The 70,655-nt window shown below is 52.0% G+C and overlaps 2 protein-coding genes across 7 annotated transcripts in view; one reads left to right on the top strand and one right to left on the bottom strand.

Moving 5' to 3' along the window:
* SLA (Src like adaptor) overlaps window positions 1-267 on the bottom strand; it is a 37,040-nt gene extending 36,773 nt beyond the window's left edge. For 3 of the 6 annotated variants that reach the window (XM_049632881.1, XM_049632882.1, XM_049632879.1), the window contains exon 1: window positions 1-266. This exon is cut by the window's left edge and continues 162 nt beyond it. The gene's annotated coding sequence lies outside the window, so the exon portion shown is untranslated. The other 3 variants (XM_049632877.1, XM_049632884.1, XM_049632883.1) reach the window with 2 other exon arrangements.
* A 21,862-nt stretch (window positions 268-22,129) lies between these two features.
* On the top strand, window positions 22,130-60,428 carry LOC125924384 (thyroglobulin-like). The gene is made up of 7 exons (XM_049632885.1): window positions 22,130-22,495; window positions 23,527-23,694; window positions 38,656-38,837; window positions 40,267-40,374; window positions 57,433-57,567; window positions 59,010-59,200; window positions 60,107-60,428. The coding sequence occupies exons 1-7, from the start codon at window positions 22,439-22,441 to the stop codon at window positions 60,190-60,192; spliced, it is 927 nt and encodes a 308-aa protein (XP_049488842.1). The 5' UTR covers window positions 22,130-22,438; the 3' UTR covers window positions 60,193-60,428.
* Window positions 60,429-70,655: the final 10,227 nt, after the last annotated feature.

Below are 70,655 nucleotides of genomic sequence, written 5' to 3'. Positions count from 1 at the left end.
GAGACAGAGCCAGCCCGGGGCAAGGCCGGCCGTGAGCGGCACGAGGAGCCACTGGCTTGGACAGACTCCGGAGGGTTCGGGGAAGCTCCAAGCCTGATGGCAGAGGCAGGCGACAGACAGACAGCGGACCACAGAGGGGTCTCCATGAAAGCACACAGACCATGGACGGGAGGAGCCCCTGCAGGAGGAGAGGCTCAGAATTTGGAGCCCCTGGGTTGTGGCCAGGGTCACAGTATCGGCTCTGCCTGTTCCCAGTGGGTAACTGGGTGACAGGGGCAGGGAGGGTGTGCCCCTCACTTCCCCCAGCTTTGGTGGTTTGTTATCTCCCTTTCCCTCCTGCGGTAACTGCCAGGAAACAAAGGCGGTTTGAGAACATGTCCCTAAAACTGCCACTGTGCTGCATGGAAGCCGAACTGTGGCTCACGCAGCAGGTGTGGAGGAGGGAGAGCCCGGGGCTGGCGTCAGCGAGAGCAGGGGTGAAACCAGGGCAGCCGTGCACCCATGTGTGATCTGGGCTAGCGACCCCGACTTGAGGCTCCTGTTTCCACCTTCCCAGAGGGTTCTCCGTCTCGGCACTACGGACGTTCCGGCCGGACCTGTTCTTTGCCGGGTGTGTTAGCAGAGGGCAGGGGGCTTCCCTGGGTACTGTAGGATGTCGAGCATCATCCTGGCCTCCACTTACCTGATGCTGGCAGCACTGACCCTGCCAAAACATGCCAGGCATTGTCAGGCGGTGCCCTAGGGAACAGACACCACCGGATCACAGCTATCCCACGGAGGTACTGGGAGCGTTCAGGAAGTCAACCTGCGTGCCGTCCTCTCATGGATCACAAGCGCTGCCCAGCGGTCAGCGGTCGGTTCACATGGACCCAGTCCCGCGGCCGGCCACCCACGATCCCTGCCGCGCGTGGTGGAACGGTGGAATGCCACAGGACCCCCTGTGGGGTGGCTTCTACCTGCCCTCCTTCTCCGCCATAATACAGGTGACCTGAGAGGCAGAGCAGGCGTGTGTCCCGGTCCGGGGTCCCCGGAGGCGCCCCGCAGAGGTGCGCGATGCGTGGGCCGCATCCGTACAGAGGGGCTGGTTTGGTAGAGGGAGCAGGCAGGGCGGGGGGTTACAAGACAGGCACCAATGTCGTGTGGCAGGTTCGGCAAGGCTGTCCCTTCAGGGAGCTCACCGCCAACACCCTCATCCCCGTTTCTCCCGGCCCAGCACCACACAGGGTGCGTACCGGATACTTGGGGAATTGCCGAGTTCAGGCAACTTCTTGCGTTGCAAGGTCCTTATGCGTAAAACCCGCAGTGGGACCACAGACAGGGAGGGGAGCCTCGGGCGCAGCGTGAGTGAGGCTCCACCCCTCCCTGCACTCAAGGAATTCAGGAGCCTGCCGACAGGGAGGGAGCCAGGAGAGGCCTGGACTCCTGGTTCCATGAGGGAACCTGGCAGCCAGGCGTGGCAGGACCAGATGGGATTCTACCCCAGCAGCCTGGTTTGGTGTTCAAGGTCACTGATGTTCCGAGTCAGCACAAGAAGCAGACATAAAAACACTGGGCAGGAGATGCCTCCACCCAGGACCTCAAGTATAAGTATAGGGTCAGCCCCAGCCAAGTGACAGTATGACAGGAGGCCACACGTTAGGGCTCAGAGAGACACTCAGGTCCATCTGTGTAGAAAGCACCTGACTCCTGGAGGGGTTTGCCAGTTAATTAGCTATTAGGCCGCAGGCCAATGGCCCCAGGAAGATTAGCAAGATGTCCTCATGGGTTGAGGATTGCTCAGTGAAGTGTGGGGCTGCAGTCACCGCCTCACTGAAATGCAACGTTCCACATGTTAACAACTAGCTTTACCCTCTTAACATTGTCCAGAGCCAGGTGTTAACGTTCCCCACTTGGGGAGGGCTGGCAGGCCCTTCAGATTGCAGAGGGCCTCTAGGTTCTAGAAAGTTAAGCCGGCTGAGCAACGCGTGGCCGTGGCCAGAGCGCGATGGGAAAGCCCCACGGTTGACAGCTTCGTCCAGCATGATCAGTTTCCTGGTTCTACTCAAAACTGTGTTCCCTTCTTTCCCCATTAGTGTTGGAAAGGCTAGAAGATGAGAAAGGAGACCTTAGGAACTCATAAGCTCCCTCTCAGTGGAGACGGTCAAGTGTAGGCTGGCCCACTTCGTAGGGAAGTTACACGAGCATATTCCCAATGGAAGGCGTTGTGCTGGACGCCATGAAACCGTAGAAGGGATTCTCGTATTTAAAAGGGTGAAACCAGATGAACTTCAAGATCCCATGCAAACTAGAAGTTCTCTGAGAACCAAGTTTATGCCCCTTCTGTAGCTGGATAAGCAACTCAGTCAGTCAGTCAGTCATTCAGCAAATATTTGTCGAGCACCTTCTGTGTGTTAGGCACTGCTCTAGGAGCTGAGTTAGAGATGTGAACAGTTGATGGCATAGAAATCACCCAAGGGAAAGGGGACAGTAAGGGGAACTCGCACCTTGGAAGAGAACTTTGAAACGAGCCCAGAATGACAGCAACATGAAGATCAGGAGGAAGGACAGTTGGGGGAAGCACCGGGCAGAGAGTGTGTGCGACGTTCAAGGAGCAGGAAGAAGAGAAAGGGAATTAACATGGGGGGGTTGGTGGGAAAGAGACTCGGATCTTGTTTATGGCCCTTGTTTATTCTTCCTGAGTGGTCTGTATGTCCAGACTTTGCCGGAAGAGACCAAGGTTCCTAGGGTTTAACTTACTTGCCCTACAGCCCCCAGCTGATGAGGGACACCACCCAGGTCCAGCTCGACAGGCTATGGAGGTGAGCTCACTGTCACTATTTTGTTGGCCTTGCAGAGGGGCTTCCCGCCCCCCTCCCCCGGCCCCCGGCTTCCCTCACACTGTTCCAGCCCCGTGTCCTCCTCAAGCACCTGCTGAAGATTCCTGCTTCCCACAGGACCAACTTCATCCCTTTTCCTGGCACTCAGTGCTCCTCGCCGTTTGTTCTCTACCCTCCCTCCCACGGCAGCATCACCATTCAAGGCCTCCACGCCCCCTCCACTGTAAGAACCTGACGTTTCCCTCTACGCTTCAGACAGGCCTCCCGCCTCTTCACCATGTACTTCGCCACTGCCCTTCCCCAACCTGTGTGAGACGCCCCCCCCCCCCCCCCCCCCCGCCAAGCCCCCCCCCGGGGCCCCCCTTTTCCAAACTTTTTCCCCCCCCCCCCCCCCGCCCCCAACCAAAGGTAATTGCTCCCTCCTCAGAACACCCCTTGGAGTTGTACCTGTTCATGGGAATAGGGACATGTGAATATGGGAGTCACGAGCAAGAGAAGGGGGTTCAAGATATTTAAGAGCCGTGTGCCCACGCACAGGTATTACTAATCCCACTGCCTTTCTAGGTCTCAGGGTCCGCAGGAAAATGTGTACAGACTACCTAGCACAGCACGAGGCACACATACGAGTGTCTCCCTTTCCCTTAAAGTGGAGCCTATGCTTGGGAAGGCAGGTGCATGTGTAACACGTGACCTTGGCCCGCCCCCAAAGCGATGACCCGTAATTACCTCTCATTAAATGAATAAATAAGGCTATGCACCTGCCTTCTGAACAAAAGCACCTAATTGTGAATATTGAGTCTTCACCTCCGGGGAAGACGGTAAGCCAACCATGGACATCATCTGGGAGAGATCAGACCCTATTGTTTCTCCAGAGATGGCAGTTGCTTTTATTTCTGGAACCATCTCCAAAGCTGGAGAAGTGGTCCATCTCGATGGGCTGAATTCTACAGATGGAGTGAGGCCTGTGTGGCCTCGGAGTCTGTGTGTTTCCCAGAGAGGCCTCTTGACTTGACAGCCTTCTTAGGAAAGAGAAAAGTGAAAGCTTTGTTCTCACCGTGCTTCTCTGCTGGGACGAGTTGCACAAACGTGTTGATTCACTAAAGTTGTTCTCTTTGGTCATTGCTCAACCTAGCCCTCCAGTCCCGCCTCGGGGGAGACGGCACCACTTCCCAGCTCTGTGGAGGGTTGATAAAGAGGCCAACGCATTGCTCAGAGCTCAGGAAGTTCAGTCCTTGCAGCTTGGCCTTCTTTACAAAGTTCCTCTAGGTGCACCGATGTGCAAACCCTTTTATTTCCTAGATCTAACTCGGTCACTCGCTTATTTAGATGAGTAGTATATTAAATGAATGTTAACCTCGGGTCAGCCATGAGGCTAAGCTCTAGGGGGACAAGGGTGACAGTGACATATGCCCTGCCATCTAGTAGCTCAGCGTGAGTCAAATAGGAGCTGGGAATAAACCACGATGCCAGGGCAGCGTGATGGCGATAACAGAGATGAGGGAACCCAGCGGGAATGGCTGGGGTTTGCTGGCAAGCCAAAGGCTGGACAGAGGGGTGACTTTCAGCTAAACCTTGAACATGAGAGTTGTCCATCAAAACTAGACATTTGGTGGTAAGCCGGGATGTTCATTTTGTGCCTTCTCTCTCTCTCTCTCTCTTTTTTTTCACTATGAGATGACTTCAGTCACATCTTTTTTGGAGTTGGAAGCGACTTCCGTATCTTTCGCTCATCTGTCATACTGCCTCCTGTGACCTCCTTGCAGCTGGGACAGGCTGACAAATGGCTTCTCCTCAGATCAGCTCGGTCTCAGTCCTGTTTTGCCCCAGCCTTCCATAGCCCCCCCCCCCCCACATCATCCTTAAGGAGCATTGTGTGGACTCCTCATCTGGTCCTGCCCCAACTTGCCTTCCCAGCTACCTGCCTCTTTCTCTAGTCGCCTGGACAGGCTCTGCCGGGTTTTGCCTCTGAATTTACTCCTGTTGTTCCACTGACCTAGAATGGCTTTCCCCTCACTTTAGGATCTGCCAGAATCAGGGATGAGTCTCCTGTTGGGGCCCCAGCCAACGCTTTGATCCTTTTATCTTACTGAGTCAGAGGCTGGTCAAAGGGCCTGTGTTCCCTTCACTCCCTGCAAAAGGTGGGGCCAGGCCACGTCTCCCCTGCTCTTGTCCTCTGCTCAGAAGTGGGATTCTTTGATTATACAAATGGTCGGGGCCCCAGACTGACTCATGCCATTCGGCATTGGTGGGGAAGAGGGATGACAACATCTTTGGTACTGTTTGCCTGTAGCTGAGCCTCGACCGGTAGCTATCCCAGAGGCAAGAAGTTTGCCGATCGTTATTGTTCCTAGGAGCAGAGCAGACACTGTGGGTCTATGGTGACGTCCCAGCTGGACTCGCTTGTCCTCAGCCCACTTAGAAAAGGGCCTCTTCCCGTTTTCTAGTATGATCATCTCCAAACTTTCGGTCGTGCACCCAGACAGTAAGAGTTTTGAGTAAGCACCCCCATATATGCCCATTTAGTCATGAATTATATATGCAGATGACGCTGCTAATATACACGTTATAAACAGAAAAATATGTGCGAAGTGTAAGACTAGTTAAATAATATTTTCTGGAATTTTCTTTTGGTGCCCCAGCGGACTGGCTTGTGCACTTCCTTCGGGAGACCAGGACTCTAACAGAAACATAAAGGAGACAGGCATCGTTTCTGAGCAAAGAGAGATCTTAACAAGGAATTTTGAAAGGCCACATGTTATCTTTGCCAGTGCAAATATACAGTCCGGCTTCTGGGAGGGGCACCGAGGTCCTTGTGAGCTCTGCTCAAGAACAAAGGCCCGTGGGAGTCTTCCCATGAGAGGGAAGAGTCGGTCGTGCTGCTGCTGGGTGGAGTCAGGCCCCAGGAAGGGAAGTTTTTCAAGGGTCTCTCCTAGAACACCCTCATTTTCCCATCTCCATGCTGGTCTGACTTTCAAACACTATAGGTTCCATGAAGGCAGGGAGCCACCTGTCTTGTCAGTGATCAGCGCCTGGTACTAGCATCTTCCATAGCCAGAGCAACCTTTACCTATTACTAGAAGGAAGTAAGGGGAGAGGGGAGGGAAAACCGGAGGGAAGGACAGAGGGAGCAGGTGTAACATAAAAAATAATTTAAAAAAACCCCTCCCCTCCCTTACAACTTCCTTAAGGCCTTAATCACTCTGATTCCCGGCAGCATCTGCCGTCCAAAGGGGGCCAGGCGTGGAATTATCCTGATAATAGACTCACAGCATCCGAGCCGTCTGCGTCCCCGGGGAACAGCCAAAATAGCTGGCCGGACATTCAGTGATAAGGCCTCTGCGATCAGCCTCCCCTCGAGAACCGAGTGAGGCCCCTTCACTGCCCTGCCCCGGCAGTTTCATCTCCTCAAACATAACAGTGACGAAACTGGCCCAGCCGCCTCTGAATGTGCCTTACTAGCCCCCCGGTGAGGTTAAGATCCGTGACAGAATGATGATGGCTTCCCCTAGCGTCCCCTCCAACGCTCTCATCCTGTGACGCCTTAACGCCTCTGTGCGATGTGCTTTTGTACTCACGACAAGATCCTGCTGCCGTCCTCTAAAGCTGAGCAAGCTCGGAGCCGGCAGAGATGTAATTTACGGCGGTGTCATCCATTCATCGGCGCCTGGACGCGTGTGAAATTGTTAGCCGGCATCTACTTCATTGTCCGCTGAGCCACGACTAATTACATGCAGCGGCGTGCGTTGGATGAGGAGGACAGGGAAGGACAGGCGAGCTCGGTGGCTTAAAATATCCTTGGCCGAAGCGAAATTCAACCCCGGAAGGCTTCTTTCGACTGGAGAATATTTCCCTAGTTTTCACTTTAGTTTGAGTAGCAATACCATTATAAATAACAACTACACTCTGGATAGTGCTTTAGCTCACTTCATTTTTGGAAGAACTCTTTTGAAATGTCAATTATGAGCTTAATGATTCTTTTTTTTTTTTAAGTTTATGTATTTTGAGAGAGAGCGAGTGGGGGAGGGGAAGAGACAGAGGGGGAGAGAGAGAATCCCAAGCAGGCTCCGCGCGGCCAGCACAGAGCCTGATGCGGGGCTCGAACCCACAAAACCACGACAGCATGACCCGAGCCGAAACCAAGAGTCGGTCACTGAACCAACTGAGCCACCCGGGAGCCCCAGTGATTGCTTCTACTTATAAGAAACCTAACGTATATAACACTTCACATGTTGTCTCATGAATTCACCCCAACAAACGAATGAGGCGAATCCTCTCCTTGCCCTCATTTTGCATGAAGGAAACTGAGGCCCAGGGAACTTAAATCACTCTTCTAAAGACACACCGCGGTGAGTAAGAAGGATTGCTGAACTTGAGCTTGGACTCGCGGACCCCATGGCCCATGCTCTGGATGCTATACCTTGAGACCCAATATGCCCATTTTACAGATGGGGAAACCAAGACCCAGAGAGTAAGGCCACTTGCCAAGTTGTCAGTGCAAGATTCGATACGATTTCTCCAATCCCAATGCCCACGTTCTGTGCAGTTTTCCTATAGCTCTAGTAATTTCTATCTGTTTCCACCTGACACATCAGAAGGGGATGATGTTGGAAATAATGTGAAATGGACTCCAGGAGCTCAGCAGGAGCAGGAACTCAGAGGCTTTGCCTATTCAGCTCATAGAGGTGCATCAACACCTTAGCCAGAGTCCCCTGGGAGTGCCTGCCTGGGAAGGTTTGGGGAGTGGGTCTCCTTGAATTGAGGGCCCAGGGGCTGTCAGGGCCACCCTGTGTTCAGGGTGGGGGCTGGGCTCACACCTCACACCCTGCTGGGGCTAATACAAGGCAAAGAAATAGCCACCACAGTGGAAAAGGCTGAGCCCATCCAAACGCAGGAGGCCTCACGGGGCAGGGTTGGCGTGTGAGGCTCAGGCCTGAAGATACAGACACCAGGAAAGGCCAGGACCGAGGGTCTCAGTCCAGCTGGTCAAGCAGACACAGTTTCCCCTCAGGAACCCCAAAGAGCGTGTCCACTGTGACCTCTCCGGTGTGGATGTTGGGTGGGAGCCCGCTTAACCTGCAGCCCATTCCTCCCACCGCTGTGGCCGGCTCAAGGATTCCAACCTGGAACCCGGTTCCAGCACCCTCTAGCTGAATCCCCGGGGACTCCCTGACTCCTCCCTTTGCACATGGCACACGGGAAGGCCTTTCTAGGCCGGTGCCTGGCCTCCTGGTCTTGCTTTTTGTCCAGGTGCCCCTTCTGACAAACACCCCTCCGGGGAGGGGCGAGTACCAGGCCTGTCTCCTTTCTGCTCTTCTCCCACTCTCTGCTTCAATCACCACTGATGCCATCCAGACAGCCTAGGTCACGCCCTTTGTGTGCTGTCCTCTGAGGGGCCGCCCTGACCCCCTCGGGTCCAGGAGTCAACCACTTCCTCTCCTGTACTCTCAAGGCCACGGGTGTTCACCAGAACCTCAGACCACACACACAGTGCACGTCTCTAGGGCAGGTGTCCTGAGCCCTTTGTCCTGGTCGGGAGCCGGCCAGTGGCATTTGCTGAAGGAAGGGAAGGGAGAAGAAAGTAAAGGAAGGGCGAAATGGAGAGAGGGAGGCAGTCCGGAGGGGACTGGGAGGAAAAGAGTCACTGGACGTGACTTTCTCACTTCCAGAAGTCTTTGCTAGGTTGCACAATCTTCCGGACCCTCCTGTTTCTTGGGGCGGAATTCACACATCATGGCTGGCTGCAGGAGTCAAACCCAGCAGGGAAAACAAGTGACTCAGGAAAATTGAGGAGGCCAGGCTTCCATTCTGGGCCAGCTTTCTCCCAACACAGGCACCTGCGGGGTCACCTCCCTCAACCTCTGTCCTTCCACCTTGACCTCAGGTACAAGGATACAGTGCTGGGCAAGGAGCTGCCCTTGGTGCCATGCGCGTGTCAACCCCACCAGCCCGCACGACAAACCTAAGAGGTGTGGACAAAATCCCACCTTTGCGAAACGAATTCGGTGAGGTGAATCGATTTGCCCGGAATGACAAAGCCACCACGTGGCAGAGCGGGGATTCGAACGCAAGTCTTTCTGGTTTCTAAATCCATGTCCTTGCCCGCTTTTCTACACTGGGAGTTGTTTCCAAGGTTTCAGGGTAGTGAGAGGTGGTCCTGGGCAATGAAGGGCGGGTGTGCAGGTGTCGTGCTGGTCGTATCCACAGAACTAACATTGGTAGAAGCAGAGGAAGCTGGGCAGAGCTGCTCACACAGTGCCTTTCTTGCACCCCTCGCCACAGGTCTGTGAGGCAGGTGCTCTGTAGCTCTGGGACTGAGGTGTAGAGATGTAATTTGTTCAAAGCCAAAGAATAAGAAGGTGGTAAAGTCACAGTTCAACTCCAAGCTGTGAGGCTCCCTGCCTCAGCGCCGCTCTCTCCCCGTCATCCTGCTCAGCCTGCCAGCCGACCATCCGGTCATTCATTCCAGTCCCATCCTGCTGGATCCATGTCTAGGGGAGGCCTCCAGTGCACACGCTCCGTGTTAGACTCCGGGGGCGAAGGACTAGCCATCCCAACCTCTGCCGTCAGGAGTGCGTCTTCGGGAGGCTCCGGTGCCCAGTAGTTTACTGAGAGCCTGCGGAGTGCTGTGCACCGTTTTCGGCACCAAGGCTGCAAAGACAAATGATTCGGTGGCATTCCTAAAAGGCTCTCTGCAACCCCCTGGGCAAGAGCCTTTCCTGACTCTCCATCGCTGTCCTATAAGCTATGGTTGACCACCCTCTGAAATTCGTCTCTTGCTTGGGCTGGATTCCTCTCAAATTTACTCCTCATAACGCCTCGATGCAAATGCCCCTTTTCACTCAGGAGAAAAAATAGGCCCATCCATCTGTCCGTCTGTCCACCTGTCCATCCATCCATCCATCCACCCATCCCTTTACCCATCCACCCATCCATCCTTCTGTCCATCTGTCCATCTGTCCATCTGTCCACCCGTCCGTCCATCCATCCATATATCCATCTGTCCATCTGTCCATCCATCTGTCCATCCATCCATCCGTCTATCCCCTCACTCATAGTCACTGGCTCACTAACTCAAAACCTACTTATCTGGGTCCCAGACCCTGTTCTGGGGGTGCCGGGATACTTGGGACCCATTTCCTTTCTTCTTTAGCTCATGTGGTTAATCAGTCCCCTGAACCCATCTGCCATCTGACCCCCCTCCCCTAGAGTGGCTATTTCAAGAAAGTCTGGCGTGTATGTGTGTGTGGTTGTATGTCTGTGTATACCCAAGTGTGTGTCTGTGTGTATATGTGCGTTTCTGCGACCGTGCGTGTTCCCGAGTGTATGCGTGTCTGGTGTGACAGAATGCGTGAATGTGTCTTTGTGTGTGTGTCTCTGAGTGTGTGTAATCTTCCAGGGCCCACGCTTTCCCTGTCTTCTACCCCGTGCGCTGGCCCAGCTGGTCCCCAAAACAAAGCTACAGGAAGACATAGAAAGAAACATCCAGGCACTTTTGCAAGCTCTAATTACGAAATTATTTTTAAAAAGCCACCTATACCCAACGCGGGTGGATGAATTGCTGATTGAGGACGGACGGAGAGCGTCCCTGCATTCTAAATGCCGTGGAAATAAGGGGCCTGTCATTGCCTCAGCTATCACACAGAGTGTCCCTTTTAAAGGGTGATAGCTTTGCCTGGGAAACCGGTACTTTTCAGTGGCAAGCATTTAAATGGTTTCTGACAGCCAGAAGGTGACTGAGGCAATTAGGTGTAATGTTTGTGACAGACAGAAAAAGGCATTTTGGCAAGGCTGCAGGAACCTGGAGGAAAAAACACGACAGGAGAGCAAGCTCCGATCTGAAGGGCAGAGCCACGGCCCGGCTCCTCCCCCTTCCCAAGCTGAAGAAGTGTCTGCGAGGTGTCCCCTCGGAGGGCTCTCCCGACAAATGCCCAGGCGAGGCCTCCACAGGTAAAAGGGACAGGTGTATGGCCGAGCCACATTGGAGGCCAGTGTTTGCCACGGAGGCTGGAGAAGGGAGGAAGAGTCCAGAAATCCGCCTTCATCCCCGTTCCCTCTGGCAGATGGATGCTGGCGGAGCGGTGGCTGTGGAGACAAACAGCCCGGATCCAGCTCCCGACAGTGTGGACACAGTCAGTGGGGAATCGAAGTTTGCAAATAAAATACGCCAAGGTACAGCCTCCCTGCAGGGCAGTTTGGCAGCTCATCGTGAAAAACCAAAAGTGTTTCAAAACTATTTCTATACAGAATGCAGAGTGGGGCCCCTGGGCCTTGAGTTAAGTGGTGGTTTCTTAGCTATGACGCCGAAGGTACCAGCGGCAAAGAAAAAGAGCTAACGCTGCGCTTCATCAATGTTAAAAATTCTGAGCTACAAAAGCTACCATTAAGAAACTGGAAAAGACTGGGGCCCCTGGGTGGCTCAGTCGGTGAAGCGTCCGACTCTTGGTTTCAGTTCAAGGTCACGATCTTGCCATCATGAGATTAAGCCCCGTGTCAGGCGCTGTGCTGACAGCTCAGAGCCTGGAACCTGCTTCGGGTTCTGTGTCTCCCCCTCTCTCTGCCCCTCCCCTGCTTACGCCCTCTCTCTCTCTCTGTCTGTCTGTCTCTCTCTCAAAAATAAAATAAACATGAAAAAGTTTAAAAAATAAAAAAAAAAAAGAAAGTGGAAAAGACAGACTGGGAGAAGACATTTGCAAATCATCTATTCGACAAGGGACCTGTATCTGGGATTTACGCAGAACACTTCTAACTGAATAAGAGAAAGACAAATAAACCCATTTAAAAATGGGCCACGGGGCTAAATAGATATGTCTCCAAAGATGTCCAAGTGGCCCATAAGCACATGGAAAGATACTCAACGTCATCAGACACTAGGGAAGTGAAAATCAAAACCACAACGAAATACCACTTTATACCCGCTAGGACTGCTGGACTACGAATAACGTTTTGAGATGATAAGAACTGGCGAGGATGTGGGGAAGTAGGAGCATTCACACACTGCTTGTGGGGGTACAAAATGGTGCAACTGCTTTAGGAAACATTTCGGCAGCTTCTCAGGAGGTCGAAATAGGGGAAGCACGTAACCCTGCAATTCTACCCCTAGGTACACAACTGAGAGAACTGAAAACACACACACACACACACACACACACACACACACACACACACACCCCTGAACATGCGTATTCATAGCAGCATTATTTAGAATCGCCAAAAAGTGTAAACAACCCAGATGTCCACCGGCGGATGCAAAGATAAGCTAAATAGGGTAGACGTCTACCATAGAATATGATTCGGCAATAAAACGGAACAAAGTGGTGCTACGTGGATGAAGTGGAAGGATCCAGACACAAAAGGCCACATGTTGCGCGATTCCATTTTTATGAAATGTTCAGAACAGGCAAATCTGCCGAGACAGAAAGTGGATTAGTGGTTGCCTGGGGCTGGGTGTGAGGGTGGCACTGGGGAATGACAGCTAATGGGTTCATGGTTTCTTTGTGGGACAATGAACAGATTCTAAAATTAGATCCTGGTGATGCTTGCATGACTCTGTGAATATAGCTAGAAACCGCTGAACCGTTTGCTTTGAGTGAGCGAACTGTACGATACGTAAGTTACATCTCAATAAAACCACTTTCTCAAGACAGCTGTAGATGCCGAGACACAAAGCTTTAAAACCTATATAAATGTTCATCACATATGTATGATACATCGTGCACAAATATTTGCCTTTAATATTTTCACACAGTGTCTCTTTAGTGAGAAACCATTAAATGTCGGGTGGGCGAGCAGCTCGTGCAACACGTTTTTTTAATGATCTGTCAGAAGAAAAGCGTCCTTTCTGACCTCCTAATGCCTTTGTATGAGGAAATCATCCAGGATATGTGAATAGATTTAGCTGTAACGGTGTATGTCCATTGCAGCTTTGTCCAGAAGGTCGCAAAACTGGAAACAATCATTGCTATCGTTTATTGAATACACAGAGCTGGTAGCATACTCCACCATTACAATGCAAAGCATCTTTTGTCTTCCACAACAATCCTGCGGGGAAGCCATCAGTATCATTATAGTCCTTCCGATAGCTGAGGATAGAGTCTCCACTCAAACGTCTACGAAGCAGAGCTGGGATTTTCATCCAATTCTGTCAGATTCCACAGCCTTCCGTTGTTCCTGCCCTCCCTATGACTCTCCCTAGCAAAGTACCTGATTGCACAATGGCTTGAGAAATAGTCTCGTAACTGAATAGGCAACAGGACAGAATGATATTCACGGTTGACTCGTAGGTGAAAAATACGGGTTCAGCACCGGTGTGAGCTCACTTATTTCCTACATATACATATATAGACAGAAGTATTCATGCATGCATATATATACACACACACACGCACTGACAGTATTTAACAGTGGTGTTCCTTTAGTGGGAGGATTACGTGTAACTTTCTTTGTGTTGCTCACCTATATTTCCCATTGTGGATTTTTTGTGCTGCTATTTTTACTCTAAAACTTCCAAAAGTTCTTGGGGTGCCTGGGTGGCTCAGTCGGTTGAGCATCCGACTTCAGCTCAGGTCATGATCTCGCGGTGTGTGAGTTAGAGCCCCGCGTCGGGCTCTGTGCTGACAGCTCGGAGCCTGGAGGCTGCTTCTGATCCTGTGTCTCCCTCTCTCTGCCCCTCCCCCGCTCCGTCTCTGTCTCTGTCTCTCTCTCTCTGTCAAAAATAAACATTAAAAAAAATTCCAAAAGTGTGTTTAAATAAACTAAGGTAACACCAGTGGATACAGGACCATGCACGCCAGGCTTTTTCTTTCTTTCTTTTTTTTTTTTTTTTTGTACTTTAGGATATTTTTTTCTTTTTCTTTTTCAATATATGAAATTTATTATCAAATTGGTTTCCATACAACACCCAGTGCTCATCCCAAAAGGTTTTTTCTAGGGCACAAAGAGACTTGGCATTTTGGCAAGGCTTTGATGACAGTGAGGCTGGTTTTGGGGACCACCCTTCTTAGTCAGGCCTGCCTCCCTTCTCCCTCAGGGATCCTCCTTCTGTTCCACCCTCAGTGCCCCTGCAAAGTGTTCTTAGGTGGCCTTGGCCATGCCGCTTGCCCACTGATCGGCTTATGCAGTTAAGCGATAATGAGTGCCTTCTTCTTGACGCGAGTCCGTTATATTTTAGTATAGAATTAATATTTTCAATGTAATTTAATTTTTTTCTAATTACAGATACCACATAAGTTCATTGGAAACAAACATAGAATATTCTGAAAGGTACAAAAAGCCAATAAAACTCATCCGCCACTCCCTCGCCTTGAATTAATAGGGGATTCTGGGAATTGATACAGCTGGGCTATATCAAGACCCTAGTGGGGGCAGTAGGCAATGGGTGAGAGGGCAAAGGATGCCCATGAATTCCTCATGATCTCTGCCATCAATGGAGGCAGCATGGCATCATGGGAAAGCCACAGCATCTTGGGATTAAAAAAAAACCAAACAACTGACTTCTTACCCCTTTCCCCTGGTATTTGCAGGTTACTAAACTTCTTTGACACTGTCTCTTGAGTGGACCCCCAATTCTTTTTGAATAAGTGGGGAATGGACAAGAGAATGATTACATAAGTAGCGTAGTTTCCTTTTAAGTGATATCGGTTCTTTCTGCCTCATACGGTGGTTGTGGGTATTTAAGACAATGTAAGCGAGAGCTCTATATAACACAGAATGTGGTACAGTTGTCAATGCGTGTCAAAGCAACTCAAAGTGGTGTCTCTTGTGTCTGACTCCTTCCATGGGAGAAGCAGACCTTCCCAGCTTTCACCGTCCTGAACACCCCTGCAAAGACCTTGTTTCTGAGTCACCAGTCACCAGCCACACATGAGTGGCATGGAAAATAAGGGTCTGTGCTGTATTTAGTTAGCGTTGTTTTTAGTGGTAGATGGTGCAGTGGAGGGCGAAACAGCAAGCCTCGTAATCTCTGGCTCTGCTACTTTCATGCCAAGACCTTGAACAAATTACCTACCCACTCTGAGCCTCAGTCTCTCCATCTATAAAGTGGGGATGGTAATACTTACAAGGTTATCGTGGGGATCACGTGAGAAAATGCGCAGGAATGACCTGGCTTTTAAAAGGTGCTCTGTAAAGGTTCAATTCTCCTCCCCCTCCCTTGGAAAGTCTGTATAATTTATCTTATTTTTTTAACGTTTATTTATTTTTGAGAGAGAGACAGAGACAGAGACAGGGTGCGAGCAGGGGAGGGGCAGAGAGAGAGGGAGACACAGAATCCGAGGCAGGCTCCCGGCTCCGAGCCGTCAGCACAGAGCCCGACGCGGGGCTCGGACCCACGAACCGTGAGATCGTGACCTGAGCTGAACTTGGACGCTTAGCCGACTGAGCCACTCAGGTGCCCCAAAAAGTTTATATAATTTAAAGATAGAAAAGATGGAGGCAGGGGGAGGCTGAGAGGCCCAGCAGGGCTCGGCAGATACCCCACGACAGGGAGGACGCATCCGGACAGGAAGACTTGCCTCCTGCTCAGTTCCCTGAACCACAGAGAAATCAGGCCACTTTTTGACTTTTGCGATGAGCCGTGATTTCTGAAGGACTACGCCACTTTCGTACACTGAAAGTTGTTTTCAAAGGTTTAAAAAGAGTGGCAGCGTCGGGGCTCCTGGGTGGCCAAATCGGTTAAGCGTCTGACTTCAGCTCTCTGCTGTCAGCACGGAACCTGCTTCCGATCCTCTCTGTCCCCGCCCCTCTCTCTGCCCCTCTCCCCCACTTATTCTCTCTCTTCCTCGAAATAAATAATCAGACTTTAAAAAATAAAAAGAAGAGTGGCAATTAGAATTAAGCAATGCAGTGTGGACGTGTGGTTGTCCCCTGATCGCGCTAATTGAGCTTAAGGGCAGTAGAGGTAACAGGAGCCGGTAGGGCATTTTTCTCCGCACCAGTTCGGTACCCAGCGCATTTCACGAACCCCTTGCGGCAAGTGTGTGAGGCGGGTGCTTTACAGCCGAGGGGCTGAGGCTTAAACAGGTGCAGTGTTTTCTGCACACCCACACTTCTTCACCAGAGAAGAAGGACCCCCACTGAGCCTCCGTTCACACGCCCTCCTAGGCTGGGATTTGTACCAGGATCTAGTGTTAAGATCCTTCAAGAGAACAGCAACACTGGAGCTGATGATTTTCGAAGGACGTGAGCAAGGCCAAAGATACACCCTTGTTTTTTTCCCTCGTTCAAATTCTCTGGGGTTCCTTCCACCAGCTAAAACCAAGACCTGCTGATTCCTGAGGACAAAGAGGAGGGAGAGATGTGCTCTTATGCCCTAAGACTAGGATGTCAGTGTGGAAGTTGTGTTCATTATAATCCCTTTGAAGTTTTGCCCAAACTCAAGTCCTACAAATTAGAGTAAAACTTGTGCTTTTGGGGGATTAAGAAGGTGATTTCAGTGTAGAAAACATTAGGGAGGCTACTAGCACCGATGTGCGTGTATGGAGGCTTTAAGCAAAGTCCGTCTCTGCCTTCGCTTCCAGAATGCTCTTGGAGCTGCCTGGGCAGCTCAGTAATGTCCCCCAGTTCATCTGTCTGCACCATTCTGGTGGCTTCTGTGTCGAGCCCCTTCCCAGGAGGGGAGCTGGTGCCAAGCAGTTGAAGTGACACCTGGCTCATGCCTCCTGCTATCTCTTCACACCCTGTGACCCTGGTGGGCTCCCCGCCTCAGCGCCGCTCTCTCCCCGTCATCCCGCTCAGCCTGCCAGCCGACCATCCGGCCATTCATTCCAGTCCCATCCTGCTGGATCCATGTCTAGGGGAGGCCTCCAGTGCACACGCTCCGTGTTAGACTCCGGGGGCGAAGGACTAGCCATCCCAACCTCTGCCGTCAGAAGTGCGTCTTCGGGAGGCTCCGGTGCCCAGTAGTTTACTGAGAGCCTGCGGAGTGCTGTGCACCGTTTTCGGCACCAAGGCTGCAAAGACAAATGATTCGGTGGCATTCCTAAAAGGCTCTCTGCAACCCCCTGGGCAAGAGCCTTTCCTGACTCTCCATCGCTGTCCTATAAGCTATGGTTGACCACCCTCTGAAATTCGTCTCTTGCTTGGGCTGGATTCCTCTCAAATTTACTCCTCATAACGCCTCGATGCAAATGCTCCTTTTCACTCAGGAGAAAAAATAGGCCCATCCATCTGTCCGTCTGTCCACCTGTCCATCCATCCATCCATCCACCCATCCATTTACCCATCCATCCATCCATCCATCCATCCATCCATCCATCTGCCCATTTGTCCATCCGTCCATCCGTCTATCCATCCATCCATCCATCCGTCCATCCGTCTATCCATCCATCCATCCATCCGTCTATCCATCCATCCATCCGTCTGTCCATCCATCCATCCACCCATCCATTTATCCATCCATCCATCCATCCATCCATCCATCCATCCATCCGCCCATTTGTCCATCCATCCATCCATCTGTCCATCCATCCATCTATCTGTCCCTGCATCCATGCATCCATGCATCCACCCATCCATCCATCCATCCATCCCCTCACTCATAGTCACTGGCTCACTAACTCAAAACCTACTTATCTGGGTCCCAGACCCTGTTCTGGGGGTGCCGGGATACTTGGGACCCATTTCCTTTCTTCTCTAGCTCATGTGGTTAATCAGTCCCCTGAACCCATCTGCCATCTGACCCCCCTCCCCTAGAGTGGCTGTCTATTTCAAGAAAGTCTGGCGTGTATGTGTGTGTGGTTGTATGTCTGTGTATACCCAAGTGTGTGTGTGTATATGTGCGTTTCTGTCCGCGACCGTGCGTGTTCCCGAGTGTGTGTGTGTCTGGTGTGACAGAATGCGTGAATGTGTCTTTGTGTGTGTGTGTCTGTGTGTGACTATACTGTGAATGTATCTTTCTGTCTGTGACTGTGTGTTTCCATCTGTGTGCTTGGACAGGAGCAGGTCCTGCGTCTGAGATGACTGTAATGGCTGACGGAGGTCAAGGTCCCTTATGATGTTCAGAGGCTTCAGGGAGAAAAAGCAGTGGTCAGCGATCGTGGTTTTGCTCTGCACTATTTTAAAGGTTAAAACACATGCACACACACACACACACACACACACACCCCAAACAGAAACTCGTTGCCCTTTAATAGCTAGGTCAGACTTACATAAGCGTAGGCCCGGGGCCCAGAGGCCAAAGACTTTGCTGCCTCCAAACCCTACAAGGGCTCCTCCAGCCCTCACGGTGCTAACTGCACCATTCACCACGCGGAGGTCACCCACCATCTTCAGCATGTCCTTAGTGACCCTTAGAGTGTGGCTTGTCATTCCCATTCAGATGAGGAAATCAAGGCCCCCAGATGCCAGTCATTTGCCCTGAGCCACTTCATCAGCAGTTACCAGGGCCGACGTGTGAACCTGATTTCTTCTGCCAGGTTCAGGCGGGACTGACGGCCTGGTCTGCAGACTCTAGACAGGCCCGGGCGGTGTCCCTGGCTCTGTCCCCAAAGCCCTTGTTCTTCGTGCAGCTCTGCACGCCATGCCCTGCTCCAACCGGATGCTTTAAAGCAAGGGCTGAGCCGGCCGTTGACTTGCTTAACCAGTGATTTTCCATGAAGAAAGACATCTCCTTCAGCAAGATCAATGAGGCCGACACACTCGAGGGAGAGGAAAGTTCTCTAAGCCATCACGCAGCATTGCTGTAACCCACGCCTCTAACCACTTCCTGACAGTATCGGGGGCCCTGGCTTTTTATAGTTGCACACGGTGCTGAAAACATTCGAGGCCCCCACCCTGAGTTCTGTGTCCTCACGGCCTACCTGCAGGTGAAGCTGGGCTCAGCGGCCCCACCTCAGCAGCCAGCAGATTACCAGCTCAATGTGCAACTTAGAACACGGGACTGTGGGGCTCCTGGGTGGCTCAGTCAGTTGGGCACCTGATTTCGGCTCAGGTCACGATCCCACGGTTTGTGGGTTCAAGCCCCGCGTCGGGCTCTGTGCCGGGAGCTTGAAGCCTGCAGCCTGCTTTGGATTCTGTGTCGCCCCCTCTCTCTCTGCCCCGCCCCCACTCACACTCTGTCTCTCTCTCTGAAAGACAAATGAACATTAAAAAAAAAAAAAAGAACATGGGTCTTTGACCTTTTATACCTCGAGCATGTGTGTGTGTGTTCTCTTAAGACAAATCAGATCCGGTGTGTGTGTGTGTGTGTGTGTGTGTTCTCTTAAGACAAATCAGATCCGGTGGCTCTCCGAAAAGCTGGACCCCTCGTCGTTGAAGAGATAAACCCGTGGGCTAAGTCACCTGGACCCTTATGTATTATCACCGTGGTTGAGTTCTGGCTCTGGGCTGCCCGGTTGTTTGACTTTCATGGCTACTTATTCTCACCACGAGCTCAGGCGTTCAGACTCTGTGTGTCACCGATGCTGAAACTCAGAGCAAGCTGCTGGCTGGAGATTAGTGGTGCAGGAAGCTTGCTTTGTGTGTTTCGTAGCAAACCCCACTGATGACAAGAGCCTCTGAGCTTCCCTAAATGGGTTGAAGACAGAAAACCAATGCAGAGGACCCCTCCCTATCTTGAGTGCGGGGACCAAGCAGCCAGCCCCATTCTGAGCGACCTGGAGCTGTCCGAAAAGGCTCCCAGGGACCAGGGTACGTTGCTGCCGACAGGATCCACACCCTACAGGCTCCTGTCTGTCTGGGCTGGGGTTGAAATTGGCCTCACCCCTGACTCTGGCCACAAGGTTCCTCCTTGGTCTGGACAACTAAGTAGAGTAGTAATGTCTCCACCTTTCATCAAGAAGCTGCCAGGTGTATGTGAAAGGCTGACCGGGTGGCTGAAGGCTTGGCCACGGAGCCTGACTGCCTGCATTTAGATTCCACATCTGTCTCCACCCAGTCCTGTGACCCTGACCAAGTCGTTTGCCTCTCTGCGTCCCGCGCCCCTCATCCATAAAAGGAGACGATAATATCATCCGCCTCATGCGATGGTGGTGAGGCACCAACTAATATGCGTAAAATGCTGAGGACACGCGAGGAACATTCCATCGCGCACGGGCACACACTCCACCAGGGTTCGCCCTTCTGATTCTTAGACATCTCACCCTCGGGGGGCGCACGTGGTGCCGATACCACCGCGGCCAAGGTACTCGGGAGGGAGAGGTGCTGGGTGACTTGTGAAGTCACCATGTGGAGTCGGCAGCAGGCTGGGGACTGTGTTCAGCTACGTCAGACCACATTTGGCTTCTGAGACGCGGAGCCTCAACCCTCCTGGCGGCCAGAACCAGTCCCGGCCCCCGGCCCTCTCCCCGCCCTCTGGGTGTCTGCCCCACCCAGTGCTGCCCTCAGCTGCCAGCCCTACCCGAGGGATGGCCTGGCCTCATTGCCATGCCCATGCTCTGCCCATGACCTTCAGTCCTGACTGTGAGACATAGAGACCCCTGGGACATCCTGGGGGCGGTTCTGGAACACGCTCTGTTATTTCAGGTACTGTGTCCAGCAGGGATCTCCGGAGGATGGGTCTCCTCCCCTCTGGGCATCTATCTATTGTCTGTTTTACACAAGGGCGAACAGCACCAATGACTCAGGTGCACACGGGCACCTTGCTGTCCAGCTTCCAGAAGGCCTTCCTCTGCACTACTTTATTCATCCTCTCAGAGACCCAGTGACAGCGGCGGCCTCGGTATACCCATTTCTGCATTTCTGCTGATTTTTGTTTCTGACGTTTTAGCCCAGGGTAGGGTCTAGAATGGAAACGTATTCTGTGGAGTCAGCCAGATCAGTGTTGTCTTTACGTTGGAGTGAGAGGGTACGTATGGTTCGACTCAAGAACACAGCATCTTGTTCTGGATATAAAAACACGTGCGGCCTAATGTGGGGGGTGGGGGTTAGAGCATGGCCAAGGCAGACTGCTTGGACTGGGGTCTTAGCTCTGCTGGTCACCAGCTGCGTGATGTTGGGCAAGATCCTGAGCCTTTCTGTCCCTGGATTTCCCCCTCTCTGAGACAGAGGGGTAAATAACCTTTACCTCTGGGGGTTGTGGAGAGGATTTAATCAGTTAATATGTATGAAGTGCTCACAACTCTACCCGAAATTCAGCAAATACTTAGTAAATGTTAGCTATCTTATTAGTTTTCGTTGCCAAGCTTCCGGTTCCTGGTACATATTAGGTGCTCAGTGAATGAGAATTTCCCTTTCCTCTTGGAGCCTCAGTTTGCTAACCTGCAAAATGTGACTGCCAGTCGTACCTACCTCGTATTAGTGTTGCAGAGGTTGTGTGAGACGGGCACACAGAGTTCCCAGGAGGGTTGGTACCTGGCAGGCGGCTGGAGGCAGCCAGTACGTGGTACCGTCCGGCCCAGGCCCCTCAGTACAGAGCTGGGTCAGGGAACTGGAAACTCTCTGCCTGGGGTCCCGGAGCCTAACAAACTCTGGAGCCCAGCTGCCTGGATCCACGGGCTGGCTCGGCCCCTGACAGCATTTGTGGCTTTAGGCAAGTTCCTGAATTTCCCTGTTTCTCTGTTTTCATATCTGTGACAAGGGGGACAATAACAGCAGCTAACTTACTAGCTCTTGTGAGGATTCACGAGATAAAGCGGGGGAAGCTCTTAAGAATCAGAGTGCTCCTGGGGCGCCTGGGTGGCGCAGTCGGTTAAGCGTCCGACTTCAGCCAGGTCACGATCTCGCGGTCCGTGAGTTCGAGCCCCGCGTCAGGCTCTGGGCTGATGGCTCAGAGCCTGGAGCCTGTTTCCGATTCTGTGTCTCCCTCTCTCTCTGACCCTCCCCCGTTCATGCTCTGTCTCTCTCTGTCCCAAAAATAAAAAAAAAAAAAAAAAAAAAAAAAAGAATCAGAGTGCTCGACCGCAGACGAAGGGCCCTGGGGCTGCACCCCAGTCGAGGCACTCAGCCCACCTCTTCCGCCCTGGGCGGATGACCGGTCCCACCAACAGTCCAGGCAGGGCGGATGGACCTCCTGCCATTGCCACCAGCCGTGTTCCTAGAAGGGAAATGTTCCCAGCAAGCCGGCATCTGACAGATTTGCACAAACTCTGCAGGCACGATTCACTTGTACAGTGACTGCGTTTCCATCACCTTCTAGGTGGGCATCTATTTCAAAGTCTAATTCTATCTTCACTGAGCCAGGAAACATGCTATTTAAGGAGACCTGGGAGGTGGGGCAGGGCGTGGCCCCACAGTTCTCTTCGCACAGGACAGTTCTGGTCCTTGTCCTTGTTCAACGACCATTGGCCCTCGGCCTTAATATACAAATTTACTCAGTGGATCACTCTGTCCAGCGCCCGCACTTCACAGGTGAGGAAACTGAGGCCCGGAGAGACATTCATTCGTGATCACACAGCATGTTGATACGATATTGATCCGTCCTGACCTCCCAAATGCCTGTGGACATCCATGGGAAGGGTCCTGGGACTTCCAAGTGTGGATGAAAGATACAGAGCCCTGATGTGGCCCTGAGGTCTCGGGCCGAGCTGGGGTGGGAAGGAGAACATCTAGACTACGTGTCCTGAGTCTGCCTTCTCTTCCAGGGTGGCTCCGTGTTCTCCCCAGCTGCTGTCATCAGCCAGGAGAGGGCTCGGCAGCAGGCAGCTGCTTTGGCAGAGGAGGTCGGCTGCCCCACCTCGTCCATCCAAGACATGGTGTCCTGCCTCCGCCAGAAGCCTGCTAGTGTCCTTAATGACGCCCAGACCAAGGTGGGCACCTGCATGCACATTGGGGAGGGACACTCTCTAATCTTTTACAAGTGGAAAACCAGGCCTAGAAGGGACACCTGACCCACCCAAGGCCACGCAGTAGGTTGATGACCAGCCGGAACTGGAATGCACATTCCTGACCCCAGCACCGTGCCCGGGCCCAGTATGTGATGGACCAAACATGGGCACGGAAGGTGGACAGAACTGGCTGCACATTGGATTTAATCTGTAAGATATAAATACAAAATACAATAGGGGCCTTATACACTGGGAAGATAAAATGAAGTGACACGTGCGAAGGGCCTCACCTGTGCCGGGACCGTGGTGGCACGGTGTCAGGTGACAGCCACACGGATTAAGCATTGTGGTCACAGCTGCAGTGGATCGGGGCCAGCCCATCCTCTTAGATAGGACAGCTGTGCGCTCCCCTTTCCAGACTCCGAAGACCCTGCTTCCAGCCCACAGTCTCGGGCTGTCCCTGACATTGATGAAGGGGACAGTAGCAGGAAGCTCTGTTGTCATCTCAGCCAAGGGCTTGATTCCTTCAGCTTTGGGCCCGGACCCACCGACCCGGAGCAAGTCTGACCCCCAGCTCCCCCAGGCGTGGGCTAGTGAGACAGTGGCTAGAACTGATGAATTTCCCTTTTGGGTCCTGTCTCTGGCCACCGCCCGTCCCTCAGTCGGTGTCCTGCCTCCCTCACACACACCTACGGGCTCAGGCTTGCCCATTCCTCCCTATGGATCCGTCCTCACCGCGGAACGGAAACCCTGGACAGCTCCCTGCGGACCACCCATCGCTCAGAGCGATACTTGCCTTCCTGTTGGCTGTGGCCCAGTGTCCTTCCTACCTGTTGTTCTTGTCATTTTCCTCCAATTTCCCCACAAGGCCCCGGACGGATAGCCAGCGTCAGCATCCATTATGCTTAAAACCCGACCAAGTGAAGCAATGCAACTGATTCTTCTGGAACCATTTTTTTTAAAGAAAGGATAAAATCCATACACATAATGGCCTCCCTTTGCACCCAATGTAGCTCCTGGCCGTGAGTGGCCCTTTCCACTACTGGGGTCCTGTGGTTGACGGCCAGTACCTCCGCGAGGCTCCAGCCAGGGCACTGCAGAGGTCTCCGCGGACGAAGGTCGATCTGCTAATTGGGAGTTCTCAAGATGACGGGCTCATCAACAGAGCGAAAGCCGTGAAGGTAGGCGGGGCAGAGCCTCAGAGGTCCCCTGAAGACTGTGCCCCAGTGACTCTGGTCCTTAAAGCCTGACCGGGGGCCCAGAGTCATGGACTTACTTGCTCATTTACAAACCAATCCCTAAAAAACTGCTGTGGGCACAGGCTGCATAAGGACCGTGGGACATGGTAATGGGTGGAGTCGTTTTGGACCTAAGACACTTGCAAGGTTGTGAGCAACACAGACGTCTTCGCCTCCACATCCAAAACCCCATCTGTGAGCAAATCGCCCCGGGAAGCAGCGAGCAGAGGCTGACCGAGGAGCTTGTGAGCTTCGGGCTTCCAGGCTGTGGGTGCCCCTGCTCCATGAGGGATGCTTGTCCCTCTGAGGGCTGGAGAAGGACAAAAGGGTGCCCTCTGCTATCCTGGCAAGGCAGCCCAAACACCATATGGGTTTTCTTACCTGGGGAAGCTGGGCGGGGTCATACCCTGCACCTGGCAAAGGCCGCTTCGTATGGCTGCTTGGAGACACAGCAAAGTGAGAGACAGTTGTGAGGTCTTCTGTCCCTTTTTTTTTTTTTAAGTTTATTTATTTATTTTGTGAGACAGAGAGAGAGAGTGTGAGCAGGGGAGGGGCAGAGAGAAAGGGAGAGAGAGAGAATCCCAAGTAAGCCCTGCACTGTCATCACAGAGCCCGATGCGGGGCTCGAACTCACAAACCATGAGATCATGACCTGAGCCGAAACCAGGAGTCAGGCGCTTAACCCATTGAGCCACCCAGGCGCCCCAGTCTTCTGTCTCTTTGAACACTCACTTCCTGCTCTGACCAGGTGCCCTCCCCATGAAGTGGCCGGCCCTGAAAGAGGCCAGGTAGGCTCTCCTCTGGCTGGCCTCGTCAAGCCACTCTTGACGCACCCTTTAGGCTGCCAAGCCCGGGATGGTGACTGCCGAGTGCAAAAGAAACACAGTGAGAAGAGGCACTCAACACGGGGCACTGTCTGGCTCCATTGAATATGAGGCGGCGTAACTGGAATTTAAAAAAAAAAAATCATTCATGCAGCCTAATGGTGTCCTGCATTGCCTCGGATTATTCTGTTCCCTCCGGTAATATGTCTCACTGAGGGGAATCTGTCTCACAGCAGTAAAAACACCACTCTGACCTGATATATACATACAAGAGTATTTATCAGGACGTTAATTATTGTGGCGAAACGTTGGAATCAACCCAAATGTGCATTAACGGAGCAATGGTGGCCTGAGTTGAGCTGCACACAAACTGTAAACTATGACGCGGGAGGTGGGAGGGACGGACCGGATACATCTCTCCTGACTTGAGGGAGACGTGTGATGGGCTACGTGTGATGTGCCGTTAAGTGGAAAACAAAACGTATTGGGGAGCAACGTGAAATTAAGGTAGCGTCCGTATTTTTTTAAAACAGCCAGCATGTACGCATCTGTAAATATGTAAATGCGCGTAATTTTATGTTTCTTCCTGAAAGGATTATAGGGTGGAAAGTTCTACCTACAGCAAGCACGAACATTGGCTATCTCAGAAGAGATGGCAGTGTGAACAAGAATATTATGAATTTAATATTACTTGGGGCCCCTGGGGGACTCAGTCGGTTCAGCGTCCGAGATTTCAGCTCAGGTCATGAGTTTGTCTCGTGGTTCGTGAGTTCAAGCCCACTTCGGGCTCTGCGCTGGCAGTGTGGAGCCTGCTTGGAATTCTCCTCTGCCTCTCTCTCTGCCCCTCCCCTGCTCTCTCTCTCTCTCTCTCTCTCTCTCTCTCTGTCTCAAAAGATATAAACATTAAAAAAATTTTAAATAATACTAATATTACTACACACATATGCATATATTATATGTATATATGTATATATGCTACATATAATGTGAATAATATGTGTATATAGAGGTATGTGTGTAGATGGAGAGAGTACTGTGTGTGTGTGTGTGTGTGTGTGTGTGTGTGTAGCACTTAGTCACTGTTAGCTTCTGTCCAGTTGAGAAAGAACTTTTACATTTCTGATCCATTTCTGCGTCCATTTCTATATCTTTCTGCCGAGCACCCACGTATAACACGGCCCTTATTTCAAGGGGCTGCAACTTAATTATTGAACCAGACTAACACTCAGGAAGCCCTGACAAGGTGCCCCTTCTCCACCACTGGCCCCAGCCTTTCTTCTCTCAAGTCGCGGGTCTTTGGATGACTTCTGATCTAGCCCCTCGTTAGTTCAAAAGTAGTAAGTGGAATCATTTTAGTAGAAATTATGCACAGGCGTGCTCCTGTACTAATATGCGGCATTGCTGCAAAAGATTCGTGGAAACGTAACAAATTTAAAGCATGGGAAAGAAATGAGTGTTTTTAGATTCGTGCTGCGCCACCGGGGTGCACCGCGCTGGAGACGATGCCCTGTGGCATGGGCACAGTGGACAGAAATGGCCACTGGCCTGGCCCCTTTTCCATGCAACCCCTCATTTTATGTTGCCCTGCGGGGATGTGGGAATCTTTGTGCCGGAGAGACAATATGCACACAGCTCTGATTCTTTGGACTGCGTGCTGACAATTTATGCCAGCCATCTCTGACTTTAGAGAGAGGAAGGGCTACTTTTACACTCCCAGGAGCCTGGGGATCACCCTAGATAGGGGGGTGCAGGTCCTGGGACCCCTCCACCCGGAGTGGAAAAGCCTCCACGACCTGGGGGCTGCGGGCTCTTACGAATTTGGGGCTGTGGTGGCCCAGAGGGCAGCCCTGATCTGTATTATCTGATTATGCCAGCCCATTGTAAGAGGGTTATGTGGCCACGTGGCCACCTTGGTCTTCCCTGGTCCTCTCTTGTAGCATGTCAGAGAGTTTCCCGGCTCTTTCCTGAAAATCTGAGCCCCCCACCCACCCAGCCGGGAGCCTGGATCCAGAGGGCTGGGGTCCCTCCTCAACAATGCGTTTTCCATCCTCTCATTGACTTTCCCTCTGAGGCTTTCAAGAAGATGTTTCCTGGGCGCACACCCAAAGAAAGGTTGTGTCTGCTGACGGGAGCTCACGGCCCAGACCAGGACGTGGCTGGGAAAGTGTGCCCTTGAGCCTGGGCACCAGAATAGGGAAGGCACTCCGAGGGCATGGCGGAGCAGCGGCCGGCCCTGTTCCACGGCTGTTACCCAAACCCCCATCCTGGGCCAGTGCCGCCCTGGGCACATTTACTCCTGGTTAGAGCCTCCCTCTCTTACTTCCCTTCTCCGATCATTCTCCTCTGAACATGTGCTAGCGCAGCCCCTGATCTTGTGATCTTGTGAGCCTGGTCCTGCCGGGAACCCATCCGGGTGCTGATGCGGGGAACCGAGAGGGAGCAGGACATAGTGACGGTCGGAGTTGAAGCTAGCGTCTCTCTTCCGATGCCATTACGTGCTGCTGTCTCCTGAACGTGTGCCTCCAGCCCTGCCTTACACCCCCAGCCTGGGCTTCTCCCTGGGGCCCTAGACTGGTTTGGCTCACAGTCTATTTGCCATCGTCACTTACACGTCTTACAAGTCCCAGCTCCTAACACACCCAGAAGGAGCTGCCGACTCCCCTGCGTCCCACCCCAACGTGCATGTTCTCCTGCTGAATTCGTCTCACTGAACAGCGATCCTGCTTCTGTGTGCCGGGCTGCAGGCTAAAGGTCGCCTTCACTCGGCTCTCCTCCACCCTGCCGGCATTCTGTCCGCAAATCTGGTTGGCTCTATCTTCCAAGTGCGTCCAGGATCCAGCCACCTCTCACTGTCTCTTCTGCCACCACCCTGAGCCATGCCACCATCCTTCTCCAGGACTTTCGTAACAGCCCCCCAACCGGCTCCCTGCACCCCCTGCGGTCTATGAGGACCACAGTGGCCAGAGCTATCCCTTCACACTAGGTCCGATCCTGTCACCCCCACCTCCTACTCAAAGCGCTCCGGTGGCCTCAGCTCCTGCAGAGGAAGTCATAGTCCTTGAAAGACCACCACCCGATGCAGACCCCTATTCACTCTGTGACCCCACCTCCTGCTACCCGCCTTGCTCTCTCCGCTTAATCCCAACTGACGGCTTTGGTGTTCCCCAGCTATGCCAAGCATGCTCCCATCTTAGTGTTTTGACACTGGCTGTTCCCTCTTCCAGAAGGTTCTCCAGATAACTCATCGCCTCACCTCCTTCAGGGTCTGCTTCTTCACAGAACTTGCTTGACCCCTCAGGTGGAAAGGGCAGCCGTATCCCGAACGTTCTCTCTCTCTTCCTTATCCTGCCCCCCGCCCCATCTTCCGCATTCACACCCCTTGACGTGTTAAATATTCGTTTATCTACTGTATTTCTTCCTCAACTAGACTGCCAGGCCCACGAGCACTGAGACTTTATCTGTTTTGCTTTCTGCTTTATCTCCAGTGCCTAGGAAAGTGGTCCACAGTAAGGGCTCAACGACTCTTGATTAGATCGAAAGGACACCAGTGGGGAGACCCCACTGTGTGCCAGAATCTAACCTAGGAGCCTTCAAGGAAATAGTTCATCCTCAAACAACCCTATGAAGCAGGGATCATCATCCATTATCTATTATTTATTCAGACAAGAACGCGGCTCAGAGAGAGCAGAACGCAAATCCAGATCTAACTCCAGAGTCGTCCTCTTCCTGTTCCGGCCGGGAAAAGCCGGGTCTTCCCTCCAAGGGCTTCTCACCGGCCGAGGGTGGTGGGTACTCGTGTGCACACAAACACGGCTGGCACCAGGGCTGTGAGGTGCAGACGGCTTTGCACTTTCACCTGCATTCTTGCAGTAGCCCAGCCATGACCTTGGGAGGTAGATGTCCACGAACTGGTATTTAACACCATTTCGTCAAGGAAGTGGCTTCCAGAGATCATCACATGAGTCATGGGCAAAGCCGGGTCTCCACTGCAGATCCTTTGGCTCCCAATGGGGTACTTTGCTCACCACCCCACGTGCGCTAAACCCAGGGACGGCGAGTGCATCGGCACCCCCTGTATACCCTCCCAGACACCGTCGGAGCCCCGAGGAGTCCTCGGAAGCCTGGCCAACACAGGACGGCGACACTAGTGCGGACACACGAGTGGGAACCTGGCCACCAGCTGCCCTTTCTACACAGTATTGAAAACACCCTGCCCGTGAGCGCCCCTGTGTTGCCTTCCCTCGTGACCCTCATTCAGATTGGGTTTGTAGGTTTCTCCATTCCCCGCCCCCGCCAGAAGGTTCCATAGTACCTGGGACCAGCTATCCCAGGATGGCACATTCCAGAGGGCCTCAATCTCAGCGATTCCTTCTCCTGAATCCTTCCGAGTCAGCCCCGCTTCTCCCGCCCATCTGTGCTGAGAAGCAGAACGCTGCAGAAAACCACCACAGCCTAGAGCAGGTGTCCAGCGCATTTCCCCAACACAGAGATCCGTTTGTTTCTGTCGTGCGACACTCAGAGAGGTCACCTACTATGTGCCAGATGCTGTGCTGGGTATTTGGAGCATAAACACGCATTAAATCCCTGCCCTCAAGGAGCTTGCAGTCAGGTAAGGAGACAGAAAATGAGCAAAAGTGAATGATTAAAATACAGTTTGATACACACTCTATGGAGAGGGGACGAGGGGGTTGCTGGACCCACAGTGGCATCTCCAGCAGGAGGATCACAATGACGAAGGAGCTGACCAGGACCCCATCCCCCAGACCAGCTGTCAGCGGGCAGGGGGAGCATCCTGGATGTCCACAGAATATAAGCAGGAGCATTTGGGTCCCCCAGAACCTGAGCTGCGGGTTCCCCATCTGTAAAATTGGGAGATTATTACTCAAGACCCTCATTAAGTTGTTGAATGAAACCATATACGCAGCCGTGTCTGGCAAATAGTATGTGCTCAATAAACATTAGTTTTGCCCTGAATTCTTCAACTGTATTACCGTGATTAGTGCCCAAGCTATTGTCCCCGATGCAGAGAATTATCCAGGGAAAGCAAGGATACAAAGGACATACAGCCGCTGAATCACCTCGCCTGACCCAAGCCGGTTTTCCAAATCATGGCAGATGCACACACGCGCTTTTTCCTTATGCCAGCCCTGCATTCATACCATCCAGAGCCCAACCCACAAACACACACCGTCCGGCTTCCCCGGGGAAGTCACAGGAGTGGTAGGCGTCCCTCCCGCCCCAAATGAGCCCCTGGACCCACCCATCACTTCAGCAGAGACCCACCAAATCCCGCAGACCAAGGAGGGTGGGTGGGCAGGGCTTCCAGCAAGTCTGTGTGAGAATCCTCACCCACCTACCACCCCAGGCCAGCTACGGTCCACACAGCGTCCCGGTGACACCAGCAAAGTTAACAACGTACCCGTGGAGCATCACGGCTGCCTGAGATGCCTGGAAAGGCTCCGCTCTCCGAGAATGATCTTATTTTCTGAAGTCGCAGCTTTCTGTTGAAATTCATCAGCCGCTATGGTAGGGATTTTTCCCTTCTTTTCTCTCTCTTTCTCTCTCTGTGTCTCTCTCTAACTGGTGAAATTGACAGTCTGCCTACATTAACCGGGCATTAATTTGCATGATCAAAAGCAGATTTGTTCCAAGATGCACTGTTCTGCCTTCCCCTCCAAGCACAAGCATCTCCAAGGAAGGCGAGAAAAATCCTGAAACAGCGCCGCCACCGTGCCCCGAGCTTGGGCAGGAGCTGGCCCCGTCCAGGAGCAGGTGGAGTGGGGGCCCTTCGGGGAGTGGGGAGGGGAAGGCAGCCCGTCTGAGAGTTGGAAGCAGCACCTGGCAGCCCGAGGCGCTGGCACCAGCCCCAGCACAGGAAAATCAAGCCTTTGGTGACAGATTATAGCAGGGGGAGCATTCAAGAGTCCCAACGAGTGCACACCATTTCCAGTAAGAGGCCCTCGGGCAGGTGGGTGTTAGGGTCTGGACTCGGGCATGGCGGGGGCCCCGTGGAGAGCCCATGACCTGGAATCAGAAAAATGGGTCTCAATTCTTGGTTTCGGTCACGCAATTCAGGCAAGTTGCTTAGCCAGCCTGAGCTGCTCTGTCTTTACCCTTCAGTGGGAGCAGTGAGAGCAGCCCTGCCTGCCTCCTGCAGTGCGATCAGGGGGGGCTTCTAGGCAGAGGAGACAGCTCCCAACACCAGGGAGCCCTGTTCGGGTCCTGGGCTCCGGACCGCCCTGCAGCACCGTAAGCCCTCCGCTGCGGTGCCGCAGCCCCCAGGCTCACACAGGGCGCCTTGTCTGAGTGTTCTGAAACCCTGCCAGGTGGGATTACCAGGCTCGGTTCAGAGAAAGCTGGAGATCGGCGGGGTTGGCTTGTCCCCCATGAAAGAGTAAAAATACTTTATGATCGCATTAGTGAAGATGAATGTGAGCCATGCTGGATTCATTATTACAAATTCATTATTATTACATTTCTTTCTTTCTTCTGGTCTTAAACTGAAAGGAACATTTTTTTTTTCCATAGGCCCCTAAAGTTATGGTGGGTGGGCCCTGGGCACTAGGCCTGCTCTGCCTGATGGAGAAGTTGGCTCCTTGTCCCTTAACATCCACAGCACGTGGAAGAGGCAGGAACACCCCTGCATGAATTCATGCACACGTCCAATGTATGCTCATTAAGGGGCTCTCTTCTAGGCCCTGGGGGAAAGGCGTCACCCCAACAGATAAAGCTCCCAGCTTGTAGGGTTCACATTCCGGGCAGAGGACACAGACAATGATGGCTGAGCAAATACATTAAGAATTTCAGATCTTGAGGCGCCTAGGGTGGTTCAGTCGGTTGAGTGTCTGACTCTTGATTTCAACTCAGGTCATGATCCCGGGGTCGTGGGATTGAGCCCCACCTCAGGCTCCATGCTGAGTTGGAGCCTACTTAAGGTTCTTTCTCTGTCTCCCTCTGCCCCTTTCCCCCACTCATGCTCTCTCTCTCTCTCTTTCTAAAATAAAAAAATATATGTATTTAAAAGAATTTCAGATCTTGAAAAGTGCTGAAGAGAATAGAAACATGAATCCAAGGTTCCTTGGCAGGGAGGACTGAGACCTGAATGATGAGACGGGGCCAGTTCTGGGGAGAGCTGGGTGAAGAGTTAGTGCAAAGGCCCTGTGGCAGAGATCTGGAGGACATAGAAGGCTGGAGGGCTAGGATCTCCCTCTGTGGATCACAGAGGGAGGGGCAGCAACAGAAGTTGGATATGTTGGAGGTGACCCATTAGATGAGATCTTGTAGGCATCAGGAGAGTGATTCTGTCCTACTTTCAGTAGGCAGTCACTGGAAGGTGTTTTTTTTTTTTTTTAATTTTTATTTATCTTAAGGGGGGGGGGGGAAGGGCAGAGAGAGAGAGGGAGACACAGAATCCGAAGCAGGCTGACAGCTCAGAGACAAATGTGGGGCTCAGACTTACGGACCACGAGATCATGACCTGAGCCAAAGTCGGACGCTCAACCCACTGAGCCACCCAGGCACCCCTGGAACGTTTTAAGCTAGGGAGTGGTTATATTGATTTATTTTCTTTTAAAAGAACATTCTGGCAACTCTAATGAAAACGGACTATGGAGAGGTAACAAAGTAGAGACCAGATCAGCCTGGGTTAGGAAGCCCAGGAAGCAAGCTAATAAGTCAAATGAGAATGATAGGCATGGCAATGATGAGAAATAACCAGGTTTGGGATAAACCTTGGATGGGCAGTTGGGTATACACGGTGGGAGTTCAGGCGAGAGGTCATTGCTGTAGACACAGGTTTGGAAGGAAACCAGGAAAATTTGATGTCACAAAAGCCAAGAAAAGCGTGTTTCTGAAAGGAAGGTCAAGGGTCGGATGTCATTGAGCGGAGGTCAGAGGTCGGGCTGCTGGACGGGACAGGACTTGGGTCCCCAGGGACATGGATGGGGGCCATCCCAGGGGGTGAGGGGAAGGGATTGCTGACCGGATCTGGGAGCGTGGCGGGTGAGGACGTGACCACGGTGCCTCCCACGCCTTCTGCACCAGGATGCAAACCCTTTACCAGTTTTCATGGGGTGGTTTGCTCACCGATGAGTTGCCTCCTCAGCTTTACCAGCTCTGTTCCGTGGCGAGAACCGTGCCGTGTTCGTTTGGATCCTCCGCTGCTGGCCCAGGAGGCCTTGAATTTATATCCATTAAATGAGCAAAGGAATATCTGTCTCCGTCTACCTCTGAGCTCTAGAGAATTCTGGGGGGGGGGGGCATCCATTAATTCATGCCTCTATCCCTGCAGACTTGCAAGAATCAGGTGACCTCTGACAGACTGCCTATTTTTCCTTTGGAAATTCTATTCTGGGTCTCTTCTTCTCAAACCTATGATGCCATAACCATGCTGCATGACTCCAAGAGTAACCAGTGTACCAAAATTAATTAAGGACCTTCTGTGTACCCTTCTCCCCGAATCCCCACCTGCCACAGATAGTGTTGGTGTTTCTGCTCCAGGATGGGGTAGAAGCTGATGAGGGAATGAGCAAAGATAGGGCAGGAGGAGTGGACAGGACAGTGGTTAAGACGTACTAGGATTGGGGTGCAGTAGCATGTTGGGGGAGGGGAGAGTAAGGGGGGGGTCAGCTAGCGTGTCTCTTTTCAGCTGTTGGTCTTGGTGATTGAGGACAGAAAAAGCACAGGGAAAGGGTCTGGAGGTAAGGAAGAACATGTGTAGACAATGGAGTTAAACTGTGCTCACGCAGAGTTCCAGGGACCCGAGAGATTCCCAGGAGGTGGGAGATACTTGGATATGCGGGGCTGAAGTGCAGGCTGGAGAGAGAGTTAGGAACCATTAACCTACCGGTCATTATCAAAGCAAAGGGAAGAACCAGTGCTGCCTCTCAGCCTGCCTGGACGGAAGGGGAAGGGAAGAGGGCAGGGATGGCAGCTGGGGGACCTCAGCAAGTGGAAGTGAGCAGGACAGCAGAAGTGTTCCAGAAAGGAGCCTGGAGCAGAGCGGTTTCTGGAAACGGAGACGGGAGGATCCCTGAGTGGAGGAGGGAAGAGAACCAGGACGGCAATGGTGAATGAGGGCAGCGTTGGCCCGGGTGGGTCGAGGGGCACCATCAGTGGCCCTGGAGACGGTGGCCCGGTGGGGACAGGGCAGGAGCCAGATGGCTGTGGGGTAAGGACTAAAAGGACTCTCCTGCTGAGTGTGCGCCCCGGGGGCAGGGCATACAGACAGAGACCATCCTTGGCAGGGACGTCCCTCGGCATTTAGCCCTCGGTGGGGGTGGAGTCGTGGAGAGCTACACCTTGAAGGTCCTACGAGAGGGGATTTGCCCAGTGACGCCACCAAAGAAGTGGAGGAGGGCATCCCGGGGGCCCTGGGCACCGAGGCCCCAGCCCCAGAGGAAGGAGGTGTTGCCTGGTCCAAGAAGAGGGGCGGGATTCAGGGAGGGCTCCAGAGGGCCATCTCTCTCCGCATCAGAGCCCTGGGGGTGTGGGGAGATCTCTGAAGATCACCTTGGGTTTTGCAGCCGCATCAAGGGATTGGCGTGGCAGGAGAAGGGGCCAGTAGGAAGCAGTGGCTAGTGAGCTCCTTACTGGCCCAGAGAACAGGGGGCTCCGACTCAAAGGCCCCTGGCAGCTGGCTGTTCTGCCTCTCCCGGACACGGACCCCCATCCCTGGCGGGCGGCACCTGCAAGCCGCAACAGAGGGCCCTTCTCCCGGTCCCTCCTGAAGCAAAAGCAGGTGGGGCCACACCAGCCACTCCGCCCTCCATTCCCTCCCTCTGTCTCATCTCTGGCTCCCCTGCCCTCATCCACTGCACTGGCCACGCTGGCCTCCGCTCCTGCCCACTCGGCTGCTCACACCCTCACCCTCACCTCCCCAAGTCTCGGCTCCGCTGGCCTGAGGCCCACCCCGATGATCCGATTTGCAATTTCAGCCCTCGCCGTCCGGGACCCCCACCCCCTTTCCTGCCCTGCTGGCCTCGTCTGTGTCATATCCTTTTCACCGCTGAACTTTCTATATTACAAAACCTGTCATGTACCCATCAGGCTCTCCAGCTCAACTGGAAGCCCCCAGAGGGCAGAGAATTTATCTTGTGTTGTTCCCTGATGCATCCCAAATGCTCCTGGCAGGTGCAGGCACTGGGTAGAAATTTGTTGCAGGAATAGTGGATCGAAGGTAAAGGCCCTGCAGCAAAGCAGGTTGACGTCTGTCAACCCTGGAGTGAACATAAGGACATTTATTTTCAGTGATTTACTGGCCAGCCAGTAAATCTCCTCTAGGAGAGAGAGAAGGGAGATGTACTGTCACCTGCGTGTCAGCCGCTTGGTAATCATTCATTCATTTGATTCTAGCATCAGCCCCAGGCCCAGAGAGGAATATTCACTGAGCAGATTTATTGACGGCAGGGAATCTTCCGAGGTCCACACCAGAGCCAGGTTCGAACCCGCGCCTCTCAAACACAGACCCCGTGCTCTGGGGGCTAGGCCATGAGGCATTCCGGACCCTGGGAAGCCCTTCATGGTCTCAGAAGTTTCCTAACAGGCTGGAACTTTTCTGTAGGACATATTAACGGCAGTCCTTTCAACACACACACACACACACACACATACACACACACACACACACACACACGGATGACGATGAGCCAGCTCTTGATGGCCCTTAACAGGGCCCAGCCCCTAGCAAACCCGCTTCGGAGGCGGATTGTGCCTGTAATTACAGCTTGTGCAAGTTGGTGCTGGGAGTCACGTGGTGGCCCCCATCCCTCCTGCTGACTCTCTAATTAAACTAGAAACAGCATCTGTGCTTCGGTCCCGGCCAAGAATGAAGAGATGTGGCTCTTGCTGGAAACGGGCCCCTTCGCAGTCCCGCGTGGTCCCAGGGGGCCGGGAGGCCACACGCCATCCGTCTGGAGAATATGACTGGCCAACAAGGCCACGCCCCGGCTAGTCTCAGCCGCCGGCTCAGATCCCCTGAAAATGTGAAAGCAATCACGGTCTCTTGGGCGCACAGACCAGGCCCGTCCCTCCGGCTTCCTAGCCGGGGAGCTGTTTAGACTCTTGTATGTCAGAGGCACTTCTTCCAGCACTGCCGGGGCTTGGTGGTCTGCCACTCTTAAAGGCTGCCTCGTCGTGGAAATCGTTTCCGAAGAGCTCGTGAAGGGGCCGTGCCCTTTAGATGGGGCCAGTCACTCTGCAGCAGGGAAGAGGGGTTGCCGACGGGACCGGCATCGATGTAGCCTCAAAGATATGGGCATCCCTGACCCATCTGGGCGGGATGCAAGGCTGAGTCTACAAACATCTAGCAATAATAGCACACGCTATGCTGAGAAGTGTGGAGGTATCATCTCATGTAACCGCATGACCGTTCCATGAAGAGGGTAGTATCGCTGTGCCCATTTTGCAGAGGAGGAAACAAAGGCACGGGGAGATTAAGTAACTTGCCCAAGGTAAGACCGCTGATAAGTGGCAGGGCTAGCATCCAAGCTCAGGCCTCTCCAACTCTGGGAATTTGAACCCAGGAGGTCGGACTCTGGTGTCTATTTGTAGCTTTGAGCCTATATTATCTCCACAGAGGCCGGTATCTTCACGAACCGTCTTTCCGACACGTTTACCGAGAACCCACAACTAGGTGCCACGCTGAACACTGTGGGCCCCTTGTGCTGCATGGTAGTTCTGGAGCAGCTGACCAGCAAACACTACCAGCATCCGGGGATTGAGCACAGCATCACGAGGGGGTGCAGAGCCCCTGCCCTAGCCTGGAAACAGGTCAATAATACTCACCTCTGTTGACAGTGTGCCCAGAACTGTGCTAAGCCGCCCTTTCTATGCATGTTGTGTTGCAATCTGGCAACAATTCCACGCGATTTTCCAATGCACGTGTTGATTTTGATACATCAGTGAAATACGCATGTTAAATGTTTGGCAATAATGGGAGATACGCGCGTGGGTACTGGTATTTCTGTCATACAATACTCCAAAAACTCAAAAAAGGGCAGAGAATAATATAATACAGTTTCTCCCCTGAACTGCTAGTAGGTTATGAAGTCAGTTAAAGAGATTGCAGGCAAGATTTTGAGCAGACTGGGTTAGACTAGAATAGAATGGAATGGAAACGATCAGGTCTGTCATATATGGTAAGAGCCAGGAGCATGAGTGTCCTTCATGAACAGTATTTCTGGCCTGTGTGTGTGTGTGTGTGTGTGTGTGTGTGTGTGTGTGTTCTGGTGGATGAAATGTCTTTCTTACTATAGATCATGGTCAAAAATACTTGAGTGCCTGGGTGGCGTAGCTGGTTAAGTGTCCAACTCTTGATTTCAGCTCAGGTCCTGATCTCAGTCATGGGATTGAGCCCTGCGTCAGGCTCTGTGCTGAGTGGAACCTCCTTGGAATTCTCTCTCTCTCTGTGCCTCTCTCTCTGCCTCTCCCCTTCTCTCTCTCTCAAAATAAATAAATAAGTAACTAAATATTTTTGAAAAATACTTGAAAGTCATTGATATAATGAATACTCTTGTATTCTCTATTCATTAAAAAAAATTTTTTTTAACATTTATTCATTTTTGAGAGACTGAGAGAGACCGAGCAGGAGTGGGGGAGGAGCAGAGAGAGAAGGAGACCCAGAATCCAAAGCAGGCTCCAGGCTCTGAGCTGTCAGCACAGAGCCCGACTCGGGGCCCTGAACTCACGAACTGCGAGATCATGACCTGAGCTGAAGTCAGGTGCTTAACCGACGGAGCCACCCGGGCGCCCCTTCACTCTTCATTTTTAACAGATATTAATATTTTCCCATATCTGCTTCAGATCTTCTCCCAAGAACCACACATTATAGATAAAATTAAAAGGACGGTGTCTTTGAATGCCTCTCTGCTCTCTATCCCTCACCTCCCCTGAACGGATAGACATGGCCTCGATCAGTTGTTCCACTACTTGGTCCAGCCTCTTCTGGGTGAGCCAGGCTGAGGTCCGCCCCCCAGGATGGGCTGAAAGAATGTCTCAGACAGAAAGGGTTGCTTCCCCATCATGCCCACACCTCAAATTCTAATCACAGGTCCTGTATGCTTGGAAATGTTTACAAAAACAATTTAAACATACCAGGGCGTCTCGATAAGCACAGTTCGCTGTTGACATAAGAGCCTAGAAATATGTAAACACACAGCGTAGGATTGCGCAGGGGCCGAGGGGTCTCAAGAGCTGCATCTCTGACACCCTGCTGCCCCTTGACTTCAGAAATGAGGAGACTGAGTCCCGGGGAGCAGGGAGATGGTCCTCCCAGACGGCCCTGATGCAGAGAGCAGGAATGTCTGGACAGGGAAGGAAGGAAGGGGGGAGGGAAGAAGGGAAGGAGGATGGGGGCAGGAAAGAGAGAGGAAAAGATACTCCGACAAGCCTCCCCAGAGAGCTGCGTGCCTGCCCTGACCACTCCGAGAAAACTAGCCCCCACCCCATCCCGCTCAACCTGCTGTTTCCCCTCGTGGCACCAGAACCCTGATAAACTAGAATGATCTGCTTCTTTCCCGCCTCCGCCCACCGGAACATCGGGCCCACGAGAACAGGGAGCTTCATCAGTGCATCCACGGCTGTTCCCCAGGCCCGGCACACAGCTGGGTCTGGAAGAAGAGGCTGTTGCTCTGCGTGAATGCGCAGAAAGCACTCCTCTGCCGACTGATCACGTGACCGGATGAGGCTCACGTTTGCTCTCCTAGCAGAACGGATCACGAGCTGGCTGACAGAGTAAAAGGATGGAGCCCAGGGTGACCCATACCCGCTGGCCATAATGGCTCGCGTTTATGCACACTCACTGGAGTACTTCACGCCTGTTCTCCGTTTCGGTTCATTGTGTCTGTTTCCAGGCCGGGAGAGGCGGGCACGGAGGGCCACGGCCTCCTGTTGGCGGTCACACAGCTAGAGCTGAGATTTGAACCCTGGCGGCCTGGCTCCAGCGTGCCTGTGCTTCACACCCTGGCCCAGAGAGAAATTTCTAGAACAAGCTTTGCAGGATACTGACTCCAGACTTTCAGAATCTGATAGGGCGTTTTCTTTCTTTTCTCTCTCTCTTTTTTTAAATTTTTTTTTTCTTAAGCAATTTGAGGAAAGTCAAGGCCGGACCAGTAGCAAAACAGCCTTTTACCAGGCGCTGCAGAATTCGCTGGGCGGTGAGGACGCGGATGCCGGGGTCCTGGCGGCTGCAACATGGTACTATTCCCTGGAGCACTCCACTGATGACTATGCCTCCTTCTCCCGAGCCCTGGAGAACGCCACCCGGTAAGCCCGAGGGGACACGGGCTCCTGCCATCACACTGGTGCCGGCCTCGGTGACGCTCAGGTCACGGATGAGCACTGGACTGTGCCGGGAAGGGACGGCCTGAAGGGTGTTGCTACCCCCTGGCCAGCTAGGTCTCCCCATCTGGGAGTCTGTGGTTTCCAATCTCAGAGTCACTAGCTCAGAATAAAACGTGGCCCCGCCCACTGGGAATCTGGGAACCAGAAAGGCTTTAATTTTCCCTCGAGCAGAGAGCTCGGTTTTCAACCCTGCAGCCAGCAGCTATTTCTGTAGGCCCAGCCCCAGACTGTACTCTAAGAGCTCAACGATGTCCAAGTTCTGGACCCTTGTTGGCTCCTCACCCCGTCAGGACTGGCTCTGATCTGGGTTATTGAGAGAGCTCAAGCAGGACTGGAGTTTAGAAACCCTCGCTTTTGCTCCGACTTTGCCTCTGATGGGCTTTGAAGACATCTGTGCCCTGGGGCAAGAGCTGAGGTGTGAGGCAGGGCTGGTAACCGAGGAGGGTTTCACCAAGGGAATCCAGCCCCCCGCCCCAGCTCAGGCCCTCATTGCCTCCCAGCCAGGCTCAGACAGTGGCCTCCCTGCCTGCCCTCGGCAGTGTCCCCTCCACCGGTGCGAGCTGTGACTCTTTCCCGTAGGCCTGATTCCTGGTCCTGCTCACTACCCCTCTTCTTCAGGAGATGAAGCATGGCTGCCCCATGTGCCCTTCCACACCCCAGTGACCCCACCCCACCGTAGAGCTTTCCTATAAGCACTCTGGCTGCCTCCAGACTCCACAAAGGAGTTCATCTCAACAGCCAGAAAAGAGGGGGAGACGAACCCTCTTCACTGAGGGACTTTCATGACTGTTACCAGCCTCAGTTGTCACAGAGTCCCTGCAGGATGGATCCCCTAGGCCCCATTTCTCAGCTGAGGATATGGCGGGTCAAGAAGATGCCGGGGCCGCTGACTGGGATTCAGAGCCTGGTGGACCCAAGGCCGCCCGAGGTCTGTGGGGTTCTGACCAGGCCCACCCCCTCTACAGCACGGTGCTTGAGTACCGGCCCACGCACGACCCCACCGTTGTAAGCTGGTGCTTCTGAAACATCTTTCCATCAGCCCCCAGAACGGGAGCAAACGTGAAGCTTGGGGAACCTAGAATAGCGTTCTCAACCTCCTGACGGTTGGCATTTTGAGCTGGATGATTCCTTGCTCTGGGGTCTGTCCCGGGCATTGTGGGATACTTAGCCACCTTCCCGGCCCTTCCCCGCCGGATGCCAGTAAGAACCTTTTCATCTCCAGCTGTGACAACCACAACTGTCTCCCAAACATTGTCAAATGTCCCCTGGGCATTGGGGGTGTCTTCAGTTATGCTGGGTATATAGAGTTGCTACATATAACAAAGCTCCCTCCTCTGCCTCATTTGCCCAGGGACTACTTTATCACCTGTCCTGTGATCGACATGGCCAGGCACTGGGCCAGGAGAGCCCGAGGAAACGTCTTCATGTACCACGCTCCCAAAAGCTATGGCCACAGCAGGTAAGGTTCACCGGCCAGCACCCGCTCTGTGGCCGCACAGGGTGGCTGGTAGGGCTCCAGGTCCATTGTGTGACCCACAGGGGAGACTGAGGTGTAAGTCGTGGCTCCGTGACATCAGCCATGTCGTTTGGCATCTGAAAAATGAGTGTATTAGTAATGGCCACGTCCTCTCACAGTATTGTTGGAAGGGTGAACAAAATAACAGATATAAGAGGCCCTTTGGAGTTCCGACATTAGCTGTTGATGGGTTGACCTGGCTTGGGGGAGGAGGCTTTATCAACCCTACACACTTAGGCCTCTGAAACCTGAGCACTCACTTTCACTTAAGAAAATGGTTTCCCCCATTTTTTTGTGTGCAACAAAGGAAAGTCCTGTTTGCCTCTAATCTGTACGCCATTCCTACTCTCAAAATATACTTAATATATTTCAATGTACTTTATAATGAAAGTCTCAGGTGCAACAAAATAATCCCCATGGAAAAAGGAAATAATAAGCGAGTGAAAGAAAGCCCATGATAAGTGAAGGGGCAACCAGTGGGCACAGAATATAGCCCTGCCTGTTCCAGAAGCCAAGGACAAGATTTAAAAAGAAAGAACAGGGGCGCCTGCATGGCTCAGTCGGTTAAGCGTCTGCTTCTTGATCTTGGCTCAGGTCATGATCTCACGGTTCGGGAGATCGAGCCCCATGTTGGGCTCTGTGCTGGGCCAGCCGTCCAGGTTGAGCATTTGCAGATAGCAGAAGCTCATGGGGTCGGGTCTCCCAAAGATGCCAGAGTCGTTTTATTTTTTCTGAGAGTGGAAGCCGGGCCTGCCGTGTGGGGCGAGGACATCGATCGCCCACATCAGTCTGTTTTGCAGGCAACAGGAAGATGGGGTGTAAGAAGGCCAACTTTAGAGCTGGGGCTCCTGCCCCACCACTTGTCAGCTGCAAGCTGGGCAGCATCCTTTGTCTTTCTGGTCCTCAGTGTCCTCATCTGCTAAATGAGGCTAATGGTTTCCCCTTTCAGGGTTGGCATTCACAATATCTGGGATATAAATTATCTGGCCAAGTCAGGCCATGTATTCCTTGGCAATGACACCAAGGGAACTCTTACAAACATACACAACTTCTCATTGTAATTGGCAACATCCTTCTAATGGGCTGAATGTGGCCACCGAGAGATGCCAGGTCCCAACCCCGGGGACCTGTAAATGTTGCCTCATAAGGAAAAAGGGGCTTTGCAGATGCGATTACGTTAAAGACCTTGACCCAGAAAAATGATCCTGGATTATCCTGGTGGGTCCTAGCTGTGATCACAAATGTGACTACGAGAGAGGGGCTCGGGAAGATACACAGAAGAGAGGGAGGCAGTGTGACCATGGAGGCAGAAATTGGAGTGAAGCACCCATAAGCTAAGAAACACCAGCCAAGAATCCATGAAACTCCACCAGATTCCAGGCAAGAATCCTCAAGAGCTGCGGGAATAAGAAATGGCTTCTCCCCAAGAGCCTCCAGGGGAAGCATGTTGACACCTTGATTTCGGCTTCATGAAACGGATTTGGGGCCTCTGGCCCCCAGAACTGTGAGACAGTGAACGTCTGTTGTTTTCAGCCACCATGTCTATGCTGGTTTGTTACAACAGCCATAGGGAACCAATACCGTCCCCCAGACATTCTAGTTTCCCAAAGCACCCATTGTTTGCCTGGTTCCCCCATAGATTATTCAGTTTATATAACACTTCACAAAAGCATCCAGAATCCTAGTGAGGTTGGCAGGGTTGAAACGGTCATTGCTCTTCTACAGATGAAGAGTCTGAGGTTCAAGGAGTTTCACGTGGTCTCCCCAAGGACCAGCAGTGGTTGGTTGTAGGGCATTGGCTTACCCATAACTTCTCTGAGACCCTGAACTCTCTTTCCACTAAACCGTGCGGACTTTCTGTTTCTCTGCTTAGAACTGTTTATGATTCCAACCCCTATCTACTTCCTAGATTCCAGCAGCTGTCCCCACGTGGTAGGAAGGAAAGTAAATGGCAGGCTCCTCTGGTAAGGAGGCATTTGGAAGAAGGAACGATGAAGAGAGAGATGGTTTGGGTGGGGATGAAAGTTCCCCTCGTCACCCAGCGGTCACTCATGGCCGGGAGTTGTTTGTAGAATAAGCCTCGATGTGTCTCCCAAATGCCAGGGATCTCGGGATTTGCTCAGTACAGGAGTCTGGTTCTCTGCCGTCCACCCTTTTAAGGCACAGATTACAAGAGAAGACATGATGCTCCTGTAACAAGCCCATCAGAACCCTTAAAAGTGTGCACACGCCGTTGGGCTCCGAAATTTACGGTGGCAAACCTAGAAAGGCATCTGCTCCGTGAGGGCAAGATCAGTCAAGACAAAAAGGATCCATGTGATTTGGGCCAGGGGTGATTCGACCCCACCCCTGTTAGTCTCCTACCAGCCATAGCCAAGGTAGCCCATTCCGGTAGCCTCAGGCATTTCTTGGCTTGTAGACGGCCATCTTCCCGCCGTGTGTCTGTGTCCAAATTCCCCCTTTTTATAACAACACCAGTCATATTAGACGGAAGCCCACCCTGTATCTTCATTTTAACTCCGTTATCTCTGTAAAGACCCTATTTTTTTTTTTAATTTTTTTTTTTTCAACGTTTTTTATTTATTTTTGGGACAGAGAGAGACAGAGCATGAACGGGGGAGGGGCAGAGAGAGAGGGAGACACAGAATCGGAAACAGGCTCCAGGCTCTGAGCCATCAGCCCAGAGCCTGACGCGGGGCTCGAACTCACGGACCGCGAGATCGTGACCTGGCTGAAGTCGGACGCTTAACCGACTGCGCCACCCAGGCGCCCCTAAAGACCCTATTTTTAACGAAGGCCATATTCTGAGGTCCTAAGATTAGGGCTCCAACATATCTTTTTTTTTTTTTTTTAATTCTTTCTAATGTGTACTTATTTTTTAGAGAGACAGAGTGCGAACGGGGGAGGGACAGACAGAGAGGGAGACACAGAATCCGAAGCAGGCTCCAGGCGCTGAGCTGCCAGCACAGAACCCGACACGGGGCTCTAACTCATGGACCGCGAGATCATGACCTGAGCTGAAGTCGGATGCTCAATCGACTCAGCCACCCAGGCGCCCCTAACGTATCTTTTGTAAGGGGCACAATTCAACCCAGAGCACCACTCTTCTCTCTGAAGTAAGAGCCCTGCTCACGAGGCCCCCGGGTAGCAAGGGCCCAGAGCAGCCTGTTCCAGACCCGAGAACAACGCGGACCTTGCAGGAGGGCTCCTTGAACAGACTCTGAATCACATGCCCCTCCGGGGATCCACGGACAGGGCTCCACTATGCTGATCCAGAGACCCCCGCCCCCCGCCCCAGTGAAAGGAGGCCATGCTCGTGAGCCAGACCCTCATGGAGTGCCTCCTGGGTCCTCACAGTCGCTCTGCCTCAGACCCCAGGGACCCTCCTGGCACAGAGTAGTGGGTGCTTCGGAAATCATGTTGGAGCTGATCCAACTACCTCATTTGACAGGTGGGGAATGAGTCCTTTCCACTCTGGTCTATAGGCTCTTGGGGGCTCAGTTTCGTCATCTGCAAAATGGGAACAGGGAGGGGAGAGAGGTCAGGAGCACTTGACTCCACACTGGGCTCTGTGGAGCCCTGGCTTCAGGGCCCTGGAGGGAGGAGAACAACATTCTCTATACCTTGTAGACTGAGCTGTGAGTAAAGCATCGAGTTTATGCAGTTTAGAGAGGCATGAAACCCACTGGGCTCAGTCACCCGTAAGTGACTTCTGCTCTCACATGCTACCATTTGGGAGGAAAGAGACACTCAGAGCCACTAAAACATTTCACAGAGAGAGCTATTGCAATGAGTACAGAGGCAGAAAGTGTCCTGGTGACATCAGGCTCTCTGGGCCACCTGACTTGGTTAGAAGCCCAACGCAAGTCACTTAACCTCCTTGGTGACTCAGTTTCTTCACCTGAGAAATGGGAGTGATCATGGGACCTGCTTCGGAGGGTTACCGTGATCATTAATTTGCACGGAGAATGAGTCAGACAGTAAGTGCTGAGTGTGTTCTATTATTCACACCCATCAGAGAGTGTCCTTGACAACTGTCTGGGTCTGTGTGATCTCTCCCGCCACGGTCACGGGATGGCTCATCGTAGATGCTTAAATCAATGAATGAATCACCAAAACTAGCCCATTTAATCATTGGCAAGTTTCTCCTTTTTGCCTGAAAAGACATCCCTCTCATTCTGCCCTGGAGCTGTCACACCCCTCATTTATTTCTGGCTCAAACCTACAGACTTAAAATATATGTGCTGCCGTGCATTTTCAGCCATCTGTCTTGTACCTCCATTTCTGTGAGCATATATTAGCTTTCCTGGCATAGCGAGCACACAAAACGCAATAAATTACCACTTTCTTAAGACTCTCGCTAATTGATCACAGCCTGGCATGGTTCTTTAACTGCCCCTGGATTATAGATGAGCTTTTCAGCCCTGAAATTGAGGGCCAAGCTCTGGGAGGAAGGTGTAGTGGATGGGGGAGGGGACAAAGAAACTAAAATGTATCTTGTGAGAAGAAGGTTCCATTTTAAGATTCAGACTGAAAGAATCAGAGAATCCGGAAGATGATTTCATCTGTGTCTTTCATTTTATAGATAAAGAGACAAAAGCCCAAGATAAGGAATTAGGTCCCAGCCCCAGGGCCAATCAGTAGCAGTCTGGACCCAGACCCTGTCTCCTGCCCGCTCTCCAGTTTTGTTTTGTTTTGTTTTTTTTCAATCGTACCCTTCAACCCAAAGCCTCTTGAGTATCTGCCATGGCTAAATCCACTTACTAGCTGTGTGGCTTTGAGCAAGTTGCTTAACCTCTCTGACCCTCTATGCATCCTCACCTATAGACAGGGAAAGCAAAGTACCTGTCCCATAGCGTGGCTCAAAGGGTTTAGGGGAACAGTGCCTGGATCTGAGATGTGTGTGTGTGTGTGTGTGTGTGTGTGTGTGTATGCGTGTGTGTGTGTAGTTATGCGGTTGTGTGTATGTGTGCATGTAACACCTGGAAGTTTTGATTTCCAAGGCTGTTAACATGAAGAGGAAACATACCAGCTCTGCTCACTGGGGAGATTTGAGGCCAGTCTCCTCTGTATCTGTAGCTGTCTGTTTCAGGAAGAGGGATTTTCAATGATGACTCTAATCCAGGGTTTCTCAGCTTGGCACCATTGACATTTCGGGCCGGATAATTCCTTGTGGTAACAGGCTGTCCTGTACCTTGTATGGTATTTAGCATCCCCAGCCTCCCTCACTCAATACCAGAAGCACCTCCATGATTGGGACAACCAAAAACGTCTCCAGACATTGGCCAGGGTCCCCTGGGGGGGCAAAATCACCCTCTGCCGAGAACCACTGTTGGACTCCACTAAAATGGGGGTTATTACCAACAGCACCTGAAGGGAAGAGACAATCCCTTCCCCAGACTTGATCGACGCAGGACCCCTCTGCCCACAGACACTGCCCCACTGGAGCCCGTTGAGGCAGACCATGGGTGCACCATGGGAACAGAGCATGGCTGGTGTTTCTGTTACCAGGGTGACCCGAAAGGCTGACAAGCCTCTTTCCCATATTCACGCCAGCAGGGCCGGGGCCTGCCGTCCCCTCCAAGTTGGAGGTGCAGGACGATCCCTAGAAGGGCTTGCCCAGCTCTGTCTCTAGGTGCCACTTCCTGAACTCAGCGAGGACTCTTCCCTCCTGCCCGCCTCCTGCCCTGCCTTCTTGTAGACCCTCAGTTGAAGTCCTTCTCTTGAACCAGCCCCTTCCAAAGGACACGCCGGTCCCAGTATCTTGTCAGGTGGAGCCCTCTCCGCATTCCTTGTAGCCCATAGCCAAAGGGATGTGGCTTTGCAGCCCATGTGGCTGCAGCCCCTTTGCAGCCAAGGGATGCGCCTTTGCAGATGATTCCTTGCAGCCCATAGCAAAGGGAAGCCACTTCCAGACCCTGTGGCCAGCTCAGGTTTGGGGGACCCTCCCCCCAACCCATCTCTGGGGGCCAAGTCCCAGCAAGTGTGGAAGAGGGCACTGATTTATTCTCTGGTGTTGCCTGTCCTTAGACGGCTCTACCTAGGTAAGCCACTTACGGTGTGCCTCCGGGCAGGTGACAACCTCCCACAGCTTCCGCTTCCTCGTTCGTGTGATGGAGCTCACAATAGCATTGACACAAGTATAGGAGTGTGTCAGGATTAAATAAGGCCGCGCATGCAGACTGCCCAGCTAACTCCCCGACATAAAGTTGGCATTTATTAAGTGACTTCCAACACTGTTTAATGGGTTGTGCTAGAAGAATCCACATTGCAGCTGAATAGGTCCCAGGCAAACAACCCCAGAGGAGGTGGTTTCCGGGCACCGGCCCCTGAAAGAGGAGGGGTGGCCACTTCAGAGAGCATATGGGGACCCTTCGTCATAAGATGCCTCCTAGTTCCCACGGAAATTCACCGTGGGGCTGTGTATGGGCTGCTGTGGTTGAGTTGGGTGCTGTGGTCTGGACCTCGTTTCGTAGTCCTTGGTCCCAGAGCCTTGAGATATCATTCCCACATTTCAACACCACAGAGGACACTTCAGAGACGCGAGTCCTGACTTCTCTCTGAATGGAAGTTGGGGAGGGCTCTTGGAATTGCACCCCGACCCAGGCTCCACGTAGGATGCCAGACAATTCTTTACTTTGGGGAGAAGCAGCTCAGTGGAATGGGAGAACGCACCCTTTGAAAGGAAATCAGCTGAGGTTTTAATTCCATCTCTCACGTTCATTAACGGCCTGCCTTCCAGCAAGTTTTTTTTTTCTCAGTTTCCCCACCTATAAAATGAGTACAGTTACATCTCCTTCATAGTATGGAGATTCAAGTCGATGTGTGTTAAACATCTGGCATATTCTAGACGTTATGGTTATTTTTACTTTGGGAACAATAAGTCTCTGAGAAGAAAAAAAAATTCAAAATGACTTAAGAGGCAGAAATGTTCTTCCTTCATGAGATGTCCTGACCCTGGAAAACAAAGTCATAAATTCTGGACTCAAGACATTTTGTGCACCACGACATTTGCATTCTAGACGTGTGTGTGTGCATTCCAGGGGCCTTTAACATTCCAGATTCAAAATATTATCTTTTTAATGGACTGTCTTGTTGAGTTTGTTGGAATTAGCGACCCAAAGAAAATATTAAGTGGCCGGATTCTTGAATGGGGTCCATGGGTCTGGCTACATCCTGGGGAATTGACAAGATTATTTACCAGTAAAGATGGAGGTAAGTCATTTTCTAAAACAGACTCCTCCAGCCTCGTGATCTGGAAGAGGGTGCATGCTGTGTGTCCTCTTTAGCACTGATTCAACAAATATTTACCTATTGCCTTCTATGCCCCAGATCCCCTTCTAGATCCTAGAGACGGAGAAGCCGGCAAGATAGAGAGGGGCTATCCTCTTTATTAACACTACAGTCAGGCGATGGGACTGACGGAGGTCTAAGGATAAGGTGCAAAGAGCAGACAACATGCACATAGTAAGCAGAGTAATTCAGAAAATGGCCCTGGGAAGGAGAAAGGGAAAAGGCTCGACATGTTTGAGGATAAAGAAGGAGGCCAGGAAAATTAAAACTAGAATTACCCTATGACCCAGCAATAGCACTACTAGGAATTTATCCAGGATATAGGAGTGCTGATTGGTAGGGGCACCTGTACCCCAATGTTTATAGCAGCGCTATCAACAATATCCAAATTATGGAAAGAGCCTAGATGTCCATCAACTGATGAATGGATAAAGAAGATGTGAGATATATATATATATATATATGCTGGAATACTACTCGGAGATGAAAAGGAATGAAATCTTGCCATTTGCAACAACATGGATGGAACTGGAGGGTATTATGCAAAGTGAAATAAGTCAGCGAAAGACAGCGTGTTTTCACTCATATGTGGAATTTGAGAAACTTAACAGAAGATCATAGGGGAAGGTAAGGAAAAGTAAGTTACAGAGAGGGAGACAAACCATAAGAGACTCTTAAATACAGAGAACAAACTGCAGGTTGATGGGGGTGAGGGGTGGGGGGGCAGGGAAAATAGGTGATGGGCATTGAGGAGGGCAACGAACACTGGGTGTTTGTTGGGATGAACACTGGGCATTGTACGTAAGTAATGAATTACAGGAGTCTACTCCTGAAGCCAAGACCACACTGTATATAGCTAACTTGACAATAAACTATTAAAAAAAAAAAAAAAAAAAATGAAGGAAACCAGGGAGCTGGAGTCTACTGAGGAGAAGGAGGATGGTTGGAGATGTGGGAGACAGGGTCTTGTAGTTCACATAGGCGTTCATATGCTGTGGTAGGCAAAGAGATAGTATTTTATCTGAGTGTGTTGGAAAGGCATTGGGGATTTTTTTTAATGTTTATTTGTTTATTTTAAGGGAGAGAGAGTGCACTCAAGCAGGGGAGGGGCAGAGAGAGAGGGAGAGAGAATCCCAAGCATGCCCCACACTGTCCGTGCAGAGTCCCATGTAGGGCTCGAACTCACGAACCGTGTGAGATCATGACCTGAGCCGAAGTCGGGAGTCAGAGACTCAACCAACTGAGCCACTCGGGTGCCCCTAGCTCACTAGAAACCAGGTGTGTTTCTTTTAATAGAATTGAAACCATGTTATCCAGTGGGATGATCAGTTGGTTAATCAGAAAAGTCCATTAAGACGGGAACTCATGAGAAACGAATCGGGTAGGTGTAGACCTTAAACATTTTATCGTCTCTGTGCACACAAACGTGCGAGCATCCGCCATTCCCTCTGTGCAGGGTCAGAGGCTTGAGTCGGAAAATGCTCCTTTTGAAAGTCTTACAAAACCACAAACATAACGCGTGGCCTATGATTTCCAGCTTTGGTTTCTTGAAAGGGGGGGGTCTCTGAGTGATATTTAATTAATTTAATTAAGTTCTGTAATTACCACGACAAAGACAACTGGCACGCACAGGTTTGAGACAAACACAGTTGACTCTTGGGAAACACGTAACTTCCTGGGGAGGATGGACGTACCGGGCCAGGAAGACGCAGTCTTTTCTGAGCAGTAGTTGTTATGTTTTGTGCAGGGAATAAAATGTCCAGGTTACCGGGCGCCTGGCTGGCTCTGCCAGTAGAGCACGGGACTCTTGAGCTCAAGGTTGCGAGTTTGAGACCCATGCTGGGTGTAGAGTTTACTTTAAAAAAATATCAAATGTCTAGGTGAAGGCCCCAGATTCACTGAAAGCTTTGCTTGTAGCACAAGCAAAACAGCATATCTTTGCTGGGCTTTCTGGTCTATGGAAGTGTTGCAGGTATTTCTTGGGGGCCGAAGGTGGGATTATATTATTTAAAGTAAATCGGGGAGCTCATTTTTAAAGGATTGCCTAGTGAAACTTTTGGTAAAACAAAAGCCATTTGTAAAGCCTGTCGTTGCCTCTTGGCAACTCGTAGGCAGAATAATAATTCATAGGCAGAATCCGAACCTTTGCATATTAGATTGGCCCAAAGAGAAGTGCGCTTACAGGCTTCTACTTGTAAGGTCGTTAACGACGTGTCAACCCCTCCAAAAAAAAAAAAAAGCCTGGGAAACAGAAGGATTCCATTCCTCCTTGTTCCTGAATTTTCCGTCGGAGGAAGTTATTTAGAGATGCCGGCTAGAGATAAGAAAGGGAGTATATTTTACGGGGATGAGGTCAACAAACTTCCTCCTGCCGACAGAACAACAGGAGTTGAAATCTCTGGAACAACAGGCTCTGAGATCCGTTGATCAGATGGACTGGAGCAGGAAGCCTGTCCACAGCACAAGCCTCTTAACCCATGGTCGGTACAAGAGCCACCTTTGCGATGCAGATCCGTGGCTTGTTCGTGGTAGGAAAGATCCTCCCTACTCGCTCTCTATAGCTTGAGGGGAGCCCAGCTCAGATCTTTCCCTCGGAGGACACCACCTCCTCGGTCATTATGCTCCCTGATCAGCCCCAAAGGGCCATGGATGATGACTCCCCTGCACCGGAAACAGAGCTCAAGTCAGGAGCTTGTGCGATGACTCATCTCTGAACTGTGGCTTTTGGCTGGCCAGACTGCAGGCCTGGAGTCCACACCAGCAGGACTGAAGATGTCAGGATGGCTGAATGGGAAGCCTGGGCAGCATGGGGTAAACAGCACCAACCCTCTGCCCTTCCTGGACGAATGCAGCAACCCCGTGGTTTCTCAGTTCTGGTCTCCCCCCTCCCATACCATTTCAGGAATGCTTCTGGAAGAAACACAGCTTGCAGCTTGCTTGCTTAGAAGCCGCTGATGTCCCCCAACCCCTTGAAGGTGTGGCCCTCGATTCCTCTGGCCTCGGTTCTCACCCCTTTCACAGAACTGGAGCCTGCAGGACCTTAGTGAGTGAGTTTAGTGGTTCCCAGGCTTTTGGTTTTCCCGGACCGGGAAAAATCCCCATTTCGCTCTTCAGCATGAGGCGCTTCTCGGTACAATCGACGAGACCCAAAGCTCTGGGGACTCTGCTGCCTGCTGCAGACCCCAGTCTGCCCCCACTCCCTCTGTGCCCGACCCCCGTCCCTGTCTGTTCCCACAGAAGCCACCCCATGACTTCCCACGCTCTGAGTCTCTGCTCCAAAGGCCCTTCCCGGCCAAGCCCACTAGCTAAACCCCTACTCCCTGACTTTCCACAAACTCCTCTCCTGAGACAGTGGGTTTGCTTCTCTCTCCCTTCTTGTGAGGCTTTGTAAACACTTTCCTCATTTGATATCTATCTGTCATACCCACAACACCTCTGAAAAATGGTGGCTTTTATGCGTTTCCTCTTTAGCTGTGAGCTCTGTGCCACATGGCTGATCCCAGCCCCTGTTCAGGGCACCCCCCGCAGCAGGCATTCGGCAAATGTGACTCGAGGACAGTCTTGTGCTGACGTCCTGTGTTTTGCCATCATCCCCACTGAACTGTTTTCACACCCTGTGACTGAAACATAACGCTCGTAGTCATCCCCGGGACATGTGGCCCGTCAATTCCTCCCACACTCTGGCTGAACATAGCACCACGGATGTCAGCGACGGTACCTTTTCCTTGGACGGCAATTTGGAACTTTTGGAGGGATCTCCATCCTCTACAGTCTCTGAGCATCCAGAGGAAGGCTGAACAGAGATGACCAGACCCATTTTACAGATAGGAAGACCGAGGCTCAGAGGGTCAGCAGGGGAAGCGGGGTTTGAGCCCAGCTCACCGGGCTCGGGGCCAGGATCTCTCCTAGTCCCCATGCCCACATGTGACAGTGAAAAGATCCAGACCTGGCTTGAGGCTGGGACGAGTAACTCTCAGGTGAGGGGAAGTCTGTCCAGAGGGTTATAACCAAAGACAGCAAATGACAGCTAAAAGTTTGGGGCGCCTGGGTGGCTCAGTCGGTTAAGCGGCCGACTTCGGCTCAGGTCATGATCTTGTGGTCCGTGAGTTCGAGCCCCGCGTTGGGCTCTGTGCTGACAGCTCGGAGCCTGGAGCCTGCTTCAGATTCTGTCTCCCTCCCTCTCTCTCTCTGCCCCTCCCCTGCTCATGCTCCGTCTCTGTCTCAAAAATAAATAAACATTAATAAGTAAATAAATAAATAATAAAAATAAAGGAACGCCGGGCAGGACCACTTGCCTGCATAACCAAACCCCAGGTTTGGGTGTATGATTTCTCAGTGATCACACCCAGCACAGAGCAGAGAAGCCCAATAAGTATGTGCAAATGGTCAGCGTGAACAGTCAGCCCATGGCACCATGGCCGCTCAGCTAACCAGCTCCTCCTTTTACCTTGTCAGTCCCTGGAGTGTTCTTCCGCGTCTCCCTCTGCTGATGCGGAATCCAAATCCTGTCTTCTCCCTCCAGAGAGTCCTGGGGCTCTCAGCCGGGGCCCAGAGTCCTCTGATCCTCAGTGCCCTCTTCCACTGTCTGACCTGCCTCCAGATGTCTGCCTTAAACTGCTCAAAATAACTCCAGCATCCTGATAACGATCGGCTCCGCTAAGGAAAAAACAAAGCAGAAGTCCTCAGCCACAACAGTCTCTCAAACTAAACAGAGCAGATGGGCTGGAAGACCAGGCCTTTTCCCAAAAGCAGTGCTCCGTGACCTGCTGGGGTCGCTGACAGTGGCAGGCTGGAGGTGACCCGCACCTGTTCCCAACAGCTGTCTTTCCCCAACCCTGAGCTCCAGGACGTCACCTTGGTGGTCTGAGGTTCTCTATGGCAGCATTGCTGACAGTATGGAAATCGGCAAAAGGCAATCGTTAAACCTTAGCCAGCACACCACTGGCACCAATCTTGAGAAGGTGAGGAAGGCGATGGAGCCCCTCCCAAGGAAGGCGATGGAGCCCCTCCCAAAGAAGCGTCGATATACAGCGTCACACCGTTTCACGTATAATTTCGGGGAGCTCACGGCCCCCCGGGACCCTACAATGGAACTCTCAGGTTAAAGGCCCCATGCATAAGTGTTCAGGTGTTTCTCAAAGCTAGAGAGGAAAAGGGAATGAGTAGATGAGCCAGAGACTGAGCAAGAGATTTGAAATCTTTTTAATTAACTAATTAATTAATTTTGAAAGAGAGAGCATGAGCAGGGGAGGGACAGAGAGAGAGGGAGAGAGATAATCTTAAGCAGGCTCCGCACCATCAACACAGAGCCCGACTCATGAACTGTGAGGTTCAAGACCTGAGCCGAAACCAAGAGTCAGACGTTTAGCCGACTGAGCCACCCAGGCGCCCCGAGAGATTTGAAATATTTTATTGCCACACCTCACTTGATGTTTGGAAGCATGACCGTGTCACCATTTTACAGAGGAGGACACTGAGGCCCAGAAAGTTTATGCATTGTGTCCAAGACTTCACGGATCCTAGCTGATTGAGCTGGGATTTGAACTCTGCTCTTGACGCTATTGGGAACGAAGCTTTGCTTGGAAGAAATGAATAGCAGACAAGGCTGCTGTGGTAGGCAGAACCCTCAACATGGCCCCTCTACATGACCACGCCCTAGTCCCAACAACCTATGACTCTGTTACCTTCCATGGCAAAGGGACTTGGCAGATGTGGTTAAGATTCTTGAGACAAGGGGATTATTCGGGGTTATCCCGGTGGGCCCCATGTAAGGACATGAGTCCTTCAGAGCGTGAGCGGGAGAGAGAGGACCATGTGAGAGCAGGCTGGCTCTGATGGTAGAGGAAGGAGGCCATCAGCAGTGGCCTCCAGAGCTCCAAGTGGCCTTCAGTTGACAGCGAGGCAGAAAATGGGAACTGTGTCCTCCATCTCAAGGGGCCCAGTTCTGTCACAGCCAGTGAGCAGGAGGCAGATTTCTCCCTCGGAGCCTCCAGGGGGAACAAAGCCAGCTGACGCCTTGATTTTACCCCAGTGAGACCCGTGCCGGAACTTTGAACTCTGGAAACGATGAGAGAGTATGTTTGTGTTGTTTTAAGCCACTGAGTTTGTGGTCATTTCTCAGGGAAGCCACGGAAAGTTCATCCGGTCACTTCCCTGAAGAACCTCTCAGAAACAGGCCGCGTCCCTCCCACACTGTAGGGGAAGGGGCAGTCCCTGGTGTGGCAGCAGAAGGGAGAGGGCGTCGCCTACTAATGCCAAGCTACCCTGGTGCCTCTGCAGCCCACACAGGAGTGGGTAGCCCCTGGGGGTGTAACGAGGCCAGTGCTCAGCCGGCTTTGGGATCACAAACCCGGCGTAGGTCTGGCATCGCCACTTCCCAGTGTGGGGCCCTGGCGAGAAAATGGCCTCTCGGAACCTAAGTTTCTTCCAATGTAAACACTCTGCAAATTACTCCAAGAACATCTACTCTCAGGGCCCTCGAGATAACTGGGGGTGAAGGGAACCCATCAGCTACCAAGAGTGGCTACGGGAGAGGTGATTTTTATTGCCGTCAATTCTATCTTCCTGGCTTTTTTTTTTTCTTCGTGTTCCTTTTTCCCTCTGAGTCTTACAACATCACTGAGAAGCTAGGCCATTAGTACTTTTCAGTGACCCTCAGCCCCTGCACACAAGTAGATGGAGAACTGGATTTGGGGTCTGGGGGATTCAGCTCCGGATCCTGGTGCTCCCATGTCTGAGGCATGTGGCGGCATCCTGGGTCATCTCCTGGGAAATGTACGGATGATAACATTTATGTCCTTGGCGGGTCCCGAGTGTTGGATGGTCAGAAGCCCACTCTGGTACCTGGCACAACTTCGTGCTCAGGAAATGGCAACTGGAAACAGGCACTGAGTCGAGCTGGCTGTAAACAGGTGACCTCGGCCACCGCAGACTCTGGGCTTTTGTGTGCATTTGACCAAGTGCAGTACACAAATACTTCTGGGCATTGGACGAGGGACTTAGCCCTTTGGGTGCCAGGATGTATAAATATTCATGCCGCTACCCCCTTCCTGTCCCCCTGCTTGGGAATAAGATGAAAACCGTCCCTAAGTGGGTGTGGGGTGCCTAACACTGTTCGCAGAGAGACACTACACTCTGTGGTTGAAGTTCCCCTCCTAACCGCGTGCCGTTAGCCCTGTTGGTCTCGCGGGGTCTCCCATCTCTTCCGTGGCCCCTTCCAGTGTGGAGCCCAGTGCTGACACACAACAACCAAGATCATAACACTACCCGGCTCTCGTCAAAGCACTTGGAACTGGCTCGCACGTGGCTGGTTCGGTCTGGTGTTTCATGATAAGCAAACTAAAACCCAAGTTGAGTGACTCATCCAGGGTTACTCGGGCAGTAAGTGACAGAGCTGACTCAGCGGAGTGACTCAGCCCCATGTCGTTCCCTCCATGCCCTGCTGACAGCCATGTGTGCACTTGGTGATCGTGCTTATGGTCCCAGGAAGGATTCCAGCCCTTGAGACCCCTCGAGGTCCCCAGGCGAGGCTAGGTACCTGGGCGTCAGGCCCAGCCCTGTCCCTGTTGGTCACCCTAGTTCTTGGCCTGTGCAAGGGAGGGACTACAGGGAAAGTACTTTGTTGGCCTGAAATGTTCCCTTTTATACCCTTGAACTTGAGGGTCCTGCTTCCCAGTCTCAGGAATAACCACCACGAATCCCTCTGATTCATGGCCAGAGCCATGCTGTCCACAAAACATCGTGCCTGCCCTCAGAGTGATTTAACCTCCACCCAAACCACCTGTATCTGGGAGCCAGCTAGCCCAAGCCCTTTCCCAGCACATGCGTCCAGTGGGCGTCTTCCTGTCATACCAGCACAGATGAGAACCACTGGTGACACTCTGTGCCCATGGCCAGAAACTCTGCTATTAGCTTGACAATGGTGATTACATACAAAGCAGAAGGGTGGATACCTTTCAAGTCCTTACTACATGTGCCACCTTATTCCAATCTTTACAATGACCCCACAAAGCCGGTATTTATGCACCTGCTCCAAAGCATGGAATCAGGGAGGCCATGTAAGTTGCCAGAGGTCACCGGCTTGGAGTGGGGAGGACTCAGACCTGGGGTGGTGCCACTGGGCTGCATGCCCCCCATTAGCTCATGCCCCTGGCAGTGCTCTTGAGCTGACTCCACTCTTCAATTCACTGCGTGTCTCTGGGTAAGTCAGGAAACGTCTCTGGACTTCGTTTCCTTCATCTGTAGAATTAGAATTGGCTCTTGTGATAATCTGTGGCCGACTACAAGGTTAGAGAGTGCAGTCTCCACACAAGACCACGCTTACTTCTGACACCAAGTGCAAATTCAAGGGCCTCCCCAAACCACCCTCAGGCTTGATTATTCTCTAGAAAGACTCACAGACCTCACTGAAAACTGCTAGACTCATTGTTACATCATACAGGGAAAGAAGTGAATTCAGACCAGACAAAGGAAGAGCCCAGGAGCGTTCCAATGCAGAGCCCCACAGTCCTGTCTTTGTGGAGTCAGGAAGGGTCACTCTCCTGATGTGTGACAATGCCCACAAGGTAGCACGAACCAGAGAGGCTCACCCAAACTTGGTGTTCAGAGGTTTTATTAGAGCCCAGTTACATAGGCATGATTGATTGATTGATTGATTGATTGACTGCCTGTGGTTGATCTCAGGCTCCACTGATACCATGTGGCTTATATCCCCCACCCTAAGTCACATGGTCTTTTGGCATGACCTGTCCCCACCCTAAGACTGTCAAGTGCGACCACGTTTATGGAAAATCCAGTGCAATTAGCCTCTGCACTAAACAGAGGTATGATCACAGGGCACAAAGTCCAGACTTCTCTTTGGGGAAAGTCAAGTTCTTTACTACACAGCTGTGAAGTCCCTTCTAGCTTTTTCACTGTGACACTCTCCCAGGGTTCACCCCCATGGCCCCGAGTACCCCTGAGCTGGTCTCCCCAAGGCCAGCCCCAGCCCAGTCCACTCAAACGTCTCATCTGGCCTCTAAATCCTTATTCTCTCCTGCATGCTGCTTATTAGATGTTCAGTTCAGTCATAGTATATATTTATTGACCAGCCAGCAATGGTGTGTCAGGCACTGGTCTAGGCTATATGGATGAACGTCATCCTTGAAAAGGTGTGCAAGTATAAGTCGTATGAACAAGGGCTAACACAAAGAAGGGACTCAAATTACAGACTATTTTTTAGTATTTATTTTTGAGAGAGAGAGCGACAGAGCATGAGTGGGGGAGGGGCAGGGAGAGAGGGAGACACAGAATCCGAAGCAGGCTCCAGGCTCCGAACTGTCAGCACAGAGCCCGATATGGGGCTCGAACCCACAAACCGTGAGATCATGACCTGAGCCGAAGTCGGCTGCTTAACCGACTGAGCCACCCAGGTGCCCCTACAGGCTATTTTGAACAAACGAATGTTCCATTGACATTGCAAATGTCATGGTTGGAAGTTTCCAGAGAGGTGATTGCTCAGCTTTGGGTCTACTTCAGCCAACAGATGTGGGCCGCCATTGGACTAAAGGCCAAACCAAATCTTAACTAAACAAACCAAGCACGGAATCCTACACGTAAACAGAAAAAAGTCTTCATTTGGGGAGGAATGTTGGTTTTCGGGTTGTTTGGCTTTTCCAGAAGTTTACGATTCCTTTAACTGTTGCTTCTTATTTCCGTGTATTTTCTCAGCCTGGAGTTGCTGGCAGATGTTCAGTATGCCTTCGGCCTTCCCTTCCACCCTACCTACCAGGGGCAGTTTACTCTGGAGGAGAAAAGCCTGTCACTGAAAATCATGCAATTCTTGTCCAACTTCATCCGATCCGGGTGAGTGGACGGCATGTGCCTGCTTCTGTCATCACGCCTCCCTCCCTCCCTTTGAACACTTTGCATTGGCGGACTCTCTCTACCCCACCCCCCAGCCTTTGTGGTCACCTGCCACTGGGCTCCCTGTCTCAATCCCCCTCTTCTAGCCAAAGCTACCTCTGTGTAGATTAACCTCGGTGAAGGGACGCTCCAGTCACGCGCTCCCTTATTCAGCCGCGTGTGACGCCTCGAGATCAGGGTTCCCGGAGCTCAGTGCTATGGACGCTGGGGCAGGATAAGTCTTCGTGGTGAGGGCGTCCTGTGCATTGCTGGCTAGTCAGCACCTTCTCTGGTCTCCCACCACAAGAGGACGGTAACCCCTCCCCCCAGGCATGAGAACAAAATATCTCAGTGCCAAATGTCTCCTGGAATACATAGTCACCCCAAGTTGAGAAGCACTGTCTTAGATTCTCAAATTCAGTTAAAATATTCAAGACCCTTCCTTATTGACCCTCGCATCCCCTCACCCCTCTGTTCTAGCCCAAGTACCGTGCTCACTGTCCCCACTTCCAAAATTGGTTCCCCCCCCCACACACACACACCTTTATGTCCTGGCCAGACATGCTCTGGCCACCTAGCATAGTACTCAGGCCCCTGGGAAGGGAAAAGCGGAAAAAGTCAGGTTTCATCCGTAAACCACACACAGTCTGAAACCTAAAGCCCAACCGAATTAAAAGGGCAAAGTTGAACTTTGTATAGTTTGTTGTAGGAGTTGAGCGGAAAGACAATTCTTTTAATTCAGATTTAGAAAATGTATGGCTGGAGACGTGACAGTGGAGTGGGGCCTGGAAGAATCGCAGGATGTTCAGACACAGGATGCCAGCCCAAAGAAGGCACCTTCAGGTTGAAGGGATGAGAAACACCTTGTTTGGTGAATGGCAGGAGGTCAGACCTGGTGGCGGGTGTGGGAAGGCGCCTGAGTGTAAGAGGATATGACATCCCCTCCATAGGGAAGGTGGCTCACGAGTGGCAGACAACTTTGCCTGGCTCGCCCTCCCCCACCCAGGCCTTGGACAAAGGGCCCCTAGAGATTGGTTGTGGTGTCCAGATACAAGGACGCCAGAATACAAGGGGACACGGTGACCAAGTGAGCATTCAGAAAGACAGGAGGGTAACGTGAGGTCCTGAGTAATGTTGCTGGGTCATGAACTCGCATCTTTCCTTTTCCAGAAATGGCCTGAGATGGGTGAGGTGAGTCAGGGGCCTTTCTGCCTTTAATCATTTGGAATGCGGCAGGAGAGCACAGCGCTAAGCATCAGATCGGGCAGATTCAAACTCTGCCTTGACACCTAAAGATGTGTGATCTGGTCCTTAGACACTGAGTGCAACTGGAAAGTGATCCCAAGTGACAAAAGGAATGACACGTTTCCCTCGTGGATGTTCCTTTCTTGTCATTTTCCCAGAAATCCCAACTACCCACATGAGTTCTCAAGGAAAGCCCCTGAATTTGCAACCCCCTGGCCTGACTTTGTCCCACGTGCCGGCGGGGAGACCTACAAGGAGTTCAGTGACCTGCTTCCCAATCGACAGGGCCTGAAAAGCGCTGACTGCTCCTTCTGGTCCAAGTACATCCAGTCTCTGAAGGCCACGGCAGGTGGGGAGGCTGGAGCGGGCAGGGGGCTGGGCAGAGGGCAGATGGGGGCTGGGCAGAGGGTGGACGGGTTGTTAACCCCCTGCATTTACTGAGCTCGCTGGGTGGCAGACGTGGGTGGAGCTCACTGGGGCCAGTGAATCATAGGGTGCCATCGGCTCAGCATTTTTTCATGAAGAGCTCACAGTACTGGGGGTTCTTCTGTTCTGATGGGGGCGAGAGGGGAAAGTTAGAGAGAGAGAGAGAGAGAGAGAGAGAGAGAGACAGGGCGAGGACACCAGGGGCCTGGGTGTGGGATTTCTAGCCAGGGGAGAAGTGGGTATTACCACTTCTTCCTGCTAAAGAGAACTTCCTGTTGAGCAGGCATTAAGGAGAGAAAATGAATCATAACGAGGGCTCTGGGAATACAGAAATAAGTGCAATGCCTTTAAGAAGCTTCCGGGAGAGTGGGGGAGTGAGTGATGTAACCCAGCAAATGGCCCCTTGGCTTTCCCAGCACCACGATGGGCGTCTGCACCCAAGCCAGTGGGAGCCTAGTGGAGGGAGGGTCTGGGAAGGCTTCCTGGGGAGGTGATGGTGGGGCCAAAGGTTTTTAGAATGGCAGGATTTCTTCGTGTGGCAAGAGATGGGAGTGGAACATTCAGCAGGGAAGGGACCTTGCCCAACATGCTTTAGACGGCTAACACTATATTAACTTCCAAGGCCAAGTGGCTCTCTATTGAACCCTAGTCCCATTGTACCCTTAGCATGACCGGTGGTGGTGAATCTGATGCCTGTCCCCTGGACATGCTCTGCTGTTGAGCAATCATTGGGAAGGCCCGTCAGAGGCTGGGCTCTCTTAGGGCCAAGGGGGAAGACATGGGGGGAAGACCTGATTGGACTGGACCAACCTTGCCTCTCCTGTTTCAGACGAAGCCAAGCAGGGTCCATCAGCAGAGAGTGACACGGAGGACCCGCCGACAGGAGAGCCAGGCTCCAAGAGCTACAGCAAGTAGCTGTAGCTGCTAAGACGCCCCTGCCCAGTCTGCCAACCCCACCTCAGGCTGTCACCAAGGGCATCTTATTCTCTAAAATAGCCACTAACTTTCAATAAAATGTCTACATGCAGTGACGCATGGGTGACTCGGATTTGTTTCTTTAAGACAATCCTTGGGGGACGACAAACCACATGATCTTCCTGAGGCTTGAATCCCAGACTACCGCTTCCTTCCAGCCAATATTTGTGGAAAATTCTCTCTCCCCCAGGCCCTGTGCTGATTTGCGAGGGAGGCAGGGATCCTGCCCTCTGGATGGAGAAAAGGACAGGTAAACAGGTGTTGAGAGTAACACAAGAAAGGAGATTGCATCGAGGGTGGGCTCCAGAGTTATACAGTCCCACCCCCACGTTAGAATTCTCTTGTGAAGGTTCCAGAATGGAGACGGGAGACCAGCTGGGCCGGTGTAATATCCTAAGCAAGAGACAACGAGGTCTGAATTAAGGCCGTGAGGGTAGAAATGGGGGAAGACAGAGATCTGAGAACCCTTTCAGGAAGCAGAATTGATAGGACTTGACTGAATGTGAGCAGGGGTAGAGGAAAGGAGATGAATTATTACCCCAGTTATGGTTGCTTTGGGTTCCCAGATAAGCAACAGATTTTATCACTTAGCCCCCTAAAGGACACACTTATGAAGGCAAATCTGTTTAAATCTGTCTTCTCTCTCAATCACACACACACACACACACACACACACACACACACTCCAGAGAGACAGAGACAGGGAGACAAAGCAAGAGAGAGAGAGAGAATTAACCCAAAGTAAAAGCAAATGGAGCTGGTTAGCAGTCTCTGTCATTTATGTGGTACGTCCTACGTTTACGTACATCCATCTCATTGGGGCATAGACCAGACTCACTATTGATTCATATGTTGGGACCATCACCCCCGTTTTGCAGATGTAGAAGGGGAGTCTCGGGAAGGGTTGTGGTGTGCCTAATTTCATACAGGGGAGAAGGTGGACAATCAGAGTTCAAGTCACGTCTTCCGGTTTCTCTATTTCCTTGCACTCTCTAGACTTCAGATACGTTTACAGTGACATTGTGTATTAGGCAAAACCCTCCTGAAAGCACTGAGGACCTCAGGTAACCTCTAAGCTGCTTAGAGGATTGATCAGTTAGGATAGTTCAGTGCCAGAACCGAACACCCAACGAAAGTGCCTTAACCAAAGGATACTGCGGGAGGGGGGTAGTCCTAGCATTGGTCAAGGTCCCAGACTCTTTCCAGCTCTCCTCTCTGCTGTCTTCAGCACATGGATGATGTCTCACTTCACTGCCGCAGTACGGCTGCCACAGTTCCAGACATCACATTTGCTCTTGACGGCATCCGTGCTGGAAGAAAGCAAGGCATGGTATAAAGGGCCTTCCCTTCAGGTGTCTTTTTCCTTTCTTGGAAAAGTTTCTTCCCCAGAAATTCCCAGCAAAATTCCCTTTACGTCCCCTTGGCCATCATGGAGTTGTGTCCCCACTTGTAGACCAATCACCGACAATAGGGAATGGGCTTACCATGACCTGATGAGACAAACACGACTTATTCCCTAGAGTAGGAGATACCACTGTGCCAACAAAGCTGGAGTGCAGTTGGCAGAGGTGAATGGCGAGATACTTACTGGGTAGAAGCCTGGGAGTTTCCTCAGCCACCAACACCTGAGTGGGGGCTTCGAAATAAGATAGACCTGGACATGGTCCCATGCTCTGCCAGGTGTTCACAGTAGCAGAATGACTTGGAATAACTCCTTTAGCCCAGTGGTTCCCAGCCTTGGCCATTGGCTAGAATCATCTGACCCCTTTTACGAAATCCCAATCCCAATACCACATCCCAGATCAGTTAGATCAGAACCCTGGAAGAGGAAGTGGGTGGGGGCAAGGCATCAGGGAATTCCAAGGCATGGTCAAGAATGGACTCTACTCTGGGGCGCCTGGGTGGCTCAGTCAGTTGAGCGTCGGACTGCGGCTAGGGCCATAATCTCACAGCTCGTGAGTTCGAGCCCCGCGTCAGGCTCTGTGCTGACAGCTCGGAGCCTGGAGCCTGCTTCTGCTTCTGTGTCTCCCTCTCTCTCCGCCCCTAACCCACTCGCATTCTGTCTCTGTCTCTCTCAAAAATAAACATTCAAAAAAAATTAAAAAAAAAAAAGAATGAACCCTACTCTTAAAGTCAGCCCTCGACCCAAGGGCTTGGAATAAAAATTAAAAAAAAAGAATGGACCCTACTCTTAACTTCTCTGATCTTTATTTTCCTTACCTGTAGAATGGATTCCATGAAGTTTACTGGATGAGCAATGCTTAGCAAGGTGCATGCTGGAAGCACTTTTATTTCTGCCTATTACTCCCCATTTGTGGGAGGCAGAATAACGTCCCTCCCCAATTCGTAGACCCTGTGGAGGACTAAGGCTACACAACAAGAAGACATTAGGTGTCAGAGTTAGAGTTAAGATTGCCGATCAGCTGACCTTAAGATGGGGAAAGTGATTACCCAGGTGAGCCCAAAGTGACAACAATGTACTAACAATTACCACGGGGGTCCTCAAAAGTAGGGGAGGGAGGCAAGAGATGGGAGGTGAGAGACAGCAGTGTGAGATGGCCTCAGCCCAACATTTCTGGAGTTGGAGGAAGGGATTGAGTGGCCCCTAGAAGCTGGAAAAAAGCAAAGGAATGGATTCTCCCCTACATCTTCTATAAAGGAATGCAGCCTGCAGACAGCTTGATTTTAGCCCACTGAGCTTTGTGTCGGATTTCTGATCTACAGAACCGTGAGATAATAATTTTGTCATACATTTGTGACAATTTGTTCCAGCATCCATAGAAAACCGATATATTGTTATCCCTCACCAGAGGGGTATTTTATCCTGCCCCTGGACCAAACCTCAGGCATAGCTCACTGTTTTCCTGATAATAAAAAGTCCACTCCAGGCTACTAACAAAACCCCAAACCCTCCATCATTAGCCCGGAAAATACGTCGTTCACTTTCTTTAACATGGTTGGAGGGGGTGATGGTCTCATGTGGGTGGAACCAGATGGGGCCGTCCCCTTGGTCAGCCTTGCACGACGGTCTAGAACGGGATACTACCTACTATTTGCCCTCAGCCTTTGAAAACTGAGCTAGAAAACATCCCACCTTAACATCCTGTTACAATAATAATGTCTGCTTTGCGAATCTGCCCTGCAGATTGAGGGCGCTAATGTGTGTGAACGGAAAACAGTGAGGTGGTGTTCGTAAGTCCTTATAGTTAACAGTCCATTCAGTGCGCCCACTAAAGGCCAGTCCAGGAGAAAGCTATGGGTGGAAAATCTGAGGGTTCCAAAGGCCAGGCCATCTGGGTCCCTGCCCTGAAGCAGCTCACAGAGAAGAGTAGCTAAAAAGACAACGCACAACAGACTGAGCTGAAGGGGACCCGAGCCCACACCCCGATGAAGTGAGCCAGAGAGAGAAGATGTGCATCCCAGGCTCCCACGGCCAGCCCCTGTCAGTGCTGGTTTCAGAATGGCGGCCCCAGGCTCCAGCCCTTTCTCCTACACCGCAGAGATCTCTCTGGAAGTCCTTGTCTATCCCCAGATGGGACGGGCCAGCCTGAGGTAAACCAGGGCGGCCCAGAGGACACCCCCTCCGCAAAGATCAGGAAGGCCACGGGACCTCACACCAAAGCAAGGGTCACTGAAAAGTCAGGAGGTGAGCAGGGCACCATTTCACACAGAGTGACCTTAAAGATCAGTAAGAGAGGAATCAAGAAAGGAAGTGAAGAAATTCGCTGTAAACCCAGTCATCGGTCTGAATCAACTTCCTCTTGAGCTGGAAGCTAACCTAAAGGAAGAGAGAAGGCTAAACGACTTCCTCGAAGGGAAGTTGTAACATGTGCCTGCAGGGCTCTCCACCTCCCAAACCCCAGCACAGAGGCAGCTGTGTCCAGAGCTCAGGGCCTCCCCCACGGTCCCCACGCGAGCTGGGAAAACAGGAACCTCTCCTCCCAGGCAGGCCATGCAAGACCCTCAGGCAGTGGTTCCAAGACAGTTACGAGCACATGAAAATCAGAGATTCCTGTTTCCAATCTTTTCAGAATGCATAGGTCTAAGGCAGGGTTCAGTAATTAGACTTTCAAATAAACAATACCTGTACCTAAGGAATTACCGCCCCGTGTCCCCCACCTGCCATCATCCCCTCCGTAAGCAGCCACTTGTCAGAGTTTTTACCTCCACCCGGTCACCCCCATGACTCTGGATTGGTGAGTTCACCTGTTTCCATGATTTATCACCTTCACCCCAGACCTGTTGATTTCCTGCTGAGACAAGAGGACGGTTCTGCTCCCTCAATGCCACCCAGCCTCTCCCCCCGTATCTCCAAAGGCAGGATGAGAGGATGCTTCTTATTTCTTCTTTCGGTGAATTTGGCAGTTCTTAACAGTGTCTTTTCCTTATTCCATCCGTGTCCCAACTGTCCCTCCCTGGCACCTTCAATGTTGAGCCCGTTGGCATCCTTAAACCTCCCCTTCTTTTCCTCTTTGGTTTTACTGTCCTTGTCCTTGGGTTTACTTGGTCCTGCACCTTCATGCGAACGAACCTTCCGTGTTTTGTTCTATGGGGTAATTCCTACAATTGAAAGCCTGTTAACTTCATTTACCATATTAAGATTTTACATATATGTAATATATAAATATATTTAATATATTTACATAAAATATATATTTATTTTATATGTTTTATATATTTTAATTAATACACACACACACACACACACACACACACATATATCACAGGCCAGGCAGTATGCTAGGATTATACTCCCTGCACTCTTGGCTTATGATGTAACCCCAGGCCATTCCTTATAGCCACATTTCTAGCCTCACGACCAGAGAGATTCTCCTGCATGATACTTCACTGGTTGCTCAAAACCGTGCCGTGTTTTAGAGCATTCTCTGTTTAGACCATAATAGTATGGTGGAGCCTCTCATTGTATCCAGCATTTATAATTGTGCTCTCTCTCCTTCCCTTTCTTCTCTCCCTCTGTCGCCCTTGAACCCTATGCTGTTAACCTTATCTCCAAGGAATCCGTATGTTTTTACACCACCCTTACTAATGACTCTCAGCCAGGTTTGGGAAGCACCACCTTCAGGTTTTCGAGATAGAGGAAAAGTATTTGGGCTTGGGAGTCAGACAAAAATTTGCATTCTGACTCAGCCGCTCAGCGACTGGATGACCCAGAATAAACCCCTGCACCAATCAGGGCATTAGCTTCGACTGGAAAATCTGGACAACTCATTGCTCTCCTAGCATTGCTGTGAGGTTCCTGTGACGCAAGAGAAATGAATGGCCCACATAACTAGAGATTGGTGAGCACTAATGAGAACGGGCTTTCTCTGCCAATATAGATGCTGTCCAGCTCATTCCCCACTTCGGGCCGGGCCCTCGGCTCGGTGCTGAGGCACAAAGACAAATAATCGCGTTCAGACAAGTGAGTAGCTGATCACAGAGCAGTGGGCGGGGAGAAAGCAGAGGTCCCAGGGGCCGTGAGGGGTGCCTAAGTCAAACCAGAGGATGTGCTCCAAAAGGTGAGCCCAAGCTGGGTACAAAGGACAAGCAAAACTAAGCTTAGGCGTGTGGGGATGGCGTTCTAGACACGCCCACCGCATGAGCAAAGGCAGAACCTATTCCCAGCAATCATACGGGGGCCCTGAGGGTGTGACCACATCTGGCAAGCTTCCACATGTTCAGAAGCTGCCTCGGTCGTGCCCAGGCCACCCCCACTTGCTGGGGGGGAGCCTCAGGTCCCCTCTGAGTTCCATGCCCATTCGTCCCCTGTCCTTCCAAGGCTCCTGGGGCCCTGCCCGCCCTCCTCTCTTTCCATGGACCTGCCTCCACGCCGCCTGACCAGGCGCTCAACTTTCCACCGCCCCGGAGCAAGACCGCTCAGTCTACTACTGTGCCCGGCACGCCATCCCAACTGTGCCCATGTGAGACCGATATTCTGGGCCTTTCCAAGGTTGGAAAGTGAGTGATGGTCACAATAAGGAAATAGGCAAGGGAGGTGACCAGCAGCAGGCATGGGGCCATGATCAACAGGCGTCTCTACCCAAGTGCCTGCTGGCCTGAGGTGGGGTCTGCTCGGTAAGGGGAGATGGGGCCCCAATGTCTGTCTAAGGCCTTTGTGGGTCTTTCCTATGGTGATGCTGGCGTCCCCTCATCCTCTTTTTCCCTTCGTATTCGAAGTGGAGCTCATTAGGTCTTCCCTCCCTCTGAATGAAACTCGCCTCCTTCCTCTCCCGCCCTCACCCAGCCGTCAGCAACATCTTGGAGTCCAGTTGTGTGCAAGGCCAGAGGTGAGGGTGATGAGAAAGAAGGGGCACTCTGGTCCCCCTCATGAGGAGATGGCAGATCAGCTGAAGCCAGCCTCGGTAGAGCTGGGGGAACGGGGCTGTGGGCAGAAGAAGTAGCCAACGGACGAATAAGGAGAAATTTCTCCCCCACACACTATAGGCAGAGACTTGCCACCTAATGGCGGCGAGTGTGACCTCCGACACCGACACAGGTGTCTGGACCAACGGGGTCCCAGAGCGAGACAACACAGCATGGGAATGCCAGCGCTCAGCCTCAGGTTCCAAAACCATTGTTCCTTCCTCCTTACGGTGTCCCTCCTAAACGTGGGCCTGGGCCCTTCTGAAGTTCTTTGCCTGTAAAACAGGAGAAGAAAAAGCCCACCGCAGAGCTGATGTGGGCTCCAATAAAATCATGGCTGGACTCAGAGGCCTTGCTGGCCTCTCTGTGTGGCCAGGGGGAGGGCCATGGCTGTGATTTGGCAGAGGCCACGCCTGCTTTTGAACCTGTAGCCTGCACCTGGCCAGTGTTGGGTCTCGGGGCCAGTTACTTAACATCTCTGAGCACCTCCTGAGTTAGGGATGAAATGCCTCTATCGACACCCCTCCAGGGTGCTGTGAGGAATGAGTAAATCGACATCCATGGATGGCACAGGAAAGCACTAGGGACACTGTAACTCTTCAAGAGGTGAATCATGATTAAGAGCAATAGTCGTCCCAGAGGTGAATTTCTCTTGTGATGCAGTGCCTCTTACTTAGACGTTTCTGGCTCTCTGCCATGGCCCTTCTTAACTCTGCTCGACAGTGTGTATTAAGCACCTGATTTGTTCCCAGTTCTCTGCAAGTCTGAAGACTGAAGCCCACAGCTCATTACCCTTTGAAGGATGAGCTATAAATACACTGGGTCATTAAAAAGAGGAAGGAGTGCACCTGGACAGTCAAGAACATGTAAATTCGGCCAGAGGAGACTTCAGGGCCCAGAGACCGCCCATCACCATGGTCTTCCTGGCTTCTTCAGAAGAACTCTGGACGTCCAGGTCAGGGACCACAGGTCAGCCAGCTTCCCCTCCAGCTGCCTCAGGAAACCCCCAGGGATCCCTCGCCCTCTGGGGGAAGAGGGAAGTGACCCCTGGTGGGAGGGTCCAACGCTTGGTCCCCAAAGGCATTGTGTTCCCCTCTGTGGACTGGCATGTCCTGAATGTCTCAAACCAGGAGGAGCAGAGGGGAAAGAGGGTGTGAGTTTTGACTGTGCAGCGGATGATTTGGATGACCTTGGGCAAGTTATTGAACCCCTGAACCCCAGTTTTCTCATCTGTACGGTGGGATGCCCTCGAACGTTAGAGAAGACGCAGGAAGTGCATCTGACACATCGTAGACATGCAACAGAAGTAGTTTCTCTTTCTCTTCCTCCTCTTTCCCTTTTCTCTTAGTGGATTATGTCCATTTCGCATCCGGAGCACTGGGGAAAGTTGCTGGCACGCAGCGAGTGCTCGAGGAATGCTTTTTGAAAGAACGAAGGAGAGCTCTGATTTCCCCAGCTTGGAGTCTGTCAGAATCACCGACGGCATTCTCCCTGTGGGACAGAAGTCACTGTGGGGTGTGGTAGACTGTGCCATGGCCCTGCAATGACATCTGTGCCCTGACACCTGCCTGGAACCTATGGATAGGTTGTTACATGACCGAAAGGGACTTGGCAGGTAAGATTAAGGTCAGGGACCCTAATAGAGGAAGATTTCTAGAGTGGTTACTCGGGGCCCAATCTAATCACACGGTCCCTTAAAAGCAGAGAACCTTCGCTGGCCAGAGGCAGAAGGGATGCGGCGGAAGGGGAGGGCATGGAGGTTCAGAGCAGAGGAAGGATTCCTCATGCTCTTGCTGACTCCGAGATGTGGAGGGTCTGCATCCAAGGGCCAGACAGAGGCCCCTTGGAGCTAAGGATGGCCCCCAGCTGACAGCCGGCAAGGAAACGGGACCTCAGTCCTGACCCATAGAGACTGCGATCGAATGTTTCTCTTATTTTCAGGCGATTTGTTACACCAGAAATAGACAACCAATACCCAGAGCCTCCAGAGTATGGACGCTGACCTACCAAGCCCTTTGGCTAATATGTACATTCACCAAGCATGCCGGAAGTGTCCCCTTCATCACCATTTGCAAATGTCACCTGAGAGCTGGACACCAGGCTAGTGGTTCCCACGTTCCTCTCGTCCCTAAACATCCAGAGCTCTTACTGTGTGGTCACCCAGCCCCATAGCCATTAGGCCTTGGCCCCTAGGGGACCCATCAGGGTAAATTAAAACTAAAACATTTTGGCTGGGAAAATCTTGGGGGACTTTCACTGGGACTAAACGTATCCATGGGCTGGGAGTCTATTTATGTTCCAAACAAAGTCATGATCTTGCCTCCAAGATTCCATAAGCCCCGTGTTGTACCAACGTCCTACGTTCCTTCCCACCGATGGTGTCTCCTCACAGTTGTGTAACGCCTCGCAGCTCTTTGACGGTCACAGGAGGAGTGGTGAGGACAGGGAGCAGGTGGAGAAAACCTTACTGGAGAGGGAGCTTGTGGCTTCCTCCATCTTGAACTTGGATATCTCCTGCCCAAGCACCGGGGTGAAAATCCACACCATAAACATAGAAACTGCCATTTTCCTCCTTCCTCACCTCTCTTCTGCTCACAGGGGCTGAGACTGGACCAGAGCTTTGGGTGCATGGTGGTTTAGACAGAGAAATGGTAAACTCAGTCAGCTGGGCCAGTGACTTCCTCTTTAAAGATCTCCAGGGTGTCTGGGCCAGAAGGGAGGCCAGCTGAACGTTTCTTTCTGAGTTCATTTCCAGTTTTCAGATTAGATATCTGTCCCGACTTAAGAATTATTGCTACCCCCTCTTACTGATGGGAAAGAGAAGTTGGAAGAATGGAAGCAAGTTTCCGGGGGCTCAGAAACGTCTGGAAGGAGGCTCTGCAGGGAGCGTTCTTCGCCATGGACCACGGTGAACAGTAACACTGACGGAGGCTGAACTTGCCAGGCCTTAACCTGTGCTGCTCGTAAAAGTCCTCATTTCCTTCTCGCGTGAAGTGATGGGTGAAACATCTCCTCTACCAAATCCAGAGGCATGAGAAATCCTGTGCAGGGTCGCACCCTGTAAAAGGGACTCAGACCTAGAAGTCTGACTTGGGGCTCAGCCACAGGAGTCCGGCCACACTGCCTCGGTGCAGTCCCAGAAAGGGGTGAGTGGGGAGCCAGCTCTTTGAGGGATGGGTTGACGTTAACCATGCAGGGGCAGTGGGGGTTGCCATCAGGCAGAGGGCCGGCCCATCGGGAGGCAAAGGTTCACGGGTTCAAGCCCCACGTTGGGCTCCTCTTAGAGGAGCTTTGGATTGCTTTGGATTCTCTCTCTCTCTCTCTCTCTGCCCCTTCCCCACTCACACCGTCTCTGCGCCTCTCAAAATAAAGAAATAAACTTAAAAAAAAAAGAAGAAGAAGAAGAAAGAAAATCTCCTACAGAGTCGAGGAGGCACAGTTATGGTATGGGCCCTGTCCTGTCAGTGGTGGAGGGCAGGGGTGAGCAGGCCGGGCAGGACTGGAGGTGCTTCTGGATGTTCCAGCCTCCAGGAGGGCGCAAGCGGAAGGCCAAAAATATCCCCTCGTGCCTCCAGGCTTAGCCAGCTGCCCCATTTGCAGAGTTAGAGCTTCTCGGGCTTTCTTGGCACATCCCTGTGGACTTCGTCCAGAGGACGTGTCTCCCTGTGCAGGGGCCAAGGGGCTCTCCAGGGGCTCTCCATCCCCAGTGACTTCACTGGCCCCAGAGCCACCCTGCCAGACAGTGGATGACATCATAACCACAGCCACGGTCTGGCCTGCCGGGTGACATCACAGGCCCCAAATAGCTCCAACATTTGTGAGCAGTTCAGAGAGTGGGCAAGGTCACGTGGGCCTCCGCCCCCAGCCTTTGCCATTCTTCTGCTCCCTGTGGGGATTCTACCCCAGCTGCTTCTTGGATCGACTGGAGATGTAACGACTTTGATCCCAGAGGCATAAAAATCATTACGAAAAGCAGACCAGCAAAAAAGGAGGGACAGGAAATCACCCTAAACCCTAATACCCAGGGAGTCACTTGTAAC

Source organism: Panthera uncia, chromosome F2 (genome assembly GCF_023721935.1).
Source record: "Panthera uncia isolate 11264 chromosome F2, Puncia_PCG_1.0, whole genome shotgun sequence".
NCBI lineage: Eukaryota > Metazoa > Chordata > Mammalia > Carnivora > Felidae > Panthera > Panthera uncia.
Note: the sequence above shows the minus strand (reverse complement) of the source record. Positions and strands in the feature narration are given on the sequence as shown.

Bases quoted from the DNA above. Each gene is read 5' to 3' on its own strand.
- LOC125924384 (XM_049632885.1), top strand. From the start codon at position 22,439: ATGGTGTCCTGCCTCCGCCAGAAGCCTGCTAGTGTCCTTAATGACGCC. The intron at 23,695-38,655 runs GTAGGCGGGGCA...TTTTTTCTTAAG, and splicing joins ACAGAGCGAAAGCCGTGAAG to CAATTTGAGGAAAGTCAAGG. The intron at 57,568-59,009 runs GTGAGTGGACGG...TCATTTTCCCAG, and splicing joins TCCAACTTCATCCGATCCGG to AAATCCCAACTACCCACATG.